The following is a 72,089-nucleotide window of genomic DNA, read 5'->3' on the forward strand; positions in this document are numbered from 1 at the left end:
AGTCGACTTAATCAATGGAAACGCGAAGAAGGCGATCATTTCCACTAACCAAATTCACCTCTTGACAATGAACCTAAAACGTTTACCGGCGAACCTGTTCGAGACACCATTTTCTCTCTCATTTCCAAAATATCTCATCACGATCATATACTATCTCAGATTCTAAACCTCATTCATCCGCTCGTCCGAACCGACAATCATCCCGGTGTAATAGAAGAAGTTAACAAACTTCCGCATAAGTTGTAGTCTTGGAAAATATGGTGCAAAACGTACCAGCTTCATCCAAATCACCGGCACCAACAGTACCACCAACAACCTAAATTTCAATATCACATGCCTCAACATCTCAATCTATACCTCGAGTATAATCATCATTCTACATGACATTCTACATCAGTTATCTTCGTTCGACATGGTGATTATGTAATCTCTAATGTTTTAGAGATTATTTATTCTAGTTCCAACTGAAAACTAAATGAGTTTAATATCATGTTAACTCATTAAATTCATGATTACATTTGAAGAAAATATATATGTATATATGTTTTCATAAAGATTGTAATTAAAAATTCTTTTGTACAAACTGTTAATAATAAAAATATTTTAACGGGTAGGTAATACCCGAGGAATATTTAAATTTCACATTAATAAGTTACACTGTATATTCTTCGAATCTGATTCAACAGTTATTCACTATCCTATTTACAACCACCGGGATACTTATCCATTCACCAAAGAATAACTATTTTCATTCAAATTCAAATTCATATTTGAATTTTGACCTATCAGAATCCAACAAGTGGCATAATGAAGAAATAATGGACACAATAAAAATTGATTAGAAACAGACTAATTAACAATATTAAATTTTATTAAGAAACCACGCTAACAAAATCCTAGCTAACTGTTCCTAGCTAACTGTTAATTCTGTATTACATTTTATTTATCGCAATTTATTTATCGCAATTTATATTCTCGCAATTTTATTTATTGTCATTTAATTTCTGTTATTTACTTTACGCACTTTATTTATCGTCATTTAATTTCTGTTATTTATTTTACGCACTTTAAATATCGGGACACGTATACAAGGTTTTGACATATCATATCGACACATCTATATATATTATTTGGAATCACCATAGACACTCTATATGCAGTAATGATCGAGTTCTCTATACAGGGTTGAGGTTGATTCTATAATAATATATATACTTTGAGTTGTGATCGAGTCTGAGACATGTACACGGGTCACGATACGTATTAATTAATTCAAATATTATATATTAAACTATATATGAATGATTGCACTGTCAACTGTGGACTATCGACTGTGGACTAATAACATTGGACAATTAAAATGAATTAAAATATTGAATATAACATATGAAACTAAACAATTCTTCAAGTTTGCCACTTGATTTCGTCTTAAACCTCATTTGTATCTTCACGATTACATTCTGCGTTCAAACCTTTCATGATTCTTAAAAACACTTCAATCGATAGGATGAATCAACCGCACTTCATCTACGGAAGGAAAGATTTATGCATATAGTTATGCACCTGAGAAACTCTCGGCAATTGAGTAAAAGTTCAACACGTAGCCGCGTCAGATCCTTTGGCATTTATTAACAAAAACAACTTTGCGATCCCTTTTCAAAATTAGCCAATTTTGTCACAGCTCCAACAAGTCAACTTCGACTTTTCGTACGAAACAACCTTATTATAACATTTATATATACGCGTGCTCTTTTATTGTTACCATGTAACCTTTCATATTCCATCATATTACCATCAGCGTTTAATCATCTAAAAACACAATTCTCCTGAAACCACCTCGGATTAATAACCGATGATTCAGATATCATAGCATTAAATGCAGAGGAAACAGAAAAATGGTAGATGGTCTAAACGGACAAAAGTTTGATGATAAAGAAAGGAGTGTTAGGAACGCTCGATAGAAAATTGGGTATTGAAAAACAGATTGAGTTACCCATGAAGGAGACTAAGGACAAATACAAGGACCAAATCCTATATTCAAAGGATTTAGGTAATTCTGGATCCGTTGAAATCTTTAGAGAATATCTTGCTCCGAAGTCATGTTAAAATCTTGCGGAAAATCTTTCTCCATCAACCGTCGAACTTAGAAATTCCAAAATATCATCATCAATATCTTTGATATTTCTGAGGATATTTTCATAAATATTCTTGTCCGAAATTATATACCTCTTCGTGCTTCCTGTGTATCAATATATTGGAAACATTCAATAGAAAATATAGTACCGAAAAGTAGATTATGCTAAACTATGAAGAAAGCCGTGGATAAATCACAAAGAATAAGTTTGACTTCAAAGAATCCAAATAATTCAATGTCTGCTAAAGTCTATAGTGAATAACTTGCTCCTTACTCTAAACCCTTGCAGACAATAGTTTCTATCATCCTCTGATCTTAGATATTCTGAGATATTATCATACCTTTCATTATAAATATCCTCCATATTTCTGGAGATATTTTTATAACTATTCTTATCTAAAATCATTAAACTTTTCGTGCTATCAGTATTACATCATATAGAAACTGTTAGTTTCTATATTCTGTAAATTTTCAAGCTTAAAATATGAATGTTATTGTAGTAATGATGGGAACTGATGCATGAGTTAGTATAATATAATGACACTTGATCAACGTGATTATATTACAGTAAGTCATGCTGAGTTTCTAAATGAAACGTGATGATTCACGGATCATAACGTCATCATGTGCCATGTTACATAACTCTTTCATCCTACTTAACTCCGTAACAAATCAAGAAAATGTATTCTTGATGGTTCTATCTTCCGTGATGTTGATAAATTTGAAAATCAAATCGTGCTATCACGTTCCTTCATGCTTAGAACATTATAATCATTCGAAACTCTATATCTATAAATTCTGGACCATTATTCGCTTGACTTGAAGTCGGGAAGAGAAAACAAAAGCATAGAGCTTTGAAATATAAGGGAGAATATAAAGTCCGATAACAACACATAAATTACAAACCGTGTATATCAATGTTTATCGCAACATAAAGACACGGGAGAATTAAAAACATTATAATCCCGAGGGCGAAGTAGAAGAAAGCAGATTCCTCTGGTGGAAGTTGGAAAAGGAGAATGATTGTTGCGATAGTAAGGATGAGGACAAGGATCAGAACTGGATTAATCATTTTCAGAATCTTTTGGATGTATGAACTAAGAAAGAAAGTATAAGAATGGTGAGAATAATGGAAAGGAAGAGCTTAATTTATACTGGAAATATCAGACGTAGTAATCGGGGCAGATCACCGTATTTAATTAAAGAGATCTTAATTTCCATAAATCTCGAAGAATCAGATTTTATAGATCTTCAAGATTTTCTTTAAATCCCTTAAATTCCGGAATTCAACCAAGGCAATGTCAAAAGTTAAGACGCGCCTTATTTTCTAAATTCAAACCTGACTACGTCAAAAGTTTAAAACAAATCTTTGTTTCTCATTTCATCCTTTTGTGAATAGCTTCATTCGCACTCTTCGAATAATCGGATTATTTTTATCCATATTACTCAATGATGATAAAACTCAAGTTATCAACTCATATTCGTCAGGAAAACATATTTATTGTTAGCTATGACGACCTCACTCAAATTTCGGGACGAAATTTCTTTAACGGGTAGGTACTATGATGACCCGGGAATTTTCGACCAAATTTAAACATAATCTTATATGATTCGACTCGATAAGCAAAGTCTATTAAACCGAGTCTCATTATGTTTGAACTATTTCATGATAACATTTGACCTTTAACTATTTCCGACGATTCACGAACCTTTAATTGTAACTAAGAATGTAAATATAAATAATTATATATAAAACTAATTATATTAGTATTAATGAACTATTAAGTAATTTTGTTATTATAAAAGATAACATTTAATAACTAAAGATTTTCATTTTGAATATATATAGTATATTGTATATAAATGATTCAAACATATTTTACCAACGTTATCAAAATATTAAATGTACAATGTTATACTTTGTAGTTAATTGTTTAATATACATAATTAATCATCTACTCAACATTTAAAACATGATTTTATATATATGGTAGTATACATATATACATAAATATAACTATATATATATATGATTTTATACATAATTATTATATTATGTATATGTAGAAATTTATAATATATCTATGATGAAATAATGTACTATTTTAATAAATATATATAATACTTACATATATAAAACATTTATATTTTTCATAATTACATACATAAGTATAATATAATTAGTATGTAAATAAATATTATAATATATTTATATTAAAATGCATAAATATATAATATTCAGTATATGTTACAATACATATTACATAATTATTAAATATTACATAATAATAGATGATATTAATAAATTAAATTTAAATACAAATATAGTTGTTGTAGTAATGTTATTTGTATCGTCAAATATCAATATTTGTATTCATAATATCACTTTATATCATATAAAGATGAAATTGGATGTATAAATTAGATTATTATTACTAATATTATTATTATCGATAAAATATTAATATTATCATAATTAGTATGGTATTATTATTATTATTATTATTATTATTATTATTATTATTATTATTATTATTATTATTATCATTTTTACAATTATTATTATCATTAATATTATATTTATCATTATTATTAATTTTATTAATATTATTAGATATTAATAGTATTGTTATTATATATTATTATTATTAATTAAAAAAAACAGTAGGGATCTATATTATACGCGTGACCTCTGTATCCTTTATCTCTATTATTATTATTTTTTTTGTTTCTTTCCTGCTCCCAACTCGTGAACCTGTGTTGACATTTTCTCCATTTTTTATCAACCGATCTCTATTATTACAACATGATTATGTATAATTTCAAATCAAATAAAAAGGAAATCCAATGGGATTAAAGAGCACAGCGATATTTTTTTTTTCCTTCTTCTCTGCACGCTCCAATTTTTTTTTCTCTTAATTCAATTTCGAATAAAGTTTCAAAATCTAAAAATGCAGAAAGGTTAGAAATCTTTCTTTGAATCTATCTGCAAAATCTCAACTCTCAAATCTTTATATCGATCTTGAATTTTGAAGTCAAAGTTTAGTTTAAAAAAAGTCAACAATTGTTCTTGAGACAAATTCGCGTTCGTGTATATGTTTCTGATCAAATTGACGATTCCAGTAGTTTTTATACATGTTTAGAAAACTATTTCGTGTTATAAACATTATCTATAATGTTATCTATTACGAAATCAATTTTTTTTGTTTTGTTCCAAGAACCGACGCTACAGTAGGCCTTTAGTATTTTTTTTTAGAACCCAAATTATTTTTTTTTCTGTAATGTTTTGAAGCTTTAAAGGGAACCCCGATTTTTTTTTTTTTTTGGTTATTTATGTTTTGTTGAATCCATGAGACTTGTGGAGAAGAAGAGGAATAGAAGAAAAACAGTTTATATATAAAATTTAAATTCGATATTAGTACAGAGAATCAGAATTGGTGGGATGGTCGAGAGTGTTTGCGTGTGAGCATGTGGTCACGAGATCGAGTCCAGAGGACGGTAGTTTCTTTTTTTTTTTGAAACTCTTTTCATGTGAGGTAGTTTTCTTTTCTAATTTTATTATTGTTATTATATATTAATTATTATTAGTATTATTATTATTATTGTGATTGTTTTGATTGTTATTGTTATTGTTATTATTAGTATCATACTTGTTATCATATTTGAAAGTATTATAGACATTACTATTATTATTATGATAGGTATTAATAATATTATTATTAGTAATAAACTTATCATTTTAGTATTTTATCATCATTAGGATTATGATTATGATTATCATTATTATTATTATGAAGGAAATAAAAATATATTATTATCATCAATATTAGAATTTGTACCGGTTTATAAATAATAGTATCATCAGTACATTTACAATTAATAATATCATATTTATCAGTATCATCATTAATATTTACTAGTATTATTATGATTATCATTTATCATTTTATAAATATTAGACCCTTATTATTAACATAAGTATGGTATTAGTATTAATATTATTTTAGAGTTATTATTATTAGTATCATTAACAGTTATCATTTTCATTTTTTTTGCTATTAGTATTATCATTATTAATAAAATTATTATTATTATTAGTAAATCATTATTATCTAAATTATTATTTTAACAAATAAATCTTTTGTACACTATATATATACTTATGGTATATACTAGGATTGTATTAATAATTCACATAACAAACTAATAAAATTTCATAAATACAATACTAACCACAAATATATGTATATAAATATATTAATGTCACTATTTATATAAACATAAATCATTATAGATATATATACATAAAATAGATATATATATAAAATATAACTTAAAATATAATATAAGTATACGTTTTAAAATAAAGGTTAGAATAAATTCTACAAAACTATAATATATAAATAATACATATTAATAAATGAAATTTTGTAACTTACATTATACGTATTAATATATACACAATTGATATAGGTTCGTGAATCCGAGGCCAACCCTGCATTGTTCAATGACGTCATATGTATTTTTACTACAAAATACAGTATCGTGAGTTTCATTTGCCTTTTTACCCTTTATATTTTTGGGCTGAGAATACATGCGCAACTTTTATAACTGTTTTACGAAATTGACACAAGTACGTGAAACTACATTCTATGGTTGGATTATCGAAGTCGAATATGCCCCTTTTTATTAAGTCTGGTAATCTAAGAATTAGGGAACAGACACCCTAATTGACGCGAATCCTAAAGATAGATCTATCGGGCCCAACAAGCCCCATCCAAAGTACCGGATGTTTTAGTACTTCGAAATTTATATCATGTCCGAAGGAGGATCCCGGAATGATGGGGATATTCTTATATATGCATATTGTTAATGTCAGTTACCAGGTGTTCAATCCATATGAATGATATTTTTGTCTCTATGCATGGGACGTATTTTATGAGAAATGGAAATCTGAAATCTTGTGGTCTATTAAAATGATGGAAACGATTGTTTAAGTTAAACTAATGAACTCACCAACCTTTTGGTTGACACTTTAAAGCATGTTTATTCTCAGGTACGAAAGAAATCTTCCGCTGTGTATTTGCTCATTTTATAGATATTACTTGGAGTCATTCATGGCATATTTCAAAAGACGTTGCATTCGAGTCGTCGAGTTCATCAAGATTATTATCAAGTCAATTATAGTTGGATATATTATGAAATGGTATGCATGCCTGTCAACTTTCGATGTAATGAAAGTTTGTCTTTTCAAAAACGAATGCAATGTTTGTAAAATGTATCATATAGAGTTCAAGTACCTCGCGATGTAATCAACTGTTGTGAATCGTTTATAATCGATATGGACTTCGTCCGGATGGATTAGGACGGGTCTTCACAGTATCAAACAGAAGTATCATGCAAAAAGCATATAGTAGCATGCAGTAGCGAGAATAAGCAGTAGCATACAGCAAGATCACATAGCAGTAAAAGTAAGCAGTAGCATGCAGCAGTTCCGCAGAAACAAGTAAACGAGCAAGTTGTAGATTAGTCCTATTAGTGAATCTACTCGACTCGGTCAAGACGCACTAATGCAACCTAATTCCCTAAAACCAATGCTCTGATACCAAATGTGACGCCCCGTACAAAACCATCATGTACGAATCGTTAACAATAGGTCCATTACACGGTATAATACTACATGCTGTTTTAAAATAAGTTTTGCATCCATGAAAAGAAAACGTTTTACAAAAGATAACGTGACACAAAGGTCGTTACAAAGCCATTATTCAAAATAACATAAGTTGCGAATGCAAAATAAATATTCCATGATTGAGACATCTCTAAGTAATGCAGCGAAAGTCTAACACAGCGAGTCTGTAACAGCAAGTCTATAACACCAAGACTATAACAGCAAGTCTAACAGCGGAAGCAACAACGTCTAAGCACCTGAGAAATACGTGCTTAAAAAGTCAACACGGATGTTGGTGAGCTATAGTTTGTTTGTAATCAGTAATGTAATGTAGACCACGAGATTTCAGTGCTTCAACCAGCAGTTTAAATCAGTATGATAAAATATATGATTATCCGTGGGCACCCGGTAACTAACTTAACGTAATAATAATACCCCCTAAAAGTACACTTGGCGAGTGCATATGTTCTCGAAGTATCAAACACCCGTTAAATGCTAGCGCGACTAGCCCAAGTGGGGATGTCAAACCCTATGGATCCATATCTAATATTCGCGTTCACCGGTTCAAAAACCAATGATTAAACGTTACCGTGCTAAGGGGAATCTTTGTACCGTTATATCACCCACACATATATAAAGTTTAAATACTCATGTCTAGTATGTAAAACATAAAAAACGCATGTATTCTCAGTCCCAAAAATAGTAAAGTAAAAAGGGAATCTATAACTCACAGTGAATGTGTGGTAAAAGTCGATATGAAAAGTATGCAGGTAGTAAGTCGGTCCGAAAGGTCGTCAACCTAACTCAAAGGTCACTAGGTCAGTATATTGTCCCCAAAAGTTTAAAAGTGAATAAATTAAGTCTTAAGTATCATCATCATCATCATTCGTAAAAGCTAGAGTAAGTTTTCAACAAGAATAGAGATCGAAACAAAAGGCTGACTTCGGACAGCTTCTACGACCTCTATACAAACCGAAAAGACGCGTGACTAGTGGCCAAGGCTCCGTATGTGAGTCCTCTAACCGCTGTCCAATTTTCAGATCCTAACTCTATGTCGTTTGACTGTGGCGACGGTTTAAGCGCGAGTAGGTCAGAATTTTCAGCACGTCGTTACAACGGCGTAGTGACTTTCGGAAGGCTATAAATCCTAAACCGTATATCGGATTTGGGCGAGTCCTAAACGAAAAGTCATCTAATCGAAACGAACTATCTGAAAATCAATTTTTATGAAGTACTAGGAGTCTGATCAGACCCCGAAAAACAGCAAACAAGTGCTCTGGTGGGTTTCTTGGTGTTTGATGCTCATCACGGTTCTCATCCTTGATGCGTGTAAGTTTCAAGTGTACAACTCTTTGATGTTTTAGCAACACTTTGACCAAGTTTCAACTATCAACACACAACTAAGACTAAAAGCTAACATTCTACAAGTTTTGAACACCAAGGTTGCCTCTTTATTGCATAAACACAATAAAGCTTCAACCTTTGTCCTTTTGACACAAGTTTATGCATCTTCATCATATGAGATGATGAAGACTTGATCTTTATCATCACAAAAATCACAAAAAGGTTCCAAGTAAGTGAGATCTACAATAATAACTTAATCTCAAGTATTAAGAAAACCCTAAGCTAGAAAGCTTGGATCTTTACAAGATTAATGAGATCATAAGCTAGAAAGCTAAGATCTAGTAAAAGTAATGAGACCATAAGCTAAAAAGCTAAGATCTAAACAAAATAATGAAACCCTAAGCTAGAAAGCTTGGATCTTCGATGTTCTTGAAGATCCTTAAAGCAAAAAGCTAGATCTACAAGTTACATGAAGATCATAAACACAAGTTTTGATCTTTTTAACAAAATAAACAGATCATAAGCTAGAAACTTAGATCCAACAAAGTAAATGAAGATTCAAAGCTAGAAAACTTGAATCTTCCATGTTCTTGAAGGATTCAAATCAATGTTTGAATCTACAAGATGTAATAAGATCAAGAAGCTAAAAAGCTTGATCTTATGATGATGATGATGATGTCGTGTATAAGAAGAAGAGAAGAAAAAGAAGAAGAAAATTTAAAACTTACAATTTTCAGAGTGAGAAAGAGTAGAGAGAAAATTATTGAGTAAGTGTGTGTAAAATATGAATGAGATCAATTGTAAAATGGATGATCAATGCTTGTATTTATAGTGTGGTGGTGGTGGTGGTGGTCTTCCAAAACCGTGGGTACATGGGGGGACAAGGGGGACACCTTTTTGCTTTTTAGTTAGTGGTGGTCTAAAGGTGGTGCTAGTTGTTAGGATCCCATGCAACATTTGTGATTATGGTGAACAAAAATGCTAGTATGTTGGCTCTTATTAATAGGTATTTGTCTTTCATATTAGTGGGTCATTAACTTATTAAAATTGGGCTAATTAAATGGTCCATTAGCTAGAGTAGGGTGGGCTAAAGTCCAATAAGGTAGAAAGTCCAACAAGACTAACTAGTGTGCATTAGTAAATTACTAAGCGTAATTAAGCAACCAATAAGCTAAGTAATTTTCATTAGAAAATAACAATTAGTATTACGTAGTCATAATATTCCAATTATGACCAAAGTTAAACGTGTACCAAGTACATAGCTCGTTTTAAACGCCAAGTGACACAAACGGTCGTAAAAGCATTCGGGGACCAAGTTAAATGATTAAACACTTAATAGCACGTTGTAAGATGTTTAACCAAAGTAATTATCATGAAATAAGATTCCAGAGCATAAACTCGCTCAGTACGCACAAATACGCAGTTTCGCAGAAAGTAACAAGCACAAAAATAAGTCAAAAAAGTCGGGTCGTTACACGCCCCCCTCTGCCCCTTCATTCCTTCACCACTGCCTTCAGGTCTTCGGTAAAAATTTCACTTGAATGAACGTTGAAAGTAACGTTGCAATTAGCCATGATTGAGTGTATATAAACGTGTTTTAGTGAGAGTGAATGTATGTAAGAATATGTAATTGTTATGTGTTTGTATAGGTGGTAAAAAATTGTTTACAAGAAAAAAAAATACTAAACGGATATAATTTTGAAATGCAATGGTCAAAACGTGTGGCTCTTCAAAGTCGATTTCCGGACGGTGAGAAGTCGACGTCGACCAAAAACACCGACGCGGTGTTGATTTCTCCATAGTCTCGGGCACTGGCGAGTTCTTAATTTCTATGACAAACCTTATATGAGCTTGACTAATTAGTCCCACACACATATATATCAACCTACATGAATTTCAAGTCTTCAAAAGAACACCACCTTCAACTTTCAAGATTTTAATAATATCAATATTATAGTACCAATTACATGTCACAATTCACATTACATGTAGTTTGGTCTATAAGAACACAATTGAACTTTAATATCTTCAATAGGCAGCTTCTCTTCTGGGAAATCACACGCTTTTCCGCTTAGTACGGGCAACGCAGCACAAGGCTGAGGTGTCACATCACTCGATATCCCCTCGATATTGCTACAATTCCAATTCAATTTCTTGGCATTTTTCGCCATCACAATCGTCACATTTGATATACAAATCCCTGTAAACGGATCACCCGCAATCCCCTCCAATCTACCAGCCATGGTGACATTTTCTGCCACCATGTCTCTGTAATTAATGTTCTGTATAACAGGTATTGCATTTGGGTCCCACTTATCATCAGCGTGGGACCCATAATTACCCGTCATCCAAAACGCCCACATCATGGTTTTCATTGTGAACCCTTTGACATATATGTCTTTTACGAATCCACCCCTTCCAATACCGGTTTTAATTCGGACTCCTGATTCTGAATCGATAGCTACGATGTCTTCTGCTCGTACGTCTTGTATACCACCTGACATTTCGCTTCCTAAAGCAATAACGGCACTCGTTGGTGAAATGCACGTTAGCCGTCGGACCACTAGTTGCTTTGTTGGCATCCCGAACGAAATCCCGTACTCGTCCCAACCACTCTTAACCGCCACACAATCATCCCCAGAGACAATGTAACAGTCCTCGATTCGTGTGTTTGTGCAAGAATCTGAAGGGTAGATATGAAAATAAGTCAAACAGATTAGTTTGACTAATCAAAATGGATAATTACTCTAAATCTTGCTCACAAAGTCTTCAAAAAAATAATAATAAAAAAACTTCAAAATCATTCAAGTTCGATTTCAACGGATGTAGTTTTGACCCTAAAAGTCAAAGTCTTGTTCTGTTACAATGAATCAAGTTTGACTTTTAAAAAAATTACATATGATATTCCACCAAGTTCCAATAAAATGTTGATTATTAGTCTAACCTTTTCATAATATCCTTATATAACAAGTACAGTGACATTTTTGACCGAATCACTAACATCTTCATGTTTAAAAATAAGCATCTTTTGCCTTTAAATAGTCAAAGCATAAAAAGTCATTTAAATTGAGACACTCATTACCTGGATTGATTCCATCTGTGTTAGGAGACCTAACTGGTGCAAGAATTGTAATCCCCTGAATGATAATATTGCTGCATCAAACAAATTAGACCAAATCATTCATTTTCATTATATTTTACCAAAGAAAACAGTAAACAATACTCAACAAAATGGAACGCTTTTTGGGTCCATTTTATCCGTACCTGCTATATATTGGATGAACATTCCAAGAAGGTGAGTTGATGAAAGTAAGATTCGATATTTGAATGTCTTGCGAATACATTAATTCAACTAAGTACGGGCGTGTGTAATTCAGCTCGCCTTTGTGAAAACTGTCCCACCATGTAGCACCTTGACCATCAATCGTCCCGTTGTTACCTTCAATAACAACACATTCACATTAATGCTAAAACACAATAGCTCAGAATTTGAACACTAATAGTATTCAAAATAAAATTATGATAAAAAAAAATTACCAGTGATTATAACATCTGTCAGATTGGTACCAAATATCAGACTTATGTATCTCCCACCAGCAGCATCGCGTCCTCGACCATATGATGGCAAGGGATCAATCACTGCCCACTCATTCACATCCTAATAATCCCAAACTTAAGGATTTATTCATTATTATTACTTATATTATTATTATTATTATTATTGTTATTGTTATGTTATGTTATACTTGTTAAACTGTTGGTATTATCAACTCTTGTTTATTTGTCAAACTACTTGTACTGTTCTCTAAGCAAGTGGACATGTAACATTGTGTAGTCTTTGAAGTCTAAAACCATTGTAAATTGTATTAACAGTTAAATAACTATAAGTTTTAATTTTAAACATTTGCATTAAGGGAATATTAAAAAGGAGAGTGATATGTACAGTGTTGTACAGTATAACACTGTAAAACATGTTGGTTTTGTACATAACAAAAAAATGTTGTGTACATATCATCACCCTATTAAAAATGGACCACTGGACCAGAGTGAATGGATGGAATATCAGCTAGAATAATTCCAATAAGAATAAGAACTAGCCAAAGTTTAGCACACATATAATGTGCATTTATTCTCTGGTTTTTGGCTTAATTAGTTTGTTTGTACTTGAATATTCCATTTTTAGGTGACAATTAACTTTTCAACTACCATGGTCAATTATATTATACAAGTTTGTGCATATGATTTTATTATTTTCATACTATTTTTGGGTGGTTGTTACTATGATCTTTATGTCTATCAAAAAACTTAACATCTAGGAACTTTTTAAGTTCCATTGGAAACAGGGTAATCATAACTAAATATTAACTGTAAACAGTGATAAAAATAAAAAATAATAATAATATTAATACAAACCTGAGTAGCAAGAAGAACAGCATCTTGATGAAGAAATAAAGTGAAATGACTAGTGAGATTAAAACTACCAGTCAACCATTTTCCTGGAGGTACAAAGAGCAATGAACCACCATCTTTGGATCCGAATTGACCAAGATGATCAATGGCTGTCTGAAAAGCTTTAGTATTTGAGGTTATACCATCACCAACACCACCAAAGTCAGTCAGTGAAGCTGTATGAGCTCTGCAATTTATGGCAGAGTATTCAAAATAGCCTTTTATATGCTTGTGATGATGATGATGACCATGATGAATATGATGCTTATGAGGATTTTTTCCATTAACATACTGGGAACTCAAGAAAGCCAAAATAACAATCAAAAGTAATTTCATTACCTGCAAATTACATCAAGAAAATAAATAAACGTTCAAGATTCAAGAAGGATCAAGAAATATGGAAAAAAAGATTGGAACTTTGGGATTTTTACACATTCCCTGCTACGATATGGGATACAATTTTGGTTTTTTTTTTTTTTTTTTTTTAATACAAAAATGATAATTTCTTCCCATCACCTGGGAATTATTGAAAAATAACATTAAGAATCATTTGAAGAAGATACATAAACAGAAATGGGGTTCCTTTTTCAAAACCAAGAATTGAAACAAAAAAAGAAAAAAACATTTATGGATTACTGAAAAACATGGACAATTAACCACCTTTACTATATTCACAGGAAAAAAAAAACCCAATTACCAAATGCCCACTAAAGAATTATAATACTAGATTTTGACAAAATTTCAAGATTCTTGAATCTTGAACCCTATCTTTGTAATGGGGTTTTGCAAAATAAAATAAAATTAATTAAAGTACGTTACTAAATGATAATGTAAATAATTAGATCATTGACATTTTCACACAAAAGAAAAAAAGAAAGAAGAAGGATTTACATACATGTAATTTTTGTGGGTATTTGAGCAACTCCATTTGGAAGCAATTATATTTTATGATTTGGGTAGTGGGGGTTTATATAGCATGTAAGGATGGAATAGTAACTACTTTTGTATTTGCTTTTCTTGTGTTGGGGTTGCGTTGAGGATTGAGTGCAGAAAATTGGACCTTGAGTAGCCAAAAACTAACAATCTATGAATATAAATTAGTCATCTACACCCCTTAAAGTTAAGTGAGAATTATTCAACAATGGTTGGTTTTTTGACTTAGTAATATAGCATTTGGTCTATCTATTACTTTAAGTTTTGGCTTGAATAATCTACAAGTTATGATAATGATGGAAGCGACTATCTATTACTCCTTCCGTTCCAAATCTATTGTTCCCAGAGAAAAAAACACACAGTTTAATAAAAAGTACCTGACACATGTACCTTTTTGTTAACTTTCCAGTCTTATTCCTTACTTTTTACCTATATTTTTGTCCTACATGAATAAAGTAGGGGTACCAAAGACTTTTATCACATTATTCTTATCCATTTATGAAATGGACAATAAATTTAGAACATCCCAAAATAGAATACTGGACTATAGATTTGGGACGGAGGGAGTAACAAATAATGTACATATTTTTTTTTTTTAACGTTGATAACTATTAATTGAGTCAACAGTAAACGTCGATTTATTGACGACTTAACTGTCACTTAAAGCCTAAATTGAATGTGCAACATCTAAAACTCATAAAAATTTGATCATACCATTTTCATGGCGTCTCATGTTTTAATTTTTATATATTATTTTTAAAAAAAAAATCCTACTTATTGGCCTGAGGTCCATTCGGAAGCAATCTCTTTATCCGTCGAAGAGAGAGAGGGGGGGGGATTTTCTCTACTTCTTAGAGTATATCACTCTGGGTGGAGAAATGAATTCTCTTTATTCAAAGATAGGGGAAGGATCGTCTACATCTCACCTCCCACATACACCACGCATGTGGTATTGGATTTTGTTGTTGTGTGTACCCTTTTTAACCGCGGTATTAAAGTCACTGATCGAGGTAGTTAGCCACCCACCATTTGCAAGAAATCCTCGAAGGATTATATAATCAATTGCAAAGTAAATTGCATTATGAATTCTCAATTGATGACAATTAGAAAAGAGTGGTAACCACCTAGCTATTGTTGACAAAGAAATAAGGTGTTTTCGCAGAAAAGTACAACCAAGCTTCACCTTTACAACTAAAATTTGTATTCGAGTTTTATATTTTTTGTATAAAGTTGCCAATTGATATGAATTCACAACTTGACCATTACGTTAGTGCATGACAATTGTTTGTGTTAGTGCATATTTAAATCTCTAGTTCGTATCAACCGATGCAAGCTCAAGACAGATGAGACTCTCGCACGATAAAAGACCTGGACAGTACATAATGTGGCAAAGGCTTCACGTTTACGGTTTACCACCTTTTGAAGTCCCCATCCGTTTTCTCTCAAATTCATAGCATCTAGAAAACTCTTAGTCGAATAAACAACTCTGGGCATCCATCTAATCCATAAAATATTGATCGGTTTGACTAAATTGATATTCGAAAGTTAACGATCAGTAGAAACTTTGATCAAAAGATCTGATTCACTCAAACAGTTTGTCCCCACTATATACTTTGTTGGTACATATTTTGACCTTTTGATCCCTTAAAACTTTTCATATACTTTAGAATATTCTATCCAAATATCAAATTGATGTAGACCTTTATATATACATCTATAACAAATGCCACAAGTTTAAATTTAAAATGATTAAAATAAAAGTTAATAATGTTGATAGCCAGAAATTGTGGGTAGAGAATATGACAAGATCGAAGTGGGGGGTTAAAAGTCACGGGATGTGAGAACTGAGAAAGATGGCCCAAGACAAAAACCAAGCGTGATTAACTTAACCCCACCCCCATTATCACCCGGTCCTTCTTTACTCACGTGATTTGTCACGTGACATGGTTTTAACTAGCTCTGCTTTGGACATTATCTTGACGATACCTAATACATATAAAAATATACGCTCATTATATTATGTGCTGATTTATAATTTAGAGGAAGATCGAGGATGTATTGTGGAATGTGTTTGCCTAATACTGTATATAAATGGAACTAAATGAGTACACGATGATTTACTACTGTATTTAATAATGTTAAGTCTTGTACATATAAATATAATAATACTTTCGAAGAATTTGAAGTTTAATTTATTCAGTGGTTTCATACTAAACAAATACTTGGAGCAGGAAAATTCACGTTTTTAACTATTGCAATACCTAAATTTACATTTTCTGTTATTCTATTTATATGTTTACTTCTTTTGCTAGGAATGTCGACAAGGTTTTTCAGTGTTCTTCAGTGTTCTCGAGAAACTTTAAAATTGTAAAAGTGGAGAAGTAGATTTTGGTTTTAACAACTTCAATTTAATTACTAAGCCATCGTGAACTATAAATACACTTTCACAATTGGCATAGGATTATTTCTATGTGTTTAAGGGTTAAAACGAGCTCACAAATTTATTTTTGCACTAATAGGAAAAAAGGAAAAGACAAAATAAAGTTTTCAAAGTCTTTGACATTGGATAGAAACCTTGAACACTAGGATGAACTTTAGAAGAAAGTGGAGAAACACTGAAGTTCAGTGTTTTCGAAGACAACACATTGATAACTTATACTACCACAACTCCAATGCTTTTTACACTCTTCAAGATACCAAAGTTACTTGTAAAATATGTCATCCAATACATAACATTAAATATTATTAAGAACCTTATTCAATACACTCAATAACATTTTTGAACCTCTGATACATTCAATAGTCACGAAAAGATTAATTACTTACTTATAAGGTAATGATATTTTCACTTTAAGTTTTGATAAATTCACCGAACTTTTATACATTTTCCTAAAATGCTCTTCATATTTGTCTCACCTCTACTTTATTTTTAAACATATGAGGGTGTTTTGGGAAACAATGTATAAATATATTGTGGATGTATCAAAATTATTTGTGAAAATATCACCTCCCTTACTTATATTATGTGTAAACTTTGATAAACTTGAATTGGAACGTTGGTGGTCTAGATGAGTATGATATAATGCCCACATAGCATTAGTGAAACTCCATAGTTTTAATCAAATTAAGTAAGCAAATAACCAAGTAACCAATAAACCAACCATCATATAATTTCAATTGAACATAATCAATAGTTCTCTTTTAGTTAAGAACAACCACATGAACCATCTAAAATCCGCATTTTGAATCATAAATATATTCTAGTTATCGCGTGCTGTAAATAATCTTGAACACAACTTTAATATCTTCAACGCTATACTCACGAATTGCACAATCAAATTCCCAATGTTCATATAAAAAGACAACATCGGGCTTATGAACGGAACTAAAAGAATACTGTAAATCTTCAACAAGACTTGCACAATCATATTTTGACTCTGAAAGAACCCTGAAATGGAAACAGTTGTAGCTTTCTAAATTAGCATAATCACTAAACAAAAACTTGATTATATAAGGTAATCACCGAGTTTATCATTAATGAAAATACATACATTCGGTAGCCTCTGGGAAAGCATCAAATAATGAAGTCACAATCTTTAACAATATCTGCAATAACAAACACAATGCAAAGAATAAAACTGAGTTTATATTATGTCATGAATGTTTTCACTACTAATTCAGATATGTACATACCAGGAACAAATCTCCTGGTTTGATCGGCGACTCAACGAAAATTTGTGCATTCCTGCATGTATTTTATAGTTTTTTGATCATCAAATTGGCCTCATATGACCTTATTACCTTATCCTTCTTATTTAATACATTTTGGGTAAGAATTAGTACCTAATTTTTAATCTTTCTCCGTCTATTGTGAATCTGTAGAGACTGCAGCCTCTGGTAAACGGCACCTGTTTATTCTTCCATTCTGTCGTACACCAATAAAACATCAGTAATGAAAGAGGTGCCATTTTCAACCCATTTACTTATGAATGGGTCGATTCAGGTTTCATGTCATCTCTAACAAGTAATATAAAAAATTGGATTAATCGAAAATCAGGTCAAATGGATCAAGCAAGTTGAAATTCGCTGAAAGTGTATATAATGCGTAAGGTTTCATAAAATATTTTATTAAAAAAAAAAAAAAAAAAAAAAAAAAAAACTGATCTGATCCGTTTCATTGCGACCCATTTTGACATGTTAATTACATACCAAGATGCCAGTTGACTCCAGCTATCAGATCATCATCACCTTCATAGATATAGCCAACATGAAACTCTATGTTTTGGCCCATTCCTGTAATTAGTTGATCAAGAAAACATAGAACCTCCTGAAAAAAATAATTTTGATATGCCCTTTTAGAATCTATCTGCTTGATTTTGAACAAGTAACTAACTACTAAAAAGAAAGTGAAATAAATGACCTTTTTGCCCTTGAACGGTTTAGGAAACGAGTAGTCTTCAAAGAAACAATCATTTGAAATGTAGTTTTCGAGTTGCTTTACATTCTTTTCATTTATGCATTTGTAAAACTCTCTAATTGTCTTTGATGGTGTAGGATCACATCCAAAGATTGAATTCCCAACAGATGATATAACTTTCGTTCTGTGATGTTTGTATTCATTCATCTTTCTCGCACACAGCTGCATGTTGCGGTTGATTTCTTGTTTGCGTGATGTTGAAATAGAAACGCCCATAGGTGAAAATGGCATTTTGGACGCCATTTTGAGTAGTCGAAACTCCGTTTTAGCAATCGATACGTAGGTGTAAGTATATATGTAGGATTAGTTTGGTTAAACTTTGATTAACAAAAGCTAGCTTTCTTAAATTGAAAGAAATGAATCATATTATGTGTTACTTGAGCTATAATGGAAGAACCAATCCTTTGGCTCTCTAAATGTCTTTACACCAGTTAATGTCATATTATTTATACAAAATATAAATTACATATATCTGACAAAATTATATATCCAAACAAAATTGTTTGATATTGATATATAATTGCAGTTTTTGACCCAAGAAGATAACTTTTTTTGTACAAAAATATAATGTTTTGAAACTTTGAATACTCCAAAAAACATTGCTAATTCTTGGATATTTACAGCATAACTATAAAAACAGAAATTTCAAAAACATACAACACACTAAACAAGTAAACATTGTCATCATGTTTGTGACTTCTAACAATCGCTAAGCAAGTAATCTGATAAACATCATTAACAAAATTCAAAACAACACCAACTGCAAAAAATGTCAAATACCAAAAAGACTTGAAAATTATATATGTTCCGAAAAATAACAAATTATTCAACTGATGTCACTTGTTGCCATTCTCCATCAACAGCTTCTTTCCATAAAGTGACATTATTGTCCCCAGAAGCAACAGCCAACAAGTTTCCAGTAAGAGACCATGAGACTCTCCAAACAGGGGCATTAAAGTCATTTAACACCTTACCCTTCCATTGCTCACCTTCTTTTTCCCCAGTCCATATTACAACTTTACCATCCTGCGAACCACTTGCAATAGTAGACCTAGGAAGGCCCAAGTTAGGGGCCCACGCCACATCCCGAACCAAATCAGTATGCATTTTAAGGGCTGAAACGCAGTCCAATTTCCATTCTCCATTAAAAAACTTCCAAATTTTCACAAGGTTATCATTACCACCAGAAGCCAACTTCTGAACTGGGTCAAAACTGCCTGACCCAATTAACAACCCAGGCTCCATTGATGGGGCCCATGTAATAGACGTGACCCCAACAGGGTGAGCTTGGTCTATCTTTGTGGTGTCCCAACCACCATCTGACCTGGCGGTGTGGACTGAGATATTCCCGTCAGATGACCCACAAGCCAAGCAAAGACCGAGCTCGTGTGGGGCCCATGCAATTGAGTTTACAGATGATTTGTGATCATTGAAGGTATGAGCCGGCGTCCAGTTGTTTAAATTACCTTCTTTCCAGATGATTACGGTGCCATCGTATGAACAAGATGCGAGAAGTGACCCGAACTTGGGGTGGGCCCAAACAGCTTGCCAAACAGGCCCATTATGACCGGTCAGAGTCGCAAGGTGTTGTGAGTTCACACTGTTTATCTTGATAGTGGCATCAGAGGAGGCAGATGCTACTCGCTTTCCATAATAATCCATGCTGACATCATGGATGATGTCAGTGTGACCCGTTTCGATCTTTTGCCCAGGCATGATCGTCCACCACCTCAATATATTTTGTTAATCCTACAGTTCATGAAGATTCAAGATTTTAAAACAACTGAATAACTGAAAGAAATAAAACTTCGATAGAATTTAATGTTTCCATTTAAAAAGAAACTGAATGCCCTTACTACAGTCACACGTCACACACCATGATTTATATTATTGACTTGCACGCACACAATTCCTTATATATGATGTCATCAACAATTCAACTTATGAGGATGTTTGTAATTCACTAAAAAAGAAGGGACTATATCTCTAATGAAGCATTCTAATGGTAATTGCAAATCCAACTACCTAAGCGACTAAGTCCTCATCTGATTAATTCTTATTTTTAAAGCAGATAAGCAAATCCATACTCCCATCGAAAAATCGCTAATCTCTTTATTATTAGTATATAAAGAATACGCAATAAAAATAAGTACGTTTGTCCATGCTTATATTTTTAAGCAGATAAGCACTTAAAATGATAAGCGACTGCAAACACCCTCTAAGACCAACATTCATCTAGTAAATGTATTACAATGTTCATTTTAGTGTATGAAACTTCTATTAGCTACAAATCTTGAAAATTTCATCAACTTAAAGTTAGAAACAGCTTGCTCAATATTCAACTTCAAGTCAACAAATTGTGATACACAATTTTAACTATTAAGATGATGATAATATAATTAAAAAGAAGTGTTTACCATCATATTCTCCCCAATTATCCATGATACCAAAATAAATAAATAAAAACTAAAAAAAAAAAAGAGTGTAATTATAGTCAGAATAATGTTTTTAGCCTAAATCATAATTATATATGTAAGCTGATATACATGAATATATAATTACACAAACAAGGAATATTTTAATCAACGTTATTCCCTTACACATCAATCAAATTATAAGTTTCTCGTACAAATTGCAGAACGTATTTGCACATCTACGAATTTCAATGGAAAAAGGATCTTATGGTTTTAAATTTTTACACATATAGATATAGATATGAATATACGTATTAGATCGGATTGTTAGAATTACAACTTATGTATCTAATGATTACTGCAGATCTATACATATACATACACATACACATATAATAATAGATCGTGTGAAAGGTACCTTTGGAGAAGACAAACTGAAGTTGCGAATGGTGATTTCGTGCGATGCGAGGGTTTCGTTCAAAAAAAAAAGTATGTTTAGCTTTCGGATCGGATCCGGGTCATTTAAATGAAATAGGTTACCTTGTGCCCAAAAGAGAGGGATGAGCGTCGATGGTTAGGGACAAAACTGCCCTGGTAATTTTCTTTAAAAAAAAAAAAAAAAACTTTTACAACTTCACTGGTGAATTTTATATTATCAAAACCGATGAAATTACGGAGTTATTATTATTATTATTATTATTATATTATTATTATTATTATTATTATTATTATTATTATATTATCCTACATCCTAATACGCATGGACACAATCGTAGTTTCAGCTTTATCCAATTGTCGTTTTCAGCTTTCGTTCCCACTACAACCTACCCCTCAAATTCGGCTTCATTATTGTCGTTTTCAGCTTTCGTTCCCACTACAACCTGCCCCTCAAATTCGGCTTCATTTATTATCCTACATCCTAATACGCATGGACACAATCGTAGTTTCAGCTTTATCCAATTGTCGTTTTGAGCTTTCGTTCACACTACAACCTGCCCCTCAAATTCGGCTTCATTTACACAACGACCCTCCAACTTTCCACTTTTTCCGGGGTAAAAAACGTAAATATATACTTTTTTAAAAATGAAAGAAAATAATTCCACCCGTATTTTTAACGGACCCTATCTTCTCGCTCGGTCCGAGTTATATTTTCCCGAGACCACCGTTCAACTCGAAAAAATCAGACGGACACAACGGGACTAACTATGCGCGAAACGGACATCGTTAAAAAAATACTAAATAACGGACCCTATATTCTCGCTCGGTGCGAGCTAAATTTTTCCGAGACCACCGTTCAACTCGATATTATTTTACGAACACAACGCGACTAACTATACGCGAAACAGACATCATCAAAAAAACACTAAATATTTCGAGCTATATTTCATACATATACATACACGTCCAACAAACAACCCAATCTACTAGATATATTAGGTACCAAACAAAGTATATCCAAATCCGACCGCGCGTTGAATACAACCGCAGCAACGCGCGGTCGAATTTTTTCTAGTTTAAATAATAATAACTTTAAACATAGAGCAGAGCATTGATATATCCATCACTTATTTTTAATACTTTTATCGTAACTATGCATTAACAGGTTATACGGTACAATATGATAATGCATAAATTATGATAGATGTAATAAAAATGATGGTTGATAGTTGATATATCATTATCCTTAAACATATTATTATTAAGAAAATATTTATCACATCATTGAAAAAAATAATAAAAATTTTGAGGTTAATAAAATGCATATATCAAATAATTACAACGACAACGTACCACAAATATTTTGTCCGGAACATATGCATCCGAAATAATCAAAGATAAATTACATAGATATTGATAAACTATAGATAAACTAAATGGGATTTACGAGAAATTGACTGAAATAGACATTTTTACTCGCGAACACGCACCATGCACCAAACACCACGTACCGTGTGTGGTATGTGCTTGTTGTGAACAAACTTTGAATAACCATATCTTTTGACTCGTAGCTCCGATTTAGTCACCGTATTTTTAAAAAATGTGTATCTTATCCAGATCTCTCTATTGGAATGCTGCTTCAGTGCTTCTAAAGTGACAAAAGTAATTTTGAAATTAGACCTGATATGCAGCTGCGTTTTATTAATTAACTTTGTAAATGCTCGATTTGTGAAATGTGACGTTTGTTCAATTTGATTGAAGGGTATCCTATACTTTTAGTCAAGACTGCTGATAAATCTAACGTGTCACATGTTTTATAGCAACTAATGAGCGGTTAAAGTATGTTAAAAAGTCAAAATCAACGAAAACGTCAATATAGAAGGACTTCGAGACTTTATTTCAAAAAACAATTCGGACAAACCGCCTTCGACTGTTTGCTAGTAGATTGATCTAAAAAAAATACACGATTTAAAATAACTGTGTCTAAATCGGAGCTACGAGTCAAAAGATACGATCATTTAAAGCTCTTCCCCAACAAACACTAAGCAATAAGCAACATGCTCCATGCACCATGCACCAAGCATCATGCACCATGCACCATTCACCAAGCACCATGCACCGAGCATCATGCACCACGCACGGTGCATGGTGTTTGGAGCATGATACGTGTTCGCGAGTAAAAGTGTATGTTTCTGTCATTTTTTCATAACCACGCATCACGCACCAAGATACACGAATCATGCATGTTGCATGATACGTGGTCATGGGGCATTTCTTGCAATTTTAATTTTCCGAGGGCATATTATGTAAGACTCTTGAAAATTGGGCTATTCTGACCAATTCCCAGAAAAAAAAATTATAGAAATACCTCATGCTAAGGAAAAACAAAACAAGAACTATTCCCGTCATAAATAAGATCAAATTAACTTATGCCACGCTTTAGTGAACCCCAAATGTTACAAGAATAAAACAGCTGAGCTCTCTAACATGATAAACCAAAACACGAGCTCACAACCAAACACGAGAGTTAAACAAACAAACGAATCAATCCTAATGACAACACTAATAAACAACAAGAAATCGAAGAGGGTACCCAATCGAACATCGAAGGAAGATTAAGAACCATCTTAGGAATGACAGTCCGACATTACCCAACCAAAAAAAACATCAAAAATGCTCGAATATCTTTAACAAACTCCGAGAAACCTTGAACTGGTCTTTTCTTTTGTGTCTTTTTAGGTCTAACCGGACGATAGGACGACTCACTTAAATTAATAAGGATAGCATTGACATGAACAACTTCATTATTTTTCGCCATCTCATCAATTTGGGCAAACAGAGAATTCGAAACGCTACTTTTATTAGTCATAACAACATTCGAATCCTCGCTAACGGACCTTTTGCCATAAACCTTATCAAATTGTCCTAGTAATTAAACTTATTAATCAATAATTTTAAGGGATGTTAATAAAATAATCACTATTGTAAACGCACTTTAATGATAGCTATAGAAAATATATTAAAAATTACCCTCGAAAATCATAAAAAATTGTGTCTTGTGAATGACCTGTATTAATCAATCGTGATCGAAAATTTTCAGGTTGCGATTTCAAAATTTTTCATTTCCATACACATCTCAACAAAATGGGAAGGCTGAGTGTACGATTCGCACCGTGAACAACCTCATTCTCACTTTTGTTCCAAGCCTCTCTTCCACCCAAATTTTGGGCAGCAACTCTACATATGACGGTTCATACCTTGGACATTCTTCCTACCACAACTGTCGAGTACCACACTCATTTTGAGTTGTTATTTGGTTTCTTTATTAACTACTCTCATTTATGTGTCTTTAGTTGATTATGTTATCCTAATATAGCATCTATGACGCCTCAAAAGCTTGCTCCACGATCATCAGCTTGTATATATCTTGTCCCCTCGTCTGATCCCCGTGGTTATCGGTGCCTTGTTCTCATGCCAACAATGTCACTATCTCAAGGCATGTTATTTTTAACGAGGGGCCCTTTCATTACTCCACCTTCCACGATAGTCCTACCCATACAAACTACAATAATTTTTACTCAAGTGACGCACCATCACCCTTAATAGATGCATATTTTCCTACAGTGGCATCTAACCCGGTACCATCACCTCATGCACCACCATGGCCTCATCTGCTTCTACTCTTGTTGCCTCGGTTTAAATGTCGGCAGCCTTATTCCTCCCTCGGCTACTAACACTCCTTCTAGTGTAGATTGCAACGCTCCACGAACCGCTGCTAACCTCGTGTCTCAGTCACTAGTGTCAGTCACCACTACTAGACATCTATGATACGCGGTTAAAGATGGGTTCACTCAAACCCCGTTAAATTCTCAACTTATCCGCCACTACTAACATGCCCCATCTCATATACCGCGAACGACTATGCATGTACTCAGTGACTGCAATTGTAAAGCAGCCATGGACACTGAAATTTCTGTTTTTCTCTCCAACTACACGTGGGATCTCGTTCCTCAACCCCTGATCAAGCATAGAATGATCGGGTCGGGTTCGGTCCATGCTTGACATTATTAAGAGGGGATTTAAGGGTCAGTTGAGTTTAACCCCTTGCGAGATGATGATCTCAACAGGGGTGGTTAAACGTAGACCCACCATCGGCGGGTAGTCCGGTCATTGATGGCTCGCACTAGGTGGTAAGATTTATGTTCATGGAACGTTACATGTATATCTAGGATGTCTAATGAACCGCTATAAGTCCGGTAGCGCGGGTGAGAGAGAGGGCGCTGTACAGATAGTGCGATTGGTCCGTACGAATATACTAAAAATAGTATGTGTGTAATTTCCAAAAGAACCAGCGCTTTGCCTTGTGATTCGAGCCCATTATTTATAGCTAAAGTGATGTCCATTCATTGGAGCCACGTGTTCTACGTTACTTTTTGTCTGCACTGCCTGGTAAATTTGTGGAGGGGACCAGGGAACAGTACTATTACCTTTTTTGTTACCTGTCGGCCCTTTGTACAGAGACCGTGATAAGTTGTGATGACCCGGAAAATTTCGACTTATTTTGAACCAAATTCTCGATATGATTTAATGTTTCCGACACGATAAGCAAAGTCTGTAAAGTTGAATCTCAAAATTCTTTAACTATTCAAATACCCTTCAATTGTTCTCAACGATTCGCGAACAATTATATGTAAATAGATACATATATATACTATAACTTGAAAACGTCACAAAGTGTTAAGTAAATGATACTGTGCATTAAACTTATTGGTTTAATTATCTGATTGATATATTTAACTACGGAGTTAAAAGATTATGCCAAACGATTGAATTAAAAAATATTTATTGAGTCCCTTAAGGATTATGATATTATTACGGGTCTCTGTTGTGAGATCCACGTTAATTTGAGAAATCGTTCATTTTTAAAAGTATTCGGAAAATGGTAAAGTGTTAGATATATGAATAACGTGCGATGTGTATTTTATAACGTGTTTATTAATATTGAAATTATATATTTAACAATGTGATAAGTTGGAATATTAACTTGGTCATAAAACGTTTTGATTTAAAACATTATTATTAAATATACTTTGATAAATAACGAGACGATGATTTATAGAAGTAAATGACCAAAACACTCGAAAGTTTATGGTACACTTTGAGTAATATAGTTTATTGATAATTTAAGTCTATATTTTGACAAAGGTACGAGTCATGAAACGAAAAGTGCAAGTTTTCTAAGCGTACAAAACAACGTTCGAAAAATCGAAACCGGGACATAAGTCGAGTGACGATGTACGACTTTTCGGAATAAAAGTTACAAGTCCACTACGCACGAGAATATAATATAATATATAATTAATTTATTTAAATTATATATATTATATATATTATATTTAAATATGTCGACGAACTAGAAGTTAAACAAATTTGAGCTGGCACTGAGGCCCATGCGATCGCATGGCCTTTTGCCTTGATCCCCATGCGATCGCATGGGGTGGGCTGGTGGCTCAAGTCTATAAATTCGATCAGTTTTCTGCCGAAGTCTTTACCCATTTTCTCTCAATCTCTCTCTGTTATACATAAATATATATTATATATTATTATTATTATTATTATTATTGTTATTAAGATTATGATTATTATTAATATTAGTATTATTAGTATTATACATAAAGTACTACGACGAAGTCATGAGCGTGTCACTTTCAAAACTGGTTTTCGAGTGGGATAGAGCTAAGGAAACTATGGGTTATAGCTATGGAGGTTATGAGTAATATTCATGGGTACTGTTCGCAAGTCAAACATAGTGTTTATCATCTCTGTTGCGTTTACATACTTTCCTGCAATATTGAATCTCAATATTGATACATGAGCATTCATATCTTATCTTTTATATATTAATAAGTGTATCCATGTCTAGTGCTCGAGTATATATGTTTATGCATGCTTGTATGCTAAATTTCGTCGTTAGACAGTTTATGATAAATCACGAATTAAATACATATATTACTGATAAAAGGTATATGTTATGCATTTCGTTGGAAAGCTGGCGAAAAATCAATAACTTTTCATTTAGAAATCGCGTAATTTCAGTGAACGAATTAAAAGTTATGATCAACTGAATTATGATTAACGTTAATTGAAATTGCTTTTGAATCTGCAATTGATATTTAAACAACTTGTTAATAAGATTGATAAAGTGGATTTTTGAATATTACCAGCCGAGTAAATGAATCCTTATATAGGACACGTCTCGTTTTGTTAAACAACTATCAAAATTGACTTTTTGAAACGACTTTAGATAACTTTTGTATGTCGATCTCGAGCATTAGGATTATGATACACTATGACCTGACCTAGCTTGATAGACATTTATTGACCAACATATGATCTCTAGGTTGAGGTCTACGGTTATTTTGCATTCCAAGTTTCGGTCTCATTCCGTTGAATTACTTTATATGCTGCTAAGGTGAGTTTCATGTGCTCCCTTTTTAATTGCTTTTGCAATATATATTTTTGGGCTGAGAATACATGCAATTTATTTTAAACGCAATGGATACAAGTACATACTAAATTCTACACCGAGTTTGAACCGAAAATCCCTTAGCTTTGGTAACTAGTAACTGCCGGTTATAAGAACTGGTGGGCGCAAATAGTTGTATATGGATCCATATGGCTTGACATCCCCGTCTGTTCCAGGTATAGAAACCCTAGCCTAAACTATAAAACAGACATATGCTATTTGAGGTTAGTACACGTTAGATTGCGTATATTGTACATGTTGGTTGCATGTATGTTAAAATAGGGGTACTTATTATAACGTTAAAGCTTAGTTACCAGGGTGCTCAATTTTGTAGAATATTTTGATAAACGTTTCTGGATGAAACAACTGAAATCTTGTGATCCACCTTTATATACAGATTATCCGAAACATTAAAACTATGAACTCACCAACCTTTACGTTGACACTTGTTAGCATGTTTATTCTCAGGTTCCCTAGAAGTCTTCCGCTGTTTGCTTATATGTTATATAAGATATGTGCATGGAATCATATATGCTTTATTCGAGAAAACGTTGCATTCACAAATCATCACCATCTATATTATTTTGACTGCATTGTCAACGGAAGTACTATTGTAAACTATTATATTACGGTGATTGTCTATATGTAAAAATCATCAGATGTCGAAAACCTTGGATTTAAATACTCATTTATGGTATATCTTTTCAAAAGAATGCAATGTTTATAAAACGTATTATATAGAGGTCAAATACCTCGCAATGAAATCGATGAATGACGTATTCGTCCATATGGATTTGGAGCGATCGTCACAGTTGGTATCAGAGCGTTAGTCCTAGCGAACCAGGTCTTGCATTAATGTGTCTAACTGATAGTTGTTAGGATGCATTAGTAAGTCTGGACTTCGACCGTATCTGCATGTCAAAAGTTTAGCTTATCATTTCTTGTCGAAAATTACCTGTCTATCATCTTAAGTCTAAACGCGTCTTATTGCATTGATTGCATAAATAGTGTATAGACAAAATTCATATCTTGGCATATCTATTACAGTAAACTTTGCCTGACATCTTCCGTAAAATCCTCCGTAACTTATGGGATTCCGGTATTATAAATACATATGTAAACTATGTATTGAGGAGTACCAAATTAGTCCTAATAATCTATTTCATTCCAAAAATCTTTTCCTCGATTACACAAAATGGATCCTGTATCTAGTTCAAATTCCTTAGATTCCGACAGCTATTCCGATATGGATTTCCACTCGAGCTCCGAAAGCAGTGTGACCGGAATGGATCAACCAATTAGCCATCATCTATTCTGGATGAATTGGGGATGGGTTCGTAGCCTACTTAATCATTGGAGACAAGAAGAAGGCAATCCCTTCCATCCACCACATTCACCTCTTGGCGAAGAACCTGAAGCTCTTACCGGTGAACCTGTTCGTAATACCATTTTCTCTCTCATTTCCAGAGTCTCTCGTCACGATTATATACTATCCCATATTCTAAATCTTATTTATCCGATCCTCCGAACCACCGCTCATCCCGGTATAATAGAAGAAGTCAACGAGCTTCGCGCTCGAGTAGTGACTTTGGAGAACATGATGCGCAACTTGCAGGCATCACATGCACCACCAGTATCAGCGGCAATAGTACCACCGACAACAACACCAACAGTACCATTACCACCACCAACAACATCCCCATCACACGCCTCAACATCACAATCTGTACCTCGGATATCAACATCATACGCACCATAGATACCAAAGAGTACCGATAGCAACAAATGATGAAGTATGGATTCATAACCTCATCGGAGAAACATTCTACGGCGATTATGTAATTTCTAAAGTTTAGAGATTATCTATTCTAGCCTTAACCATAAATCAGATAGAGTAGAAACCCTGATAACGGTGTATGATTTACAAGCTAGACTTGTTATATCACAACATCAACAGCACCGTCAGTACCGTCAGCATCGTCAGCACCAGCAGTATCTACTACATCATAAGCTCCACCAGTTCAAGAATCACCGTGGAAATCATTACAAATCAATATCACGTATATTGTATCAACGAGTTATGAAGTATTAACTCATTTCCTATGAAGAAATTATACGTATGTATATATATATATATATATATATATAAATTTTGAGATAAAAATAAATCTGTTCGTACTAAGCTATTATGAATGAATTAAATAAGGGTAGATACTACTCGGTTAATTCATATTACTAATATGCTAAAATGTACATCTTTCGTTAACGACTTAACCATCATTAACTACAATCTCTGTTTCAACTCAATGAATTCCATTTCATAATAAACCAAGTGTATTATTCAATTACATAATTGATTTTACATTGTCATTTTCGATGTACTTTAGTGAAATACTCCGCGAAGATTATGTAATCTCTAATGTTTTAGAGATTAATCATTTCTAAGTCAAGCCGAAAATCAAATGAGCTTAATATGATATTAACTCATTAAATCTGTATTACATTTGAAGATAATATACATATATATATATTTTCGTAAAGACTGTAATGAAAAATTCTTTTGTACAAAATATTAATTGTGAAATCTTTAACGGGTAGGTAATACCCGGGAAATATATAGGTTCATAATTAATATGTTACACTGTACATTCTTCAATTTTGATTCATAAATCATTAACTATACTCACTATATTCACAGCAATGTACAATCATTTCATACAAATTCAATTACATATTCTGATATTGACGGATCAGAATTTAAGTCATAACTCTGAACCAGTGACATCATTCTTAGATCTTTACATCTTTCAAAGTTATACTTTGACTTCAAAACTGTGCAAGATCCTTTAACGTTGTTATTACCGAAAATAATCTTGCAATTCTTTTCAAAGTATCCAGTTTTATCACACTTCCAACCAGTCAACTTTGACTTTTCAGATTAGCCTTATTATAACCTTGACATATACGTTTTTGTTACTGGGGAACCTTTCATGTCCCACCACATTAGCAGTAAATTTACCAACAACTTCATTGATCCTTGACCTTCCAAAAAATCCGTATACTCATTGAAACCCTATCATGTACTCATCCACATCTTGTAACAATAATTGCCATACCAACTACCAGGAATTAGCAATTAGTATTTCGAATTTTGCAGCAATTCTATGCCAACAGTTATATATATACATATAATGACTATCTTCTAAACTTACCTACTTCAAATGTGAAGTTTCTGAAAAACACCCCAAACTGCGAAACTAGTTCTCCGAAATTGAAAAAATGTCGATGAAGCAGCAAAAACTGTAAACGACTTTAATAGTCAAAAGTTTGATGATAAAGAATAGTATGGTGGTAAAGCTGAGAAAAAGAGAAGGTTTGGAACTGGAAAACGGATTGAGCAGACCATGAAGGAGGCTGTGGACAAATCACAAAGACTAAACTTGCCTTCAAAGAATCCAAATGATTAAGTAATTGCTGAAGTCATTAACGAATACCTTGCTCCCGACTCTAAACCGTTACGAACAAATCTTCTTCATCATCCTTCGATATTAGAAATTCTAAGATATTATCATATCTTTCATTATAAATATCCTCGATATTTCTGAAGATATCTTCATAACTATTCTTATCTGAAATCATTCATCTCTTCGCGCTATCTGTGTTACATCATAAAAGAAACTATTTTAGTTTCTAAAATCTGAAAAATTCAAAAAATGGATGTTTTGAAGTAATGTTAGGAATTGAAGCATGAGTTAGTATAATATAATGACACTTGATCAACGTGATTATATTACAGTAAGTCATGCTGAGTTTCTAATGAAACGTGATAAAGGTTCATAGATCACACCCTCATCATGAACCATGTTACATAACCCTTTCATTCTATTTAACCTATAAACATATCAAGAAAATATTTTCTTGATGATTCGGTCTTTTCCGGATATTCTGGTAATTTGACAAATCAAGATCGTGCCATTACAATTTCTTTCTTAGAACATTAACTATGTTCATTCCGAAATGTATAGCTACAAATTCTGGACCATTATTCGTTTGACTTAAAGTCGGGAATAGAAAACAAAAGCATGAAGCTCTGAAATATAATGGAAAATATAAAGCCCGACAACAACACATAAATTACAAACCATGTATATCGATGCGTATGGCAATATAAATACACGGGAGAATGAAAAACACTATAACCCCAAGGTAATAGTAGAAGAAAATAACTTCCTCTAGTGGCAGATGAAAAAGAAGAATGAAGGATACGATAGCCAAGAAAATATCAAGAATCAGAACTGGATTAAGCATTTTCACAATCTATTAGGAAGTATGAAATAAGGAAGAAACTTATAGGAGTGGTGAAAATAAATGAAACGGAAGAGGTCAATTTATAGTGAAATATCAGACATAGCAATCGAGGCAGATTACGCATTTAATTAAAGAAGATCTTAATCTCCTTAATTCCCGAAGAATCAAATCTTATTTAGAATATGAAGATTTTCTATTCCTTAAATTTTGGAAATCAATCGTTACTACGTCAAAAATTAAGACGAATCTCTATTCCTTCATTTCACTCTTTTACGATAATTTCTCTCATACGCTTCGAGTAATTGGATTGTTTTATCCATATTATTCAACGGTGATAAAACTCTAATTATCAACTCATATTCATCATGAAAACATTTTTATTGTTAGCCATGACGACCTCACTTAAATTTCGGGACGAAATTTCTTTAACGGGTAGGTACTGTGATGACCCGGAAAATTTTGACTTATTTTGAACCAAATTCTCGATATGATTTAATGTTTTCGACACGATAAGCAAAGTCTGTAAAGTTGAATCTCAAAATTCTTGAACTATTCAAATACCCTTCGATTGTTCTCAATGATTCACGAACAATTATATGTAAATAGATACATATATATACTATAACTTGAAAATGTAACAAAGTGTTAAGTAAATGATACTGTGCATTAAACTTATTGGTTTGGTTATCTGATTGATATATTTAACTACGGAGTTAAAAGATTATGCCAAACGATTGAATTAAAAGATATTTATTGAGTCCCTTAAGGATTATGATATTATTACGGGTCTCTGTTGTGAGATCCACGTTAATTTGAGAAATCGTTCATTTTTAACGGTATTCGGAAAATGGTAAAGTGTTAGATATATGAATAACGTGTGATGTGTATTTTATAACGTGTTTATTAATATTGAAATTATATATTTAACAATGTGATAAGTTGGAATATTAACTTGGTCATAAAACGTTTTGATTTAAAACATTATTATTAAATATACTTTGATAAATAACGAGACGATGATTTATAGAAGTAAATGACCAAAACACTCGAAAGTTTATGATACACTTTGAGTAATATAGTTTACTGATAATTTAAGTCTATATTTTGACAAAGGTACGAGTCATGAAACGAAAAGTGCAAGTTTTCTAAGCGTACGAAACAACGATCGAAAAACCGGAACCGGGACATAAGTCGAGTGACGACGTTCGACTTTTCGGAACAAAAGTTACAAGTCCACTACGCACGAGAATATAATATAATATATAATTAATTTATTTAAATTATATATATTATATATATTATATTTAAATATGTCGACGAACTAGAAGTTAAACAAATTTGTGCTGGCACTGAGGCCCATGCGATCGCATGGACTTTTGCCTTGATCCCCATGCGATCGCATGAGGTGGGCTGATGGATCAAGTCTATAAATTCGATCAGTTTTCTGCCGAAGTCTTTACCCATTTTCTCTCAATCTCTCTCTGTTATACATAAATATATATTATATATTATTATTATTATTATTATTATTATTATTATTATTATTATTATTATTATTATTATTATTATTATTGTTATTAAGATTATGATTATTATTAATATTAGTATTATTAGTATTATACATAAAGTACTACGACGAAGTCATGAGCGTGTCACTTTCAAAACTGGTTTTCGAGTGGGATAGAGCTAAGGAAACTATGGGTTATAGCTATGGAGGTTATGGGTAATATTCATGGGTACTGTTCGCAAGTCAAACCTAGTGTTTATCATCTCTGTTGCGTTTACATACTTTCCTGCAATATTGAATCTCAATATTGATACATGAGCATTCATATCTTATCTTTTATATATTAATAAGTGTATCCATGTCTAGTGCTCGAGTATATATGTTTATGCATGCTTGTATGCTAAATTTCGTCGTTAGACAGTTTATGATAAATCACGAATTAAATACATATATTACTGATAAAAGGTATATGTTATGCATTTCGTTGGAAAGCTGGCGAAAAATCAATAACTTTTCATTTAGAAATCGCGTAATTTCAGTGAACGAATTAAAAGTTATGATCAACTTAATTATGATTAACGTTAATTGAAATTGCTTTTGAATCTGCAATTGATATTTAAACAACTTGTTAATAAGATTGATGAAGTGGATTTTTGAATATTACCAGCCGAGTAAATGAATCCTTATATAGGACACGTCTCGTTTTGTTAAACAACTGTCAAAATTGACTTTTTGAAACGACTTTAGATAACTTTTGTATGTCGATCTCGAGCATTAGGATTATGATACACTATGACCTGACCTAGCTTGATAGACATTTATTGACCAATATATGATCTCTAGGTTGAGGTCTATGGTTATTTTGCATTCCAAGTTTCGGTCTCATTCCGTTGAATTACTTTATATGCTGCTAAGGTGAGTTTCAGGTGCTCCCTTTTTAATTGCTTTTGCAATATATATTTTTGGGCTGAGAATACATGCAATTTATTTTAAACGCAATGGATACAAGTACATACTAAATTCTACACCGAGTTTGAACCGAAAATCCCTTAGCTTTGGTAACTAGTAACTGCCGGTTATAAGAACTGGTGGGCGCAAATAGCTGTATATGGATCCATAAGGCTTGACATCCCCGTCTGTTCCAGGTATAGAAATCCTAGCCTGAACTATAAAACAGACGTATGCTATTTGAGGTTAGTACATGTTGGATTGCGTATATTGTACATGTTGGTTGCATGTATGTTAAAACAGGGGTACTTATTATAACGTTAAAGCTTAGTTACCAGGGTGCTCAATTTTGTAGAATATTTTGATAAATGTTTCTGGATGAAACAACTGAAATCTTGTGATCCACCTTTATATACAGATTATACGAAACATTAAAACTATGAACTCACCAACCTTTGTGTTGACACTTATTAGCATGTTTATTCTCAGGTTCCCTAGAAGTCTTCCGCTGTTTACTTATATGTTATACAAGATATGTGCATGGAATCATATATGCTTTATTCGAGAAAACGTTGCATTCACAAATCATCACCATCTATATTATTTTGACTGCATTGTCAACGGAAGTACTATTGTAAACTATTATATTACGGTGATTGTGTATATGTAAAAATAATCAGATGTCGAAAACCTTGGATTTAAATACTCATTTATGGTATATCTTTTCAAAAGAATGCAATGTTTATAAGATTATTATTATTATTATTATTATTATTATTATTATTATTATTATTATTATTATTATTATTATTATTATTATTATTATTATTATTATTATTATTGTTGTTGTTATTAAGATTATAATTATTATTAATTTTAGTATTATTAGTATTATACATAAAATACTACGACGAAATCTTGAGCGTGTCACTTTCAAAACTGGTTTTCGAGTGGGATAGAGCTAAGAAAACTATGGGTTATAGCTATGGAGGTTATGAGTAATATTCATGGGTACTGTTCGCAGGTCAAACCTAGTGTTTATCATCTCTGTTGCGTCTACGTACTTTCCTGCAATATTGAATCTCAATATTGATATGTGAGCATTCATATCTTATCTTTTATATATTAATAAGTGTATCCATGTCTAGTGCTCGAGTATATATGTTTATGCATGCTTGTATGCTAAATTTCATTATTAGACAGTTTATGATAAATCACGAATTAAATACTTATATTGCTGATAAAAGGTATATGATATGCATGTCGTTGGAAAGCTGGCGAAAAATCAATAACTTTTCGTTTAGAAATCGCGTAATTTCAGTGAACGAATTAAAAGTTATGATCAACTGAATTATGATTAACGTTAATTGAAATTGCTTTTGAATCTGCAATTGATATTTAAATAACTTGTTAATAAGATTGATAAAGTGGATTTTTGAATATTACCAGCCGAGTAAATGAATCCTTATATAGGACACGTCTCGTTTTGTTAAACAACTGTCAAAATTGACTTTTTAAAACGACTTTGGATAACTTTTGTATGTCGATCTCGAGCATTAGGATTATGATACACTATGACCTGACCTAGCTTGATAGACATTTATTTACCAACATATGATCTCTAGGTTGAGGTCTATGGTTATTTTGCATTCCAAGTTTCGGTTCATTCCGTTAAATTACTTTATATGCTGCTAAGGTGAGTTTCATTTGCTCCCTTTTTAGTTGCTTTTGCAATATATATTTTTGGGCTGATAATACATGCAATTTATTTTAAACGCAATGGATACAAGTACATACTAAATTCTACACCGAGTTTGAACTTAAAATCCCTTAGCTTTGGTAACTAGTAACTGCCGGTTATAAGAACTGGTGGGCGCAAATAGTTTTATATGGATCCATAGGGCTTGACATCCCCGTCTGTTCCAGGTATAGAAACCCTAGCCCGAACTATAAATAAGACGTATGCTATTTGAGATTAGTACACGTTGGATTGCGTGTATTGTATATGTTGTTGCATTATGTTAAAACAGGGGTACTTAATATAACGTTAAAGCTTAGTTACCAGGGTGCTCAATTTTGTAGAATATTTTGATAAACGTTTCTGGATGAAACAACTGAAATCTTGTGATCCACCTTTATATACAGATTATACGAAACATTAAAACTATGAACTCACCAACCTTTGTGTTGACACTTGTTAGCATGTTTATTCTCAGGTTCCCTAGAAGTCTTCCGCTGTTTGCTTATATGCTATACAAGATATGTGTATGGAATCATAAATATATATACTCGATCACTAGACATGGATACACAATTAATATATAAAAGATAAGATATGAATGCTCACGTATCAATATTGTGATTCAATATTGCAGGGAAGTACGTAGACGCAACAGAGATGATAAACACTAGGTTTGACTTGCCAATAATACCCACGTACATTACCCATAACCTCCATAACTATAACCCATAGTTTCTTTAGCTCTATCTTGCTTGAAAACCCATTTTGAAAGGGACACGCTCATAACCTCGTCGTAGTATTTTATGTGTAATACTAATAATAAGAATAATACTAATAATAATAAGATTAATATTAATAATAATCTTAATAATAATAATAATAATAATAATAATAATAATAATAATAATAATAATAATAATAATAATAAAATAAAATAAAATAAATAAATACTTACGAAGTAATGAAATGAAATCAGAAGCAGAAATGATCGAGCTTTTATTGAGTTGGCCTGTACAGGGCTGCCATGCGATCGCATGGCTTCCAAGCCCTTTTCCCATGCGATCGCATGGGTGGGTTTTACAGCTCACAATGCTTTTGTATTTTAGTTTGTCGACATATTTAAATATAATATATATAATATAATTAATTTATATAATTAATTATATATTATATTATATTCACGTGCATAGTTGACTTGTAATTTTTGGTCCGTTGACTCGTACGTTGTCACTCGACTTATGTCCTGGTTCCGGTTTCTCGAATGCATTTTCGTACGCTTAGAAAACTAGTACTTTTCGTTATGCGACGTGTACCTTTATCAAAAATTAAACTTAATCATTGATAAACTATGTCACTCGAAGTGTAGCTTTAATCAATTAAGTGTTTTGGTTATTTGCTGCTATAAATCATCGTCTCGTAGTATATACATATACATATATACATTTCATTTTAAAATAGTGTTTTACTGTAGCAAAGGTTTTTTACTGTAGAAAATAGTGATTTTCGAAAACACTGTAGCTTTTCGAGTACTGTAGAAATTCAAAAATACTGTAGCAAATTAGTGTTTTACTGGTTCATCTTAAACGTTTTAGTTAACTTATATAAATATCAATCGAATCAATAATCGAATGTTACTATCATTTACTAAATAACTTGAAATCATATATATATATATATATATATATATATATATATATATATATATATATATATATATATATGCACATTAAGTTATATATATATTGTTCGTGAATCTTTGAGAACAGTCAAAAAATAATTGATTACGTGAATATAGTTCCAAAACTTTCGTGACTCAACATTACAGACTTTGCTTATCGTGTCGAAAACATTAAATCATTTAAAGATAAAGTTTAAATTTGGTCAAAAAAATTTCCGGGTGTCACAATTATTTTGACTGCATTGTCAACGGAAGTACTATTTTGACTGCATTGTCAACGGAAGTACTATTGTAAATGAATGTTTTTAAAGTAGTGTTGGGAACTGATGCATGAGTTAGTATAATATAATGACACTTGATCAACGTGATTATATTACAGTAAGTCATGCTGAGTTTTTAATGGAACGTGATAATTCACAGATCATACCGTCATCATGTGCCATGTTACACAACTCTTGTATTCTATTTAACCTCAAAAATATCAAGAAAATATTTTCTTGATGATTCAGTCTTTTTCGGATATTCTGGTAATTTGACAAATTAAATCGTGCTAATACGTTCCTTCTTGTTTAGAACATGATGTTCATTCGAAACTCCATACTTACGAATTTTAGACTATTACTCGCTTTACTAGAGGTCGAGAGGAGAATAAAAAGGCAAAGAGCTCCAAAATATAAGAGAAGATATAAAGCCCAATAACAATACGGAGGTTACAAACCGTGAATATTAATACGAATAGCAATATAAAGACACGGTATAATTAAGAATAGTATCATCCCAAGGTAATAGTAAAAGTAAACAGATTCTTCTGGTGGAAGATTGAAAAGAAGGATGACATAAATGATAATTAGGAAAATATCAAGGATTAGAACGGGATTAAGCATTTTTACAATCTTTTGGATGTAAGAACTAAGAAAGAAAGTATAGGAATGGTGAGAATAATGGAACAAAAGAGCTTAATTTATAACGAAAATATCAGACAGAGTAATCGAGGCAGATCACCGTATTTAATTATAGAGATCTTAATTTCCTTACTCGCCGAAGAATCAAATCTTTTAGATTTCGAAGATTTTCTTTACATCCTTTGAATTCCGGAATTCAACCGAGACAACGTCAAAAGTTAAGACGAACCTTATTTTCTGAATTCAACCATGACTAGTCAAAAGTTATGATGAAACATGTCTTTCTCGTTTCACTATTTAGTGATAGATTCATTCGTACTATTCGAAGAATCGAATCATTCTATCCACATTACTCTATGGTAACAAAAATTCTATTTTATCAACTCGTATGCGCCATAAAAACATACTTATTATCAGTCATGATAATCCCAATCAAATTTCAGGACGAAATTTCTTTAACGGGTAGGTACTGTGATGACCCGGAAATTTCCGACCAAATTTAAACTTGATCTTTATATGTTTCCGACACGATAAGCAGAGTCTATAATGTTGAGTCTAGAAAACTTGGAACTGTGTTCATGTATACGTTTGACCTTGACTATTCCCGACGATTCACGAACAATTGTTTGTAAATAAATATGTATATATATATATATATATATATATATATATATATATATATATATATATATATATATATATATATTATGTAAATGTAAGTATATATATAATAATCTAAAATTCATAAAATATAATTGAAGCATTAGAATCAAATACATAATGTATAATACAAGATAATTAAACTGATATTTAGAATGAATCTACGTATATATATACATATATATATATATACATACATATATATATATATATATATATATATATATATATATATATATATATATATATATATATATATATATATGTACACAATTAATATACTAAGTATATTGTATTAAATATTCGAATATGTTATATGAATATTACATAATTAATAATATGTAATGTTAATATAGAAAATATAAGATAGTTATTATATTAATGAATATTACTTCCATTATTAATATTGATATCAGTATTATTAATATTATTAATTTAATACATAAATTATGGGTAAGAAGTTTGATAAGCATAATTTGTTATATCAATATTGTTAGTATTACTATCATTATTAGTATTACTATTACTATTAACTTTAGTATTATTATTTGTATTATTAAATGTAAATATAAATGAAATAGGATATGTATAAATTATTATTAATATTATTAACATTAATAATATTCAAATTATTATAAGTAGTGTTATTAATAAAATTAATAATAATACTATTATTATCATTGTTAATATCATTATAACTGATAATAAGAATTTAATTTTTTATTAATATTAGTATTATTATCAATTTCACTAAAATTATCATAATTATGATTTATTATTATTATTACTCTTATCAATATTATTATTATTAGTTATTATTATTATTATTATTATTAAAATTAATATTGATTAGTAATAATTTCATATTATTAGTTTTCTTTATATATTAATATACATATATATATTTATATACATATATAGTTGATGTATACAGTTATATACAAATACAGGTATACTTAAATACGCATATATATACAAATTCCAGTATAGGTATATAAACAAATACAAACATACGATACAGATACATAATACTGTATACGCATATTAAAATATAAAAAGAATACGTGATTTGTTATCAATCACTTTCCAAGTTGTGCCATAATTTGTTTTACATCTACAATTCGAATCTCTTTGTCTCAGTATCAAACGAAATCTGTTTAGGGTCATATTCACCTTTTATTTTTTTCCTGCTATCAATATTTTCTGTCGACTATAATTGTGGTACAATCTGACTAAATTCATTGGAATTGATACCAAACAATGACATTATCAATAAACAACTACAATTACCCTTTTACAGAGTCTCAATTGTCAAAACAAAGCCAAATATCGAAGAACACCGATTACCATAACTTACGTTATGTTTCAACATTTATCGAATCATCTCACGAGCACCTTGTCTTCCTCCTTCTCTTCTTTTGTTTCGGTAACCTTTGAACACCATAGATCACCATCCATCATCATTGTCACCTTCTTGTTCGGTTTAAACCACCACATAACTATCATTTACGTTATCTGATACTTCAAACCCATTCAAACAAAACCATGTAACCTGCAACTATATCTTATGTCGTGTGAAGCTGCATAATTTTCTTTCCTTCTCTCTTCCAAAACGTTCACAAGGAACTGTGTATATATATTAAGAATATGTTATTAAAGATGTGATATAGGTAAAGATTTTGCAAGTGGAGATTAATTATAAGATTGTGGCCGAAAAATACAGCACCTAAACATTAAGTTATGATATTTTTTTATGAGTACTTTATAAGTGAGTCATTGACAAATTTGTTTGAATACCACAATCATCAAAGAAGCCATGTTGCTACAGCCGTTTACATTTTGTTTGAAATTTAGTATAAAATCTATATAACTACAAACATATAAAATTTATATAATTAATAAATGAAATTATGAAATTTCTATTATATATTTTAATAAATATACAAATGATATAGTTTTGTGAATCCAAGGCCAACCCTACATTTGTTCAATATCGTCATATGTATTTTTACTACAAAATACATTAGGTGAGTTTCATTACTCCCTTTTTAAATGCTTTTGCAATATATATTTTTGGGACTGAGAATACATGCGCTGCTTTTATAAATATTTTACGAAATAGACACAAGTAATCGAAACTACATTCTATGGCTAGATTATTAAACCGAATATGCCCCTTTTTAGTCTGGTAATCTAAGAATTAGGGAACAGACACCCTAATTGAAGCGAATCCTAAAGATAGATCTATTGGGCCCAACAAGCCCCATCCAAAGTACCGGATGCTTTAGTACTTCGAATTTATCATGTCCGAAGGGAGTCCCAGAATGATAGGGGATATTCTATATGCATCTTGTTAAGGTCGGTTACCAGGTGTTCAATCCATATGAATGATTTTTGTCTCTATGCATGGGACGTATATTTATGAGAAATGAAAATGAAAATCTTGTGGTCTATTAAAATGATGGAAATAATTATTTATGTTAAACTAATGAACTCACCAACCTTTTGGTTGACACTTTAAAGCATGTTTATTCTCAGGTATTAAAGAAATCTTCCGCTGTGCATTAGCTCATTTTAAGGATATTACTTGGAGTCATTCATGGCATATTTCGAAAGACGTTGCATTCGAGTCGTTGAGTTCAGTAAAGATTATGATTAAGTAAATGATAGATTAGATCATTTATAGATGGATATTATGAAATGGTATGCATGCCTGTCAACTTTCGATGTAAATGAAAGTTTGTCTTTTAAAACGAATGCAATGTTTTTAAAATGTATCATATAGAGGTCAAGTACCTCACGATGAAATCAACTATTGTGAATCGTTTATAATGTATATGAACGGGTCCTTTCACAGTACACGGTCGACCTACAAAGGCGCGTTGTTTAGTAATTACATGTAAATCTAGACAAAGTAGGTGATTGATCAAGTCTCCTATTTTCTATATTACATGTAGCATTTTTTAAGTGCGGTAGCATGCCAGGTCCGCTTGATTGGATTTCCCCTAAGCTCTGCCAGTTTGTAAGTTCCAGTGTTATTGATCCCAACGACCCTGTAAGGTCCTTCCCATTTTGGCCCTAACTTTCCAGTGTTTTGGGCCCTGCTTGCTTGGTTTTCACGCCACACAAAGTCTCCTACCTTGTACGTTCTTGCCCTTACGCTCTTGTCGTAATATTTTGTAATGCGCTGCTTGTTGGCGGCTTCTCGGATTGCTGCCATTTCCCCGCGCCCCTCCGTGTAGTTTAGGTTGGTGCGCAATCTTTCGTCATTCTCGCCTTCTATGACAAAATTCTTTCTGTCGGAACTGTTATCTCCGCTGGGATTACTGCCTCCGAACCGTATACCAGACTGAACGGTGTCTCTCCTGTGCTATTCTTGTGCATTGTTCTGTGTGCCCATAGGAGTTTTGGCAACTCATCCACCCATCCGCTGAGCTTCATCCCTAATCTTGCTTTGATGGCATGCACAATGTCTCTGTTTGTGACCTCACATTGACCGTTGGCCTGAGGGTGCACAACGTAAGTGAAGCGTTGTTTAATATTCAAATCTTGACACCAGCTGCGGAAGGGGTTGCCTTCAAATTGCGTACCATTATCGCTAACAATCTCATTAGGTACGCCGAACCTGCACACGATGCTTTCCCAGAAGAAATCTCTAACTTGCTTACTGGTAATAGTGCGCAATAGCTTTGCTTTTGGCCACTTGGTGAAGAAGTCGATAGCTACCACCAGGTATTCAGCATTTCCCGCGCCCTTTGGGAAAGGTCCCACTATGTCGATAGTCCACCTGCAAAATGGCCACGGTGATACGATAGGTATCATGGGATGCTGAGGCGCTCTACTGACAGGCGCGTGTAACTGACACTCCTGGCAAACTCTAATCCTTTCAGCTGTGTCAGCGTACATTCTAGGCCAATAATATCCTAGTCGCTTAATCTTCTCGATGACTGTCCTCCACCCAGAATGTAACCCACAGGATCCTTTGTAAACCTCATCGATGATCACAACAGCCTCTTTAGGTCCTATGCAGCGCAGGGACTCGCCTAAATAAGACTTTCGATATAGATTTTCTCCTCGCAACTCGTAGTTTGGTGCCTTCACCCTGATATTCATTGCTTCCTTCTCTCCTTCGGGTAAGGATCCGGTTCACAGGAATTCTATGATATCTGTCATCCAAGTCGCTTCTTCTTCTTCGACAGATGCGATTGTAATTTCTGGCTCTGTGGACTTCGTGAAGACTTGCTCTACTAATATTTTCTTTTCCAGGTGATTGAAGGTAAGGGCCGCCAGTTTACAGAGTACATCCGCCTGCTTGTTCTGGCTCCTGGGAATTTGGCTGATCCGAAAGTCGACGAACATGTCGGCTAGAGAATGAACCAAAGCCAGGTATGATTGCATGGATTTGTTGTTGGCATCAAAGGTGCTGTTTATCTGATTGGCGACTAGCTGTGAATCCACGTAGGCTTGCAGCTTCTTTATTCCTAGCTCTTGAGCTATGTGCATTCCTGCTAACAGCGCCTCATACTCTGTCTCGTTGTTTGTTACTTTAAAGTTATATCGTAGCGCGTATGTATTGAAATGCCCCGTCCTAATCCATCTGGACGAAGTCATCAACATTTGATTCCAGAGCGATGATCGACTCCAAGTAGTGTCCTTAAAATGAGCAAATGCACAGCGGAAGATTTCTTTCATACCTGAGAATAAACATGCTTTCAAGTGTCAACCAAAAGGTTGGTAAGTTCATAAGCTTATCATAAAATAATAAAAATTCTGTAATTTTGATAGACCACAAGATTTAAATCTTGCATGATACAAATGGGCCCGAATCCTATACCCACCTATAATGTACATGCGATATCTTATAAATACAGTACACCTTTCTCGTGTACGAAATCATCTTTCATAAATCTTAATAACCGTACACATATCTCGTGCACAAAAATATCATACACATAACCTGTGTATAAAATCATTCTCTCGATATATAACATTCACTTCAATTGGTGGCAATTATCATGTCCACATAATTCAACGGTGGTAATTATCATGTCCACATAATTCAATGGTGGCAATTATCATGTCCACATAATTCAATAGTGGCAATTATCATGTCCACATAATTCAATAATAATAATCCGCAGAACTCCTATCTGCATAATAATTCATTCGAGGAATGTTTTGCTCGTGTCTATCTCGTCAAACATTTATAAAAGCATTTCATGTATTCGCAGTTCAAAACATATTTCAAAAGCATTTAATAAAGCAGTTGTAAAAACAGCGCATGTATTCTCAGTCCCAAAAATGTAAAGAGTAACAGGGAGCAAATGAACTCACGCATATAAATATTGTAAAACAGTTAATAAAGCATTTGCATGTATTCTCAGCCCAAAAACGAAAAGAGTAAAAAAGGCAAAAGAAACTCACACATATAAATATTGTAAAATAGTTATTAAATCATTGCATGTATTCTCAGCCCAAAAATATATATAAAAAGGGAATAATGAAACTCACCATACTGTATTTTGTAGTAAAAATACATATGACGACATTAAACAAGTGTAGGGTTGGCCTTGGATTCACGAACCTATATTCAATTATGTATATTAAAGCACATAATAGTAATCGTACAAATTTATATATATATATATATATATATATATATATATATATATATATATATATATATATATATATATATATATATATATATATATATATATATATATATATATGTACATTTATTAGTTATATCATTCCTATATTAATAACTTATACGTTTCATATATTCTTTTTATATATTTAAAATAATTAAAAATATTACTTTTGTTATGTTAGGTGTATTAAATATAACTTTGTGTATATATGTATATATATCGTTTGTTTGTTAAAATTATAATGATATTAAATTAATACTAGTAATGATAAAAAAAAAATATTAATGATAATAGAGTTAAAAATGATACTTGTAATATTAATGATAAAAAATGATAACTTAAATAAAAATGATAATTTTAATAATAATGAATACTAATAATAATAACTATAAAAATAATGATCTTACTAATAATAATAATGATACTAATATTTATATTTATTTTTTTTATTCACATAATAATAATAATAATAATAATTACTAATAACAATAATAATAATAATAATAATAATAATAATAATAATAATAATAATAATAATAATAATAATAATAATAATAATAATAATAATAATAATAATAATAATAATAATAATAATAATAATAATAATAAAAAGACTACCTTAAGAGGAAAAGCTCCAAAAAAAGAAAATAAACTGCCTTAACCCAAGCTCGAACCCAAGACCTCTCGCTTAACCAGTAACATCCCTAAACCATCCAACTGTTCGTTCACTTCTTGACTAAAGAACTAACCCATTTATATTTAATCCTTGTTTCCTGTTTCAAATCCGTTAATCAACAATTCGGCCCAATATAAGAAGGTGAACCTCGGCCCAACACCTCAAGCTTGACAACAGCCCGTTTCTTTTTTCTTTTTTTTTTAAATGCAGTTGCCAAAGCTTAGTTTCGAACCCATGATCTCTTAGTTAAACACAAAGACTCCCTAGCCACTCTTCCAATTCCATTTTCCTGATTTAGTCTATAATCTAATCATACTTAATATATTTTCTGTTTCATCTTTCTTCATGGATTTAAAACCTAATTCATCATCTCTATAATTGAAATCATAATATCTCATCAGCTATATCATACAATCACCATAACAACATCATCATCATACTTAATCGAGTGTATCATCATCATTATCATAATCATCTAATATCATCATTATATATCCCGTAACATCATAATTAACATCTTAACATTTTCCTTTATCACTTCATTTATTTATCAATAAACCCAAATCAATATCGTATACCATTATTTAATACCTCAACAGAAGAAAACAAAAAGGAACCGATGGTTTTGCAAGTCTCGGCCCAACTTTAAAAAACCAATTAAATTAACAAGGCCCTAACCAATTAATCAAGGTTACAAACCCATGTATAACCCATTTATTTGAAAGAAACCGAAATCCATGTGAAGTCAGGAATAGAAGCCCAAGTTCTATCAATTAAACAAAAGCTCCTTCACATAAACACTTACAGAAAGTAGTGGCCGACAATATGAAGATAAGAGGATTAGTTTATCCTTTTCTTCACTAGTTTATGCTAAAGTAAACGTGACATCCACACCTTTGTTACTTTTAAAGTCGAACAAAACAGAAAAAAATTCAGCTGCAGGTGCAGCTATTCAGCGACGAAAAAAAATGATGTTGTGGTGGTGATTGGTGGTTGTTTCGAAGGTGGTTCACTAAGGTATCGATTAGAAACAGAAACAGATAGGAAAATATAACGAGATGGTGGTTGTTGGTTTGAATCATGGTGGTGATCGATTGGGTTGTAATCGTAGAGGGTGATTGGTAGTAGGATGGTGGCAAGCAACAACAAAAAAAAAACCAGTAGATTCGATGAAACACCAAGTGGGTTTCGTTTTATAAATTTGTGTTTGAAATAGAATCAATAGCAGGTTTGTTAATGGTATTTATATCATGGAATCAGAATAGTAAACGAGGAAGCAGCGTCTTATAGTATCTTCATCATTACCCTCGTTATTTTATGTCGTAGTTCATCATCTTCACAAACATTTCACTGTTGCAGGTGACAAAAGAGTGATGGTAACAGCAGCAGGAGTAGGGCTGTTAACGAACCGAACTCGAGTCGAGCAGGAAGATTTTGAGCTCGGCTCGTTTAATTATTACTCGGTTCGGACTCGACTCGAGCTCGATTAAAATTTCATATTTTGTTCGAGTTCGAACTCGATTATTTTTCCTATATTCGAATTCGAACTCGATGTTCGTTCAAAATTCTTAAGTTTGATGCTCATATTTTAACTCAAACTCGAGCACGATTAAACTCGAACTCGAGCTCAATTAAGCTCGAACTCGAGCTCGATTAAGCTCATTTAGATCTTATGAAGATCTTTTCATAGTTAGAAAAGAAGCTAAAATATTTGTATAAAAAACAACTCAAGATTTGAAGATAGTTATTATATTGAATAAATGTATATATTTATATAAATAGATAATACATTTTTTATTCTTTTAAGTTGATAAGCTTGTTTAATCTCTCTTTTTATAGTTGAATCTCTTCTTGTAAGTTTCTTCCACCATCCAATGTGGGATGAAACTCTTTTACTTCTTAGAAACTAAATAAAATTGGTAAGCTTTCTGAAAGTACCATTCATGCTCCATTAGGAGTTTCAAATGGCATGATGTATTCACAGTCCAAATAGATACGAAATTACTAGTAGAAGTATCATATATTATTTTATTTATTTATTTATTTATTAAATTTTTTTCATTGTATGTAAATCAAGACTTTTGTTGAATTTCATTTCGAATATTAATTATATACGTAAATGTATGTTTTATATATTTGAATACGTAAATGTATGTTTTATCTATAAATATTTACATGTATTTTTAAATAGGGAACCTACAAATAAATAAGTTATGCTATTATGTATATTCGTAAGAAAAATGAAACATAACAAAATTACGTGCAAGTACCATTAATACCAACGTTAGAACAAAAGCATCTTCTACCTTAGTGGTAAAGTCATAAGGAATCAATCAAGATGGTCAAGAGTTCGAATCTTGTCCGTAGCAATAATATATTTTTCTGCAGAGTTCATGAAGCTCGGCTGGTGCTGCTTGGCTCGTTTATGAAGCTCGGCTCGTGTATGAACATAAATGAGCATACGAACTATTCGGCTCGATTAACTCGTTCGACTATTAAACGAGTTTTCGATCGAGTCGAGTCGAATATTAACTTTATTGTACTCGGCTCGTGAAAGTAATCGAACAATATCTTTTGTTCGAACTCGACTCGAATTCGAAATCGTTGAAGCTCGAATTCGAGATAAACGAGCCCGAACTCGAGTAGCTCGTTAAAAGCTCGATTCGTTAACAGCCCTAAGCAGGAGTAACAACAAAAGTGACGTGAGAAAAGAAGAATTTTAGTGTTGATGGTGTGACGGTTGTGATAGCAGTTTATCATAATTGAAGGTTGCAAGGCGGTGACTTAATGATTGAGCTGTGGTGTACTGGTTTAAGATGGAGTGGTGACAATATGGGTTTCGTTCTCAACAGAACCCGATGAGTAGTAACACAAAGTATGCAGCAACGTGTATTAACAAAGAGTAGTAACTGGGTTTCGTTGATAGTGTGATCAAGTGAGATTATGGTGGGTTTGTCGATGGTCTCCTTAGAAGTGAGACGAAGGTGGTGATAGTGATCAACAAGGTGGTGAGATGACGGTGGTAGAAGGAGAGAAAGGTGTGAGATGCAAAGGTTGATCAAGCAAGTCACAAAATATATATCTATATATAATCTTACATGTACATATATTACAGATAAGAATAAGAATTAATATTATTATATAATAATAATAATTATAATTTATAATATAATAAAAGTAGTCAATAAGTGAATTGAAACAGCAAAGCCATCACAATAATTTCTACCGACGCTTTTCCCCGGATGGCTATATCGTGTCCATTGCTAAACAGTTAACGTATAAAAGTGTCCCTAAAAATCCCAAACTTTTAGATTAAATATATTTAATTATTTCACTCATTAACTGTGTGAAACCTGATCAAAAATGTTCAATAAATATTTATTTTCTGTTCCAATTAATATATACGGAGTACTAATATTTAAACTTAAAAAGGTAAAAATATTTTTATCAAACCTAAAATCTTCGTAATCAATTTACAGTTCAATTTTTATTTTTAATCTTCTTAGACACGTATTAGAACTATATGAACACTGGCGAAATGCCAACCGAGTTTTACTGACATTAACTATTTAAGCTCGAAATCATTCATTTTCAATATACACATTATATATATATATATATATATATATATATATATATATATATATATATATATATATATATATATTTATATCAAATCTTAATTAACAAGTTTAAGTAAATAAATATATTGATTATATTCTTTTAAACAACTAAATATAATATTATATATTTACAAGTAATATATATATATATATATATATATATATATATATATATATATTATAATCTATAGTTTCCATTAATCGCATTTTATTTTATTTATTACAATATAAATCTTAATAATCATAATATTCTAAATTATATTTCAAATTATAAATACCTATACCTATTTAAATATATGTGTTATCTATTTACAAATAGTTGTTCGTGAATCGTTGGGAATGGTCGAAAGTCAAATGAATATATGAAACAGTTCAAAATATTTGTGACTCAACATTACAGACTTTGCTCATCGTGTCGGAAACATATAAAGATCAAGTTAAATTTGGTCAGAAATTCTCGGGTCATCACAGTACCTACCCGTTAAAGAAATTTCGTCCCGAAATTTGAGTGAGGTGGTCATGGCTAACAATAAAAATGTTTTCATGACTAATATGAGTTGATAAATTGAGTTTTATCATCATTGAGTAATATAGATAAAAATAATTTGATTATTCGAAGAGTACGAATGAAGCTATCACCAAGGAGTGAAATAGGAAAGTAAAGATTCATCTTAACTTTTGACAGAGTCAGGGTTGAATTCTGGAATTCAAGGGATTTACAGAAAATCTTCGTGATCTGATTAAGATTTGCTTCTTCGGTGATTAAAAAAATTAGGATCTCTATAATTAAATGCGGTTATCAGTCCTAATTGCTCTGTCGGATATTTTTACTATAAATCAACTTCTTCCGTTCCATTACTTTCACCATTTCAATACTTTCTTTCTTAATTCATACATCCAAAAGATTGTGAATGCTTAATCCCGTTCTAATCCTTGATATTTTCCTAATTATCATTTCTATCATCCTTCTTTTCAATCTTCCATCAGAAGATCTGTTTACTTCTACTATTACCTTGGGGTGATACTATTCTTAATTATCCTGTGTCTTTATATTGCTATCCGTATTAATATTCACGGTTTGTAATCTCCGTGTTGTTATTGGGCTTTATATTTTCTCTTATATTTTGGAGCTATTTGCCTTTTTATTCTCTTCTAGATCTCTAGTAAAGCGAGTAACGGTCTAGAATTCGTAAGTATGGAAATTCGGATGAACTCTATGTTCTAAACAAGAAAGAACGTAATAGAACGATTTTATTTGTCAAATTACCAGAATCACTGAGAATAGAATTACCAAGAATATATTTTCTTGATATGTTCAGAAATTAAGCAGAATGAAAGTGTTATGTAACATGGCACATGATGACATTATGATCTGTGAATCATCACGTTCCATTAGAAACTCAGCATGACTTACTGTAATATAATCACGTTGATCAAGTGTCATTATATTGTACTAACTCATGCTTCAGTTCCCAACATTACTTCAATAACATTCCTATTTTAAGCTCGAAAGTTTACAGAATATAGAAACTAACAGTTTCTATATGATGTAACACTGATAGCACTAAGAGATTAATGATTTCAAATAAGAATAGTTATGAAAAGATCTTTAGAAATATGGAGGATATTTATAATGAAAGATACGATGATATCTTGGAATTTCTAATATCGAAGGATGGTGAAGAAAATTTGTCCGTAAGAGTTTGGAGTCAGGAGCAAGGTATTCGCTAAAGATTTCATCAGAAATAGAATCATTGGGATTCTTAATGTACAAGTTTAGTCCTTGTGATTCGTTCAGAGACTCCTTCGTGGTTTGCTCAATCTGTTTTGCAGTACCAAATTTTCTATCGAGCGTTCCTAACACTCCCTTATTTATCATCAAACTTTTTGCCGTTTAGACCATCTATAATTTTTCTGTTTCCTCTGCATTTAATGCTACCATATCTGAGTCATCGATTATCAATCCGAGATGGTTCCAGGAGAATTGTGTTTTTAGATGATTAAACGCTGATGGTAATATGATGGAATATGAAAGGTTCAATAAAAGAGCACGCATATATATCAAAGTGATAATAAGGTTGTTTTGAACGAAAAGTCGAAGTTGACTTGCTGGAGCTATGACAAAATTGGCTAATTTGGAAAAGGGATTGAAAATTTATTTTCTGTAATAACAACGCCAAAGGAGTTAGCACAGATACGTGTCAAACGTTTGCTCAGGTTCCGAGAGTTTTTCAGGTGCATAACTATAGGCATTAATCTTTTCTTCTGTAGATGAAGTGCGGTTGGTTCATCCTCACGATTGAGGTGTTTTCAAGAATCATGAAAGGTTTGAACGCAGATTGTAATCGTCAAGATACAAATGAGGTTTAAGATGAAATCAAGTGGCAAACTTGAAGAAATGTTTAGTTTCATATGTTATAATCAATATTTTAATTCATTTTAATTATTTAATGTTTTTAGTCCACAGTCGATAGTCCACAGTTGACAGTCCAATAATTCATATATAGTTTAATATATAATATTCGAATTAATTAATATGTATCGTGACCCGTATTCGTCTCAGACTCGATCACAACTCAAACTATATATATTATTGTAAAATCAACCTCAACCCTGTATAGCTAACTCCCGCATTACTGCATATAGAGTGTCTATGGTTATTCCAAATAATATATATAGATGGGTCGATATGATATGTCAAAACCTTGTATACGTGTCCCGATATTTAAAGTGCGTAAAATAAATAATAGAAATTAAATGACGATAAATAAAATTGCGAGAATATAAATTGCGATAAATAAACTGCGATAAATAGATTGCGATAATTAAATTGCGATAAATAAATTGCGATAAAATAATATGTAATACGGAATTAACAGTTAGCTAGGAACAGTTAGCTAGGATCTTGTTAGCGTGGTTTCTTAACAAAATTTCATATTGTTAATTAGTCTGTTTCTAATCAATTTTTATTGTGTCCATTATTTCTTTATTATGCCACTTGTTGGATTCTGATAGGTCAAAATCCAGATATGAAATTGAATTTAAATGAAAATAGTTATTCTTTGGTGAACGGATACGTATATCGGTGGTTGTAAATAGGATAGTAAATGATCGTTGAATCAAATTCGAAGAATGTACAGTGTAACTTATTAATGCGAAATCCAAATATTTCTAGGGTATTACCTACCCGTTAAAATATTTTCACCATTAACAGTTTGTACAAAAGAATTTTTAGTTACAATCTTTATGAAAATATACTTACATATATATATTTTCTTCAGATATAATATAGATTTAATGAGTTATTATGATATTAAACTCATTTGATTTACCGTTAGAACATGAATATATAATCTCTAAAACATTAGAGATTACATAATCATCGTGAGGAACGAAGATGTAGAACGTCATGTAGAACGATGATTATACTCGAGGTACAGAATAAGATGTTGAGGCATGTGATGTTGAAACTTGGGTTGTTGGTGGTACTGATGTTGCAGGTGCTGTTGTTGAAGCTGGTAGATTTTGCACCACGTTTTCCAAATTGATTACTCGAGCGTGAATTTTGTCGACTTCTTCGATTACTCCGGGATGATTGTCGGTAAGAACGAGCGAATGAATAAGATCCAGAATTTGAGATAGTATATAATCATGACGAGATACTATGGAAATGAGAGTGAAAATGATGTTTCGGACTAGTTTGCCGGTAAGTGTGTCAGGTTCTTCGCCAAGAGGGGAATGTGCGGGATGGAAGGGATCGCCTTCTTCGCGTCTCCATTGATTAAGTTGACTACGAATTCATCAGATAAATTAGGGATGAATGATTGGTCAATTCATTCTAGTGACGCATGCTTTCGGAGCTCAGGTGGATATCCATATCGAAATAGTTGTCGGAATAACTATCGGAATAGTTATCGAAATCTGAGGGACTCGAACTGGTTGAGGGGTTCATCTCGTACGATCAGATGAAGGATTTTCGATAAGAATTAGATTATAGGATGTAGTTTAGTACCCTGCAATACATAATTTACATATGCATATATAATACTAAAATCCCATAAGTTACGGAGGAATCTACGGAAGTTGTCAGGCAAAGTCTTCAGTAATAGATATGTTAAGATATGAATTAGCAGATACACTAAGATACGAATTTTGTCTATACACTATTCATGCAATCATTGCAGTAAGATGTGTCTAGACTAAGAATGATAAGCAGGTAATTTCCTAAGGATAATAAACAGATGATTCCCGATAAAAATGATAAGCAAAACTTTTGACATGCAGACACGGTCGAAGTCCAGACTTACTAATGCATCCTAACGACTATTAGGTAGACACACTAATGCAAGACCTGGTTCACTAAGACCACCGCTCTGATACCAACTGAAATCCCCCGTCCTAATCCATCTGGACGAAGTCATCAACATTTGATTCCAGAGCGATGATCGACTCCAAGTAGTGTCCTTAAAATGAGAAAATGCACAACGGAAGATTTCTTTCTTACATGAAAATAAACATGCTTTCAAGTGTCAACCAAAAAGTTGGTGAGTTCATAAGTTTATCATAAAATAATAAAAATTCTGTAATTTTGATAGACCACAAGATTTAAATCCTGCATGGTACAAATGGGCCCGAATCCTATACCCACCTGTAATGTACATGCGATATCTTATAAATACAGTACACCTTTCTCGTGTACAAAATCATCTTTCATAAATCTTAGTAACCGTACACATATCTCGTGCACAAAAATATCATACACATAACTTGTGTATAAAATTATTCTCTCGATATATAACATTCACTTCAATTGGTGGCAATTATCATGTCCACATAATTCAACTGTGGCAATTATCATGTCCACATAATTCAATAGTGGCAATTATCATGTCCACATAATTCAATAATAATCCGCAGAACTCCTGTCTGCATAATAATTCATTCGAGAAATGTTTTGCTCGTGTCTATCTCGTCAAACATTTATAAAAGCATTTCATGTATTTAAAGTTCAAAACATATTTCAAAAGCATTTAATAAAGCAGTTGTAAAAACAGCGCATTATTCTCAGTTCCAAAAATGTAAAGAGTAAAATGGAGCAAATGAACTCACGCATATAAATATTGTAAAACAGTTAATAAAGCATTTGCATGTATTCTCAGCCTAAACACGAAAAGAGTAAAAAGGTCAAATGAAACTCACGCATATAAATATGGTAAAATAGTTATTAAAAATTGCATGTATTCTCAGCCCAAAAATATATATAAAAAGGGAATAATGAAACTCACCATACTGTATTTTGTAGTAAAAATACATATGACGATATTAAACAAGTGTAGGGTTGGCCTTGGATTCACGAACCTATATTCAATTATGTATATTAAAACACATAATAGTAATCGTACAAATTTATATATATATATATATATATATATATATATATATATATATATATATATATATATATATATATATATATATATATATATATATATATATATATATATATATATATATATATATATATATATATATGTACATTTATTAGTTATATCATTCCTATATTAATAACTTATATGTTTCATATATTCTTTTTATATATTTAAAATAATTAAAAATATTACTTTTGTTATGTTAGGTGTATTAAATATAACTTTGTGTATATATGTATATATATCGTTTGTTTGTTAAAATTATAATGATATTAAATTAATACTAGTAATGATAAAAAAAATATTAATGATAATAGAGTTAAAAATGATACTTGTAATATTAATGATAAAAATGATAACTTAAATAAAAATGATAATTTTAATAATAATGAATACTAATAATAATAACTATAAAAATAATGATCTTACTAATAATAATAATGATACTAATATTTATATTTTTTTTATTGACATAATAATAATAATAATAATTACTAATAACAATAATAATAATAATAATAATAATAATAATAATAATAATAATAATAATAATAATAATAATAATAATAATAATAATAATAATAATAATAATAAAAAGACTACCTTAAGAGGAAAAGCTCCAAAAAAAGAAAATAAACTGCCTTAACCCAAGCTCGAACCCAAGACCTCTCGCTTAACCAGTAACATCCCTAAACCATCCAACTGTTCGTTCACTTCTTGACTAAAGAACTAACACATTTATATTTAATCCTTGTTTCCTGTTTCAAATCCGTTAATCAACAATTCGGCCCAATATAAGAAGGTGAACCTCGACCCAACACCTCAAGCTTGATAACAGCCCTTTTTTTTTAAATGCAGTTGCCAAAGCTTAGTTTCGAACCCATGATCTCTTAGTTAAACACAAAGACTCCCTAGCCACTCTTCCAATTCCATTTTCCTGCTTTAGTCTATAATCTAATCATACTTAATATATTTTCTGTTTCATCTTTCTTCATGGATTTAAAACCTAATTCATCATCTCTATAATTGAAATCATAATATCTCATCAGCTATATCATACGATCACCATAACAACATCATCATCATACTTAATCGATTGTATCATCATCATTATCATAATCATCTAATATCATCATTATATATCCCGTAACATCATAATTAACATCTTAACGTTTTCCTTTATCACTTCATTTATTTATCAATAAACCCAAATCAATATCGTATACCATTATTTAATACCTCAACAGAAGAAAACAAAAAGGAACCGATGGTTTTGCAAGTCTCGGCCCAACTTTAAAAAACCAATTAAATTAACAAGGCCCTAACCAATTAATCAAGGTTACAAACCCATGTATAACCCATTTATTTGAAAGAAATCGAAATCCATGTGAAGTCAGGAATAGCAGCCCAAGTTCTATCAATTAAACAAAAGCTCCTTCACATAAACACTTACAGAAAGTAGTGGCCGACAATATGAAGATAAGAGGATTAGTTTATCCTTTTCTTCACTAGTTTATGCTAAAGTAAACGTGACATCCACACCTTTGTTACTTTTAAAGTCGAACAAAACAGAAAAAAATTCAGCTGCAGGTGCAGCTATTCAGCGACGAAAAAAAAATGATGTTGTGGTTTTGATTGGTGGTTGTTTCGAAGGTGGTTCACTAAGGTATCGATTAGAAACAGAAACAGATAGGAAAATATAACGAGATGGTGGTTGTTGGTTTGAATCATGGTGGTGATCGATTGGGTTGTAATCGTAGAGGGTGATTGGTAGTAGGATGGTGGCAAGCAACAAAAAAAAAACCAGTAGATTCGATGAAACACCAAGTGGGTTTCGTTTTATAAATTTATGTTTGAAATACAATCAATAGCAGGTTTGTTAATGGTATTTATATCATGGAATCAGAATAGTAAAACAAGGAAGCAGCGTCTTATAGTATCTTCATCATTACCCTCGTTATTTTATGTCGTAGTTCATCATCTTCACAAACATTTCACTGTTGCAGGTGACAAAAGAGTGATGGTAATAGCAGCAGGAGTTACAACAAAAGTGATGTGAGAAAAGAAGAATTGTAGTGTTGATGGTGTGACGGTTGTGATAGCAGTTTATCATAATTGAAGGTTGCAAGGCGGTGACTTAATGATTGAGCTGTGGTGTACTGGTTTACGATGGAGTGGTGACAATATGGGTTTCGTTCTCAACAGAACCCGATGAGTAGTAACACAAAGTATGCAGCAATGTGTAATAACAAAGAGTAGTAACTGGGTTTCGTTGATAGTGTGATCAAGTGAGATTATGGTGGGTTTGTCGATGGTCTCCTTAGAAGTGAGACGAAGGTGGTGATAGTGATCAACAAGGTGGTGAGATGACGGTGGTAGAAGGAGAGAAAGGTGTGAGATGCAAAGGTTGATCAAGCAAGTCACAAAATATATATATCTATATATAATCTTACATGTACATATATTACAGATAAGAATAAGAATTAATATTATTATATAATAATAATAATTATAATTTATAATATAATAAAAGTAGTCAATAACGAATAAGAATTAATATTATTATATAATAATAATAATTATAATTTATAATATAATAAAAGTAGTCAATAAGTGAATTGAAACAGCAAAGCCATCACAATAATTTCTGCCGACGCTTTTCCCCGGATGGCTATATCGTGTCCATTGCTAAACAGTTAACGTATAAAAGTGTCCCTAAAAATCCCAAACTTTTAGATTAAATATATTTAATTATTTCACTCATTAACTGTTTGAAACCTGATCAAAAATGTTCAATAAATATTTATTTTCTGTTCCAATTAATATATACGGAGTACTAACATTTAACCTTAAAAAGTAAAAATATTTTTATCAAACCTAAAATCTTCGTAATCAATTTACAGTTCAATTTTTATTTTCAATCTTCTTAAACACGTAATAGAACTATATGAACACTGGCGAAATGCCAACCGAGTTTTACTGACGTTTACTATTTAAGCTCGAAATCATTCATTTTCAATATACACATTCTATATATAGATATATATATATATCAAATCTTAATTAACAAGTTTAAGTAAATAAATATATTGATTATATTTTTTAAACAACTAAATATAATATTATATATTTACAAGTAATATTTATATATATATATTTATATATATTATTATAATCTATAGTTTCCATTAATCGCATTTTATTTTATTTATTACAATATAAATCTTAATAATCATAATATTCTAAATTATATTTCAAATTATAAATACCTATAACTATTTAAATATATGTGTTATCTATTTACAAATAGTTGTTCATGAATCGTCGGGAATGGTCGAAAGTCAATTGAATATATGAAACAATTCAAAATATTTGTGACTCAACATTACAGACTTTGCTTATCGTGTCGGAAACATATAAAGATCAAGTTTAAATTTGGTCGGAAATTCCCGGGTCATTACATGTATGCTCTTCCTGATGCGGGCCTATAAGAATTAATCCTGCACCAGCGCCCTCGGAGCTTGCTGCGCCGTCGGTATAGAGCACCCACAGTTCGAGTGGGGGCGCGGGAAGCTGTTCTGGGTCGTCTATCGCTGGCATATCAGCGGCCATTTCGGCTAAATAATCGGCCATCACCTGCCCCTTAATAGTGCTTCTAGCGCAATATGAGATTTCATGCTCACCTAGCTCTATTGCCCATTTGGTCAGCCTGCCTGATATCTCGGGCTTATAGAGTAGATGTCGAATAGGCTGATCGGTGAGCACCGTTATCGGATGTGCTTGGAAGTATCTGCGCAGACGTCGGGCGGTGACAACGAGCACATACACAAGTTTTTCGATGGGGCGATAATTCATTTTGCTTCCTGATAGCGCTTTGTTGACGAAGTAAATTGGCATTTGGGCATCCCCTCGTTCAGCAACTAAAACGGAACTAACAGCCTCCGTAGATACTGCGAGGTAAAGTATCAGAGTTTCACATGCAATCGGCGCCGTTAGCGTTGGGAGATCTTTGAGGAGTGCTTTCATCTCCTGGAACGCCTTTTCTGCCTCGTCAGTCCACTTAAAGTCTGACTTCTTAGCGCAGTTGATGTTAAAGTGAAGGGGTACAAAATAGTAGTATTTTTACTACAAAATACTATTAAATACGATACAATTTTACACAAGTTATTTATTTATTTATAGAATGGATATACCTAAATCTTGCTACAACACTTATAGGCAGTGTACCTAATCGTACAGTAGTGTAGTTTTTAGTAAGTCCGGTTCGTTCCATAGGGATCTTAGCCAAGTTTAACGCTATATTTTTAAAACTATATTTGTAAATATATAAATATATATAAGTAGTATTATTATTATAAAAGGGGATTTTTACCGTTTAATGACCGGTTTGTCGATTTTAAAACTTTGGTCGCAGTTAAAATCTAATGTAAAATATTAAAAATAAATATAACTTAATTTAAAGCGTAAAGTAAATAACGATAATGAAATTGCGATAAATAAAAGTGCGATAAAATAAAATTGCGATAATTAAAAAGTACGATAATTAAAAGTGCAATTAAATAAAATGACAGTAAATAAAATGCGATAATTAAAAGTGCAATTAAATATGAAATAAAGGAATTATGCTTATTTAAACTTCCGTAATCATGATGTTTGACGTGTTGATTTTAGTTTATTACCATGGGTTAATTGTCCTTTGTCCTGGATTATTCAATATGTCCATCTGGTTTTTGTCCATAACAGTCCATCAGTCATAAATATAAAGTGCGAGTGTCCTCGTCAAATTATCCTTATATCCGAAGTCAAATATTCCAACTAATTGGGGACTTAAACTATAATTACACCAATTTTCCTTATATGTAATTCACCCCTGTTTTAATAAGTCCATTGACTATTAATCCATTCACGTGTCCGGTTAAATGAACGATTATTAATACTTATAAATATTCCGCCCATCGTGTCCGATCGAGTGTATATGGTTATTTATAGGTACGTCCAATTGTAAATATTTATATTAAATTAACAAACTATTATTTAATTAAACAAATATAAAGCCCATTAATAGCCCATAGTCTAATTTCCACAAGTGTCGTTCTTTTTTCCAAACCCCAATTATGGTACAAAATCCAATTACCCAATTTTAATATTTAGCCCAACATCACGATTACTTCGGTATTAAATAAGCATAATAATAACTTAGCTACGAGACATTAATTTAAAAAGGTTGAACATAACTTACAATAATTATTAATAGCGTAGCTTTACACGGACAGAATTTCGACTTACACCCTTACAACATTCGCTAACATACCCTTATTATTATTAAAATTAAAATTAAAATTATAATATATATATATATATATATATATATATATATATATATATATATATATATATATATATATATATATATATATATATATATTTTACGTTGAGAGAAGAGAAGAGAAAAAGATGTGTTTTTGTTCGACCAAAACTGCGAAATTTATAGGACTTGACCCTCAATTTGGGGCCATGCGATCGCATGGATTTTCTTCTTCCTGGCCATGCGATCGCATGGCCAGCTAGGATAGCTCACATGTTGTTGTTTTCTTCTTGCCGACGGTTTTATTAAATATATATAATATATAAATAATTTTAAGAATTATTTATATATTATATTATATTTATGTGCATAGTTGACTTGTAATTTTCGCTCCGTTGTGTCGCGCGTTGAAAGTTGACTTTGGTCCCGGTTCCGGATTTTCGAACGTCCTTTCGTACTATTTAATATCTTGTATTTTGCGTTTTGCGTCTTGTACTCTTGTAATTTTGAGACGTTTCTCATCAATAATTTGAACCACTTTGATTGTACTTTATATTTTTAAGCTTTTTTAGTCGTTTGAATCTTCAATTCGTCGAATCTGTCTTTTGTCTTCACCTTTTATTATTTAAACGAATATCACTTGTAAATAGAACAACTGCAACTAAAAGCTTGTCTTTCTTTAGGGATAATGCTATGAAATATATGTTCGTTTTTAGCATTATCAAATATTCCCACACTTGAGCGTTGCTTGTCCTCAAGCAATATAGTCTTGAAAATAAAAATACTAGAATCACTTCTTTATTCTTCACACTTTGTACATCAGTGATTTCTATATGGTGGTATGAACAATGATAATAACGTTGTGGTTTACAGTCTCACATGACTATGAAAATTTAGATCCTAAAGGAAATTGGATCTTTATGAAAACATTTGATCTTTTTGAAAATTCAATCTAGCTTTTTCCTAGATAAGTTTTCCGGAATAACCCTTCACCGGTGTTTGCAAATTGTTTTTGTGGGTTTGGTGGATTTCATATTTGAAAATTTTAGCTCAAAACTTGCGGTTTTGTGTCACCCACTTGCTAACCTTGTATTGGGAAAGCAACACGTCCAGTATACTTGCTCCGTATATTACCTTTCGGTAAACTACCGTCCGGTTGTAAAGGAAAGCGTTGAATAAGCAACTGTTAAGGCAATGTCCCCTGACATGCTTTTAATTATGGTCTATATCGTGTCGAATGCAAATACTATCCTTTGTTGGAGCAATAGTAAAGATCACCCTATAGTTTTTTCGGTCTGGCACAAGGTCCTGTCTTTGACCATGCTATGCAACCACCGTTCTTACGGTTGACACCCGATTTTGTTCAAGTGACCTAATGAATTCCAGGTGAATTCCTAGGATTTTACGTTCAATGGTAATGAACGCATTAAAAATGGGTTTTCAGAAAACAAATTGGTTTTAATTTGATCAAAATATTTTCTCGTTCAAGCTCGAGTTTAGATATCATTAAATTCCATGAGTTTGTAATTCTCAATCTTTAAAGTCAATCTCAAGGATTGAGTAATATCAGGCTTAAAAGCTGATTTTTAATCTTTAAGGAGATTATCCTTTCTGGGGGGTCTGATTCATTAGTCTTATCAAGCTAATTTGCATGGCGCCCTCCCCATTTTACGAGACAGATCCTCTCATGGTTAGGATAAGTCTGACCACTTGGCGACCCTGTTTGATGCCGAGGTCCGTGGATTTCCTGCTGATTTTAGAGATGACTTTTCTAGATTTGTCGTCAACCTACAGCTGGTCTGGACGACAACTTCCTGACCTAAATCAAGAAGCGCGTGTCTTTTTTGGAAGACTTTACTTCCTTTTAATGATGGAATTGATTCATCGTGTAGATCCATATTTCTTTCAAATATCTTACAATTTACCGGGTAAAACGGTTAATTTTGTCCAAAACAAAAGTATCTTCAATTATTTGTACAAAAATAAGTGATATATGTTTTAAATAACTTGGCAAATTTTCCCACACTTGGCTTTTATTTTCCTTTCTTTGCCTTTTTATTGTCCTCTATTCCATTTTAAATGAATTCTAACATTTTGGGTTGTTTCTCAATTTATGTCCTTTCCGAGGTAACAATAATTTCGGTGTTAACACCTAGTTTTATCGTTCATAAATATGTATAAACATGATTTTGAATTCATTTATTTGAAAATTTTTACTAGAATTGGGTATTCAGTATATAAGACTAGAGCTGTTCTTTATTATCAGAGAGCACTAGATTCTAATACAACTACTGCGTTATTAGTATTTTTAATGGTAACTAAGTGTATAAGTTAAATTTTGTTTTTTTAAAAAATCCGAAAGAATTTAACCCCTTCCCACACTTAAGATCTTGCAATGCCCTCATTTGCAAGAAATCAGTAACAATTTAAATTATTGAGGGTGATTAGCGTAGAAAAATGATTAAATTTTACCAAAGTTTTCAAACATATTGGCGTTTCTTTGCTGAATGATAAATGGTGCACATCATTTGTTCATTCCGTCTTGTTGTTACATCACATTTGTTTTTCGTTTTGTCGTCAAAATTAGTAGCTTTTCCTGAACTTAATTCCAGTCTTTGAAAATGCGCTGTTTTATCCTGTTGTGTACAATTGACAATATACATACATACAAATAATAAAATGCATGGTAATTTGAAATGGGACTTAACATCCCACTTTCAAATCAAATATGAAATATTAGTACAACATAATAAAAATATTAAACTTACATAAAAGTATCAAATCAAAATATAATGTTTAAACATAAATAAATAAAAATAATAAAATGATAAAAATCATAGAAATCACCAACGGAACTATATCAATCTGGATAGGGGTTCCAGTTCATGTCGTCGGGCGGGTTCCATGGTTGGTTATAGGTGTACTGATAGGCCTGGTTAGGGTCGTAGAGAGTAAATGGTGGTCGCATATCGGGCTGGTGTGGAGGATAGTAAGCAGGTCGGGTCGGTACGTAGTGATCCTGAGGTGATAGCTGGCTTATGATCTGATGCTGATGATAGCGCCATCTATCATGCTGTCGTTGCCTGGAATGCTCGTACTCATTCCGGGATTGCCACTGCTCGTATCGACTATATCTATCCTATTTTGTCATTTCTACATCATCTATACGCTGGTAGACGTCAGTCATAGATTCCCTAATGACATCCCTAATGTCATCTGCTTTCTCCATTTCCTCATCTGAACCTCTCTCTACCTGTGGATGACGACCAACATATGGTACTGCTTGATTGCGTCTGCTCTTCAATACCTTAGCACCCTGATAGAGCTTCAAGCCTAAAGTATCATCCTGTTCCCTACATACCATAAGTGGACCCCCTTGATCCCTATCTACACTCAAATACTCTCCAATGAGAGTAACAAAAATACCTCCTCCTATTATTCCCCCTTCCCGTATTCCTTCCACTATCTTAGACAAATAAAAACCAACACAGTAGGGGATATTAACAAAGCCTCTTGGGTCTCGAATACACTTAAGGTAAAATAAATCATGTAAGGTCATTTTCTCCTTGTTGTGACCTCTCTGTGTAATCGAGTTAGCCAGAAATCTATGAATTATACAAAGCTCGGCTCTGTTAATATGTAAGTAGGAGTGTGTTCCTGCCCGCCCAAAAACATTATAATCTGACATACGCCTCCAGACGACGTTAGCATCAAAATTCCTATCTACCCTTTCACCATGATAAATCAAATTTATACAATCGGGTAGTAGTAATTCACTAGGAGTGTAAATCTGTAAAGCCCTGGCCATGTTCAGCATGGACATCCTGTACATCCTACGGCCAAGTATAAATCTAAGAAAACTTCTATCATCTAACCTATCTACATCCGCATTTAATGCTATAGTACTCATAAGCTCAACACACCATTCCTTATATACAGGCCTACGAATGGTGAATAAACGTTCCCAATCGGGAAAAGAAGAGCTGTCATACCTTTGGATCAGATGCAGTATAACTGAGTTAGCTAGTTGGACCCTTTCCAAAGGCTCCCAATCGATTACCCTCGTCACTTCTACATTTTTCGTTACCAATTTGAATTTGTTACTTTGATATGTTGGGTAATCTCTCCAGCTTCGATCAAATCTCAAATTGGGATACAACTGTGCTTCATGAATTGTTGGGTGTTCTACTATCGGATGAATTGGAAAAATTACGTAGGCATCAAAATATTCTTGTTGCGGATCATAATAAGGTACGTGTTGATCTGGTTATTGTTGTTGTTCCTGTTGTTGCTCCGGTTCATATTGCATTTCTGGTTCAGGTTCTGGAGCAGGTTGCCTAGATGATGATAATGCACAATCAGTATCGGTAAATCTCTGCAAAACACATTAAATACAAAATTTGTGCATCCAAATATGCATTAGTGTTAGCAAAATAACAACCTGAAACAATTATAATAACATGTTCAATCAAAATTAAACTTATACACATTTTCACAATTTTCGCAATTCTACACTTTTTCAAATAAGCATGTATGAAAATGTTTACAAAGTTCATAAGCATTCAACTCAAATAACATGTTAAAACAACCATTACTAGTAATTAAACAAGTTTCAAATGGCATTTACATCAATTTAATCAAGTTCATGAATTTTAGACCTAAAAATTCCACTTTAATTCTCAAAAATCATGTTTAGGATCAAAGTTTGGATCATTTAGCTACCTAAACATGTTATACTACTTAATTTAGCAATAATTCATGAAAAAAATTAGCCATAACCTATTTATATCAAAAAGCCCCAAATTGCTCAAGAACACAAACTCTAGATTTCTAAAATTTTTGAAGTTTTTGGCTTTAAATCATGTTAAATAGCATCAATCTAGGTTATACATGCATAATATACTAACAATTTAACTCTAATTACACTAGAAATTAACAAAATCAAATTAGGTAAATTATAGCTCAAAAATAATAAAAATCAAATTTAAAGAGGTTTAGGGGTGTAATTGTTACCCTTCTTGATAAACTTCTTATCAAATTCATGATTAGAGCGGATTATAGCAAGAAATTTGGTTGATTTTGGTAAAAAATTGATGAAAATTAAGAGGATTTTGGGTTATGTTCGTGTATGTGTGTGTGTTTGTGAAGCAGCAGAATAGCGAGCTGCTCTTTTCAATCTGACCAGTTTTTCTCCTCCATGCGATCGCATGGAAATGAAGGCAAAACCCCATGCGATCGCATGGGGTCCGGTTTTTTTTTAATAAAAAAAAACATTACTAATAAAACATATAATTAATTAAAAATTAAAATTTTGTTTCTTTTTAGGATGAGGGCGTTTTGGATCGTTGTCCTAGTCCGTCCCTCGACAAAATTTTAAAAATTTGTCACGTTTTAAGCGCGGTTTTTAAAAGTAAATATTTTTGGGCTTTTTAATGTTTTTGGCTTACTTTAATTCAATAAGATTAAAAATAATGATAATAAAAGTTCTCGTCCCTCCCTTGGGTAAAGCAATTTCGATTCAACGACCTAGTTTTCAACTCACGACGAATTTTAAAAATCATATTTTTAACTTAATGAAATAAAGTAAATTTCTATTTTTTTTTTAATTCACACCAAACTTAAATTTAAAATGCATAAAATTAAAAATTCATATTATTAAAATTAAAAATTTACACCAAATTTATATTATATTTTTGTTTTTATACATACAAACTTATATTAAAAATATTAACTTTTCAAATATTTGCAAACTTAAATATATTTATTTTAAAAAATTTACAATATTAATTTAATATTTATATATTAAATTCAAAAACATGGTAAAAATTAAAATTAAAAATCTTTTTGGTCTTTTATCCCACTTTAATCAATCAAATATTATCAAAAATATATGCCCCTCTTTTCGGTAAAGTAATTTCGGCTATATTACCTAGTTTTACTCCTGACGAATTTTTGAAATATTTTGGGTTGATTGATTAAAGATATTTATACCATAAGAATAAATGGTAAATTTCGCAGTGATGTAATAAATTTTTGTATGATATCAATAATTTCGATTACGCATACCTAATTTTATTGAATACCAATTTAATACTTTATAGTGAATGATTCAGCATTTATTATCAAAAGGTTAAAAGCAATAAAAATAAAAAATAAAAACTGTACATACTTACCTATGAGAAAGAATTCTCAGAGACCTGCTTTAGCCGACTCATAGGAGAGTCTTGTGATTTGGTTTTTCATAGCTACATAAGCGTAACCTCGATTCTTCAATAACTTTTCTTCTAAACATATGAAAGGTCCTTCTCTGCATATAGTAACAAATTCGGTATTTGAATATATTTGATTGTTCGAACATTTACCTTCGTGTGACCATTTTCCGTATTTATGACATCTTTCAAGGTGTCGTGCTCTTCTTTTTGTTGCGGATTTTGATTTTCCTTTACCAAAATGTATCTTATGATGATCTTTCCTGAGTTCTTTCCTTACTTCGTCCATTTTTCCTCTTACGAATGATACCAGTTCACTCGGGAAGATGTTATTATTACGTTTAGTAATCATAGCATGTAGTAGTAGACCATGGTTCAGATCAAATGAATTCTTCATCTCGTAAAACCTAAAAAAATAAAAATTTAGAATGGAGGGAGAAGACTAGATCTTTAGGGTCTGCTAGGGAAAGACCATTCGGATTCCATTCTCGAGAACTACACGAAAACAGAAAATCTAACTCTAACAGAAATACATATTACCCTTAAAAAGACTTGATTCTCCCCAAACTTAGTTAGCTGTGGTGTTGAAATTGTGATTAACTTCATTGTCAACTTCCATTGTACCATGTATGTAATGTTTAACTCTGTGACCATTAACTTTAAATTCAATCCCATTTGAATTTATCAACTCTATTGTTCCATATGGAAAAACTCTTTTAACTATGAATGGTCCAGACCATCTAGATTTCAATTTTCCAAGAAATAGCTTGAATCGTGAATTGAAAAGAAGGACTCTGTCTCCTTTCTTAAATTCTTTTGAACTTCTGATTCTTTTATCATGCCATTTCTTCGTTATTTCCTTATAGATTAATGAATTTTCATATGCTTCATGTCTTAATTCTTCTAATTCGTTTAATTGACTTAACTGTAGACGTCCGGCTTCATGTAAATCAAGATTACATGTCTTCAAAGCCCAAAATGCTTTATGTTCAATTTCTACTGGAAGATGACATGCTTTTCCGTAAACGAGTCTAAAAGGTGTGGTTCCAATTGGAGTTTTGTAGGCTGTTCTAAAAGCCCAGAGTGCATCCTCTAATTTCATGGACCATTCCTTCGGATTTGATCCTACGGTTTTCTCTAGAATACGTTTTAAAGCTCGGTTGGTATTTTTAACTTGTCCACTTGTTTGTGGATGATAAGCGGTTGAGATTTTATGAGTTACTCCATATCTTTTGAGAACTTTCTCAAGTTGATTATTACAAAAATGAGTACCCCGATCACTTAATAAAGCTTTCGGTGTTCCGAACCTTGCAAAAAGACGTTTTAAGAAGTTGACTACAACTCGTGCATCGTTAGTTGGGAGAACTTGTGCTTCCGCCCATTTAGATACATAATCAATGGCAACGAGAATGTAGAGATTATTATGAGATTTTGGAAATGGACCCATAGAGTCAATACCCCAAACGTCAAATACTTCACATACTTGAATGACATTTTGTGGCATTTCATCACGTTGACTTATTTTTCCGGCCCTTTGACAAGCATCACAGGATTTACAAAGAATGTGTGCGTCTTTGAAAATTGTAGGCCAATAGAATCCAGCATCGTAAACTTTCCTTGCTGTAAGTTGAGGCCCATAATGCCCTCCTGTTGGTCCTGTGTGACAATGGTTTAAGATTTGACTGGCTTCATCTCCGAATACACATCGGTGGATTATTCTATCGGGACAACTTTTAAACAAATGTGGATCTTCCCAGAAATAGTGTTTTATATCACTAAAGAATTTCTTTCGTTTTTGGTACGACAACCCTTTTTCAAGGAATCCACATACTAAGTAGTTTGCATAGTCTGCAAACCATGGAATTTCATTATAATCGATTCTCAATAGATATTGATCAGGAAAGTTGTCTTGTATGGCCGATTCATTTAGAACTTCTAATTCAGAATTTTCAAGATGAGAAAGATGATCAGCGACGAGATTTTCTGCTCCCTTTTTGTCTCGGATTTCAATATCGAACTCTTATAAGAGTAAGATCCAACGGATTAATCTTGGTTTAGCATCTTGTTTTGAAAATAGATATCTAAGAGCAGAATGGTCAGTATAGACCACCGTTTTAGCTAAAACGAGATATGAACGAAATTTGTCAAAAGCAAAGACAATAGCAAGGAGTTCTTTTTTAGTAGTTGTGTAATTCGTTTGTGCTCCTTGTAACGTCTTACTAGCGTAATAAATAGGTTAAAATCGTTTTTCAATCCTTTGTCCTAAAACGGCTCCCATTGCAAAATCACTTGCATCGCACATAAGTTCAAATGGTAGATTCCAATTTGGAGTTATCATGATCGGCGCATTGGTGAGTTTTTCTTTAAGAATATTAAAAGATTTGATGCATTCATCTGAAAAGATGAATGGAGCATCCTTTTCTAGGAGTTTATTCAGAGGAGTGGCAATTTTAGAAAAATCTTTTATGAAACGTCGGTAAAAACCGGCATGTCCTAGATAACTCCTAACTCCTCTAACATTGGTGGGATGTGGAAGTTTAGAAATTACATCTACTTTAGCTCTATCCACTTCAATTCCTTCCTTTGAAATTTTATGACCAAGAACGATGCCTTCTTTAACCATGAAATGGCATTTCTCCCAATTAAGTACCAGATTTGATTGTTCGCATCTAATAAGCATTCGTTCAAGATTAACTAGACATGTTTCAAAAGTATCACCGAAGACTGAAAAGTCATCCATGAAAACTTCCGTGCATTCTTCTATCATGTCGTGAAAAATCACCATCATGCACCTTTGAAAGGTTGCAGGGGCGTTGTAAAGTCCAAATGGCATGCGTTTGTAAGCAAAAGTACCATAAGGGCACATGAATGTGGTTTTCTCTTGGTCCTCGGGTGCTATTGGAATTTGAAAATATCCAGAAAAACCATCAAGAAAACAATAGTAACTGTTTCCGGCTAATCTTTCCAACATTTGATCAATGAAAGGTAAGGGAAAGTGATCTTTTCTGGTGGCGTCATTTAATTTTCTATAATCAATACAAACACGCCATCCTGTTACAGTCCTAGTAGGAATAAGCTCATTTTTTCGTTTGTGATGATAGTCATGCCACCCTTCTTAGGTACGCATTGAACTGGGCTTACCCATGGACTATCAGAGATTGGATAAATTAAACCTGCATCTAGCAGTTTAATAATTTCTTTCTTAACAACATCTTGCATATTAGGATTTAGTCTTCGTTGGCGTTGCACATACGTTTTATGACCTTCTTCCATAAGGATTTTATGTGTGCAATACGAAGGACTTATGCCTTTAATGTCATGAATCTTCCATGCAATAGCTGGTTTATGAGCTTTTAGCACAGAAATGAGTTGAGATTTTTCATTTTCAGTAAGAGAAGATGATATTATTACAGGTAATTCAGATTCACCATGTAAATAAGCATATTTCAAATGGTTTGGAAGTGGCTTTAACTCTAATGTCGGTGGTTCTTCGATCGATGATTTATATCGATATCTGTCTTCCTCTTTTAGCATTTGAATTTCTTCTGCTGTTGGTTCATATCCATTAGCCATGAGTGTAGCTAACATTTCAGTTTCATCAATTGGTTCAGTTCCTTCTCCTAAAGAACATTCTCCTGTTCCTTGTAATTCTGGAAATTCTTCTAACAATTCTGCATGTGAATCTATAGTTTGAATATAATAACATGTATCATCTGCAGATTGCGGTTGTTGCATGGCTCTATCAACTGAAAAGGTAACACTCTCGTCCTCTATACTTAGGGTTAGTTTCTTACCGAACACGTCTATTAGTGCTTTAGCCGTGTTTAAGAATGGTCTTCCTAATATGAGAGGAACTCGAGAATCTTCTTCCATGTCCAGAATAACAAAATCTACTGGAAATACTAAAGTACCAACTTTAACTAGCATGTTCTCCATTATCCCTCTAGGATATTTTACTGATCGATCGGCTAGTTATATACGTATTCGTGTTGGTTTCAATTCTCCAAGGTCTAGTTTAGCGTATAGTGAATACGGCATTAAATTTATACTAGCACCTAAATCTGCCAATGCTTCTATTGAACTAAGACTACCCAGAAAACATGGAATTGTGAAACTTCCTGGATCTAAAAGTTTTTCTGGTATCTTATTCAACAGCACTGCAGAATAATTAGCATTCATAGTAACAGCCGAGAGTTCTTCCATTTTCTTTCTATTTGTGATCAGATCTTTCAAGAATTTGGCATATCTTGGCATTCCTGAAATCACATCAATGAAAGGTAGATTTACATTTATCTGTTTAAACATATCCAAGAATTTGGATTGCTCGGCTTCAAGTGTAATGACCCGGAATTTTCCGACCAAATTATACTTATGAGATTAATATTTACATAAATTAAATCATACCAACATGATAAGCAATCCAAATTGTTGAGACTTGTGTTTTTGAAAAGAGTTTTACACAACGTTTGACCGTCCAATATGACCGATGATATCACGAACTATATAATATACGATAATTATACGTTTGTGTATATATATGTATTTATATATATTTAACATGATCTAAGGATGGTTTAACATCTCATTGTGTACTAATGACAATGAGTTATAAGTATATTTTGAAACTACTAACTTAAGTTTTCAAAACGATAACTATACGTAACATTCTTTGATATATATACTTATAACCTATAATGCTTATACATGTATCGTATATATAATTTATTTAATCACTTTTTAAGGACTTAAATACATAAAACAATATAAGTATATTCACAAAAGATAGCTATATTTGAATTCTCATTCCGTTTCCTCAAGATTTCTATACGTATATCTAGGATATATGTACCCGTATCATACCCAGCTTCTATACGTATTTACTATTGGTATATACACATTAAATCAACATCCTAATCAACATTATTACTGCCCTAGATATGAGGTAAATAGGATTTGTCAAGTAGTATGAATTATTAGTAAGAAAACAAAATTAGGAATCCTTTTCTTTCTTTATAAACTAAAAATGTTTTTATAAATGATCACCATTTCTTCACTCCATTTTC

The 72,089-nt window shown here is 32.1% G+C and overlaps 4 protein-coding genes across 4 annotated transcripts; all 4 read right to left on the reverse strand.

Annotated features, from left to right (window-relative positions):
• Positions 1-10,897: 10,897 nt before the first annotated feature.
• On the reverse strand, positions 10,898-14,626 carry LOC139852621 (probable polygalacturonase). The gene is made up of 6 exons (XM_071841932.1): positions 14,494-14,626; positions 13,563-13,937; positions 12,687-12,807; positions 12,414-12,588; positions 12,232-12,302; positions 10,898-11,832 (listed from the first exon to the last, which is right to left on the reverse strand). Exons 1-6 carry the CDS (start codon positions 14,524-14,526, stop codon positions 11,132-11,134), a joined length of 1,476 nt encoding a protein of 491 aa, XP_071698033.1. The 5' UTR covers positions 14,527-14,626; the 3' UTR covers positions 10,898-11,131.
• A 3,165-nt stretch (positions 14,627-17,791) lies between these two features.
• On the reverse strand, positions 17,792-19,251 carry LOC139854955 (uncharacterized). The gene is made up of 6 exons (XM_071844225.1): positions 18,952-19,251; positions 18,741-18,858; positions 18,375-18,456; positions 18,225-18,276; positions 18,083-18,137; positions 17,792-17,979 (listed from the first exon to the last, which is right to left on the reverse strand). Exons 1-6 carry the CDS (start codon positions 19,249-19,251, stop codon positions 17,792-17,794), a joined length of 795 nt encoding a protein of 264 aa, XP_071700326.1.
• A 371-nt stretch (positions 19,252-19,622) lies between these two features.
• LOC139852682 (protein transport protein SEC13 homolog A-like) lies at positions 19,623-21,971 on the reverse strand. The gene is made up of 2 exons (XM_071842006.1): positions 21,841-21,971; positions 19,623-20,757 (listed from the first exon to the last, which is right to left on the reverse strand). The coding sequence occupies exon 2, from the start codon at positions 20,722-20,724 to the stop codon at positions 19,831-19,833; it is 894 nt and encodes a 297-aa protein (XP_071698107.1). The 5' UTR covers positions 20,725-20,757; positions 21,841-21,971; the 3' UTR covers positions 19,623-19,830.
• Positions 21,972-44,276: 22,305 nt separating this feature from the next.
• On the reverse strand, positions 44,277-59,538 carry LOC139854956 (uncharacterized). The gene is made up of 2 exons (XM_071844226.1): positions 58,974-59,538; positions 44,277-44,674 (listed from the first exon to the last, which is right to left on the reverse strand). Exons 1-2 carry the CDS (start codon positions 59,536-59,538, stop codon positions 44,277-44,279), a joined length of 963 nt encoding a protein of 320 aa, XP_071700327.1.
• Positions 59,539-72,089: the final 12,551 nt, after the last annotated feature.

Source organism: Rutidosis leptorrhynchoides, chromosome 6, assembly GCF_046630445.1.
Source record: "Rutidosis leptorrhynchoides isolate AG116_Rl617_1_P2 chromosome 6, CSIRO_AGI_Rlap_v1, whole genome shotgun sequence".
In the NCBI taxonomy this organism is placed as follows: domain Eukaryota; kingdom Viridiplantae; phylum Streptophyta; class Magnoliopsida; order Asterales; family Asteraceae; genus Rutidosis; species Rutidosis leptorrhynchoides.

Excerpts from the sequence above, each read along its gene's own strand:
- LOC139852682 (XM_071842006.1), bottom strand. The coding sequence starts at position 20,724 with ATGCCTGGGCAAAAGATCGAAACGGGTCACACTGACATCATCCATGAT.
- LOC139854955 (XM_071844225.1), bottom strand. The coding sequence starts at position 19,251 with ATGGCGTCCAAAATGCCATTTTCACCTATGGGCGTTTCTATTTCAACA. Across the intron at positions 18,457-18,740 it reads TGGAGTCAACTGGCATCTTG|AATGGAAGAATAAACAGGTG; the intron begins GTATGTAATTAA and ends GGTGTACGACAG. Across the intron at positions 18,277-18,374 it reads GGAGAAAGATTAAAAATTAG|GAATGCACAAATTTTCGTTG; the intron begins GTACTAATTCTT and ends AAATACATGCAG.
- LOC139852621 (XM_071841932.1), bottom strand. The coding sequence starts at position 14,526 with ATGGAGTTGCTCAAATACCCACAAAAATTACAT. Across the intron at positions 12,808-13,562 it reads CTGTTCTTCTTGCTACTCAG|GATGTGAATGAGTGGGCAGT; the intron begins GTTTGTATTAAT and ends TGGGATTATTAG. Across the intron at positions 12,589-12,686 it reads GACAGATGTTATAATCACTG|GTAACAACGGGACGATTGAT; the intron begins GTAATTTTTTTT and ends TTGTTATTGAAG.
- LOC139854956 (XM_071844226.1), bottom strand. The coding sequence starts at position 59,538 with ATGAAAGCACTCCTCAAAGATCTCCCAACGCTAACGGCGCCGATTGCA. Across the intron at positions 44,675-58,973 it reads GCATCAGGAAGAGCATACAT|TAACAAACAACGAGACAGAG; the intron begins GTAATGACCCGG and ends ATAACTTTAAAG.